At 34.8% G+C, this 63816-nt stretch overlaps 3 protein-coding genes across 6 annotated transcripts; 2 read left to right on the forward strand and 1 right to left on the reverse strand.

The window, feature by feature from the left end:
* Positions 1-1356: 1356 nt before the first annotated feature.
* LOC121410546 (uncharacterized protein C12orf45 homolog) lies at positions 1357-10721 on the reverse strand. Of its 2 annotated transcripts, none has more exons than XM_041602707.1 (5): positions 10667-10721; positions 8854-9005; positions 5616-5666; positions 3447-3583; positions 1357-2561 (listed from the first exon to the last, which is right to left on the reverse strand). In XM_041602707.1, exons 2-5 carry the CDS (start codon positions 8996-8998, stop codon positions 2316-2318), a joined length of 579 nt encoding a protein of 192 aa, XP_041458641.1. In that variant the 5' UTR covers positions 8999-9005; positions 10667-10721; the 3' UTR covers positions 1357-2315. The 2 variants fall into 2 exon arrangements, with proteins under 2 accessions (XP_041458641.1, XP_041458640.1); XM_041602706.1 differs by having other exon boundaries at positions 8854-9007; positions 10673-10705.
* Positions 10722-10875: 154 nt separating this feature from the next.
* On the forward strand, positions 10876-25681 carry LOC121410544 (thiosulfate sulfurtransferase/rhodanese-like domain-containing protein 2). The gene is made up of 9 exons (XM_041602705.1): positions 10876-11179; positions 18285-18848; positions 19128-19250; positions 19908-20016; positions 20440-20561; positions 21471-21629; positions 22423-22561; positions 22856-23321; positions 24185-25681. The coding sequence occupies exons 1-8, from the start codon at positions 11126-11128 to the stop codon at positions 23161-23163; spliced, it is 1578 nt and encodes a 525-aa protein (XP_041458639.1). The 5' UTR covers positions 10876-11125; the 3' UTR covers positions 23164-23321; positions 24185-25681.
* A 9435-nt stretch (positions 25682-35116) lies between these two features.
* On the forward strand, positions 35117-51463 carry LOC121410547 (protein canopy homolog 2-like). Of its 3 annotated transcripts, none has more exons than XM_041602710.1 (6): positions 35176-35264; positions 39123-39250; positions 39567-39682; positions 40980-41177; positions 47910-48006; positions 49049-51463. In XM_041602710.1, the coding sequence occupies exons 2-6, from the start codon at positions 39133-39135 to the stop codon at positions 49087-49089; spliced, it is 570 nt and encodes a 189-aa protein (XP_041458644.1). In that variant the 5' UTR covers positions 35176-35264; positions 39123-39132; the 3' UTR covers positions 49090-51463. The 3 variants fall into 3 exon arrangements, with proteins under 3 accessions (XP_041458642.1, XP_041458644.1, XP_041458645.1); XM_041602711.1 differs by having other exon boundaries at positions 35176-35260; XM_041602708.1 differs by lacking the exon at positions 39123-39250 and having other exon boundaries at positions 35117-35264.
* Positions 51464-63816: the final 12353 nt, after the last annotated feature.

Consider the following 63816-nt stretch of genomic DNA (forward strand, 5'->3'; position numbering starts at 1 on the left):
GGAGAAGGATTCGCTTTCCAGCTAGACAATGACCCAAAACACACGTCAAGTATATGCAAAGACTACTTGAAGAAAAAGGAAGAGAAACAAGTCCTGGAAATCATGGATTGGCCGCCCCAGTAACCAGTAAATAAATGAGATTCCATGATCAAGAAAAAAAAACTGACGCCCTTTTGATTGTTATTGTGGTTATTTAAAAGAAATATATGATTTATTGTCTGTTACGTTTATACAATAAAATTTATTTAATTTTTTTCCATATCAGTGGAACACTGAGTATTGTTAAATTTTATTTTTGTGTCTGACTTCTGACTAGGAAAAGGAAAAATGAATGAAGTTGCACATGTATTAGTGTAAAAGCTCTGAATAACTGCAATAACTGCATGTTATAAAATAAGTTAGCATTTTGAGAGAATGCCATCTTGACTGGTAGCCAGCCATTTAAGAGTATAAATTTGTTTGAATCAATAACAAAATTTACACTGCAGTATAATATTCACTTTAAAACAAAAATTCAACTGTGCTATGAGCCCGAATATCAACAAAGTCTACCAAGTATATAGAAAAACACACACTGAATGCAGGTGTTCCCAAACTTTTGGAGGGGAGTGTATCTGGAATACATGTATGGTATCTTTTTAATCCAACATTCAACACAAATTTGCTTGATTTAATAATGTGATATTTGTAAGTTGAGGGGAAAATGTGTAGCAGCTTTAAAGGACAAGTCCACCCCCAACGAAAAGTTGATTTGAAAAAAAGGAGAAAAATCTAACCAGCATAACACTAAAAATTTCATCAAAATCGGATGTAAAATAAGAAAGTTATGACATTTTAAAGTTTCGTTTAATTTCACAAAGCACATCCTGGTCAGTATTCAAATTGGCAGACTGATGACATCACCCACTCACTATTTCTATTGTATTGTATTATATGAAATATCAATCAAATTTTCTCCTTGTCAAGTAAAACAAAGTTTTATTTCTCCCTGAACATGTGGAATTACCATTATTCTAACAGTTTAAGGTTAAGTTAAGTTGGTCCTTATTGTCAAATTTGTAAAAAATTGAAATATTGTATGATTCAAACCATAAAAAACAAAAGAAATAGTGAGTGATGGACATCATCAACTCTCTCATTTGCATATCGTTGAGTTGTGCATATCACTGTTTTGTGAAAAATAAGCGAAACTTAAAAATGTCATAACTTTCTTATTTTACATCAAATTTCGATGAAATTTGCAGCGTCGTTTGTTTGATTTTTCTCGATCGAATCAAATCAACAATTTTCTGGGGTGGGCTTGACCTTTAATAAGAAAAGATATACAATGGACTCTGTAAACCAAATATGTGTACAGACCTTATAAATTATTATTTTGGTGACAAAAATAATGAAAGTGAATAGGAGAGAGGTGATTTTGTTGGTATTAAGTTATTTGCTGTATACTTGTTTGTTAATTGGTGGAAAATTATTTGTACCTATATGAATTACAGTTAAAGTAAGTTGACCAATATTAAGTCTGATAATCAGCTAATTGAAGCAACTTTCAGACCACAGTATGCAAAGAATGCATTTATACACATGTAATTTAAACAGATTTATGTGGTCCAAAGAAAATTTGGTTTGGCAGTATCATCTGGAACTTGCAATTCCAATACTGATTCAAGGAACCAATATATTTGACTTATCCATATCTACACTCACAAATTACAATAATTCAAACTTGAAGATTCATGTACCTGAGGGATTTCACCTACTGAATTCAACCATCGCCTGAGATGTTGTTCTTAAGAGTTCCTTGGTCTTAATTTCTACCAGAAATTCCCTCTACAAAATTGAAGCTACAAATGTAAAACTAAAACAATAACTTACAAAAATCTTTCTTTTTGAAAAGACCATAGATCTTGGCCAATGATTAAGAGATACATTCTATTTACTTTTGCAATTGACTAGAAATTAAATCACTTCCAGTATAAACCAGTATGTTCTGGAAGACAGATGCCATTGAGAGCTGAAGAAGCTTTCATCAGGATACAATAATTGATAAATCTTCCAATCATACACCTTACTCTTTCAGTGCTATGAAACACCATGTATGGACATTTTACTCCTGTAACACTCATGATCTTGATAAATTTGAAAAGGCTTCAACCTGAAAAGCCAGAACACTATGTTCAGAAGATTTTTATATCAGACAGGTTGGCATTTAGTGGATTTCGTACATTTGTTCCTTGAATTTACAGGCTGCACAGTGCTTCAACTGAGCTGCCTCTCCACTCTTCAAAGTTTCAATTACATCTTTAATTTCCATCATGCTATGTCTTGTCTTTTTCAAAACAATCTTTGGTATCGGTTGACTCTCCTGGCATCATTTCAATCAATGTCCTTCCATCTTTAGGCTTCTTTCCTCTTCCTGGTATTTTTAGTTTTAAGAGGGATTTGTCTTCATATTTCAATTTGGTATGTTCTAATTCAACTTGGATGTCTGCATCACTATCACTTTCATCTTCTTCACTTTCTTCCTCATCAGAATTTTCATCATGTGCACACAAGGCAAGATTCTAGAGAAGTAAAGGGGAGAACATTTTTAGAGGAAAAATTACCATATACCTCGCACAAAACAAGGCAACTTCTCCTTTTCAATGTACCACAACATAATAATGAACCATCATGCTGAAAATTAATTTGTTCATACACAACATGGCCAACTTCTCTATGAGCATCCGATTCATCCCTCAACTTGCCTCAAGTCAAGCATATGTGGGCATGCAGTGGAAGTGAAATCACTTTAGAAAATCACAATCTGGGTAATTTACATACTAGTCATTTCATATATCGATGTATCAGCAAATAGCATTTTTTTCTCAATATTTTGATATTGTGTTGACTCAACCATGATGCAATTACTACCACTTATTTTCATACAGAGATGGATTTTTATGAAAAAGTACACTGATTTAAATTTTCTAGTGAAATGAATGGATTTTCTACTTTTCTAATATTTAGTTTATTGAGCTCACTGACCCAATGCAAAATGTGAATATGTGACTTTTTGTGAGGAATCCTACGATAGATAATTGTATAATATCACTCCCCCAAAACATAATTTTTCATTATTCTGTATCATGAAATAAGTAATAGTAGTACATTCATTTTTTCCATATTAAACTAAAATGACAAAACAATACAGTAAAATAAAGGGATAAATAGAAATGCATATTTAGTGCTATATTAATTTCTATCATAATTTCCAATTTTATATATATTTACCTACAAAGGTGATTTTTTTTTTCATTCATCTCATTTAATTGGCTTTAAACACTAAATTTTTGACTGGTGCTTTTAAATTTCAGTGACTATTTAAAAATATGCCTTACTTTATAATAAATTACACTGTCTAAACACAGAGTGCAATAATGTTTTCAATGAGATAACAGAGTATTTACCATTTCGATAATAGGTCCTTCACAGTTATCAACATTTTCAATGTCTAGATCCACTGTTTTACCATCTGCAATCTTCTCTTCAAGCTGCTTGTTGGCCACTTCCATTTGTGGTAAAAATGATTTCACTCTGTCCAGTACTGCAGTATCAATGTATTACACCAGAGAAAATATTCTTGATTATAACAAAGTTCATAATTGAATTGATAGCTGAGGTGCCTACATGCAATAGCTTTGTATTTCGAAATTTTACCTGTGTCATTCTGAGAAATTTATACAATTTACTACTTATTCTCATTCAGGCCTCATAACATTATTTCAATGAGGTCCTTTTCTAATTTCTGATGTTCCTTCAGACATGATAAAACTAAAACTTAAATAATTTAAAAATAAAATGATTTTTCCATTTGAAAATGCATTAGAAAATCAAAGCTAAACTATTGAATAAAAACATCACCACCTGAAACCCAACTTATTCAACCCAGCGTTATGTATTTTTGCAAGTTTTTATGATACAGGTTTGTAACATCAAGGGAACTATATCTCATTCAAGACAAGACAATTAATTTACTAATAATCAACAGAAATCGTGTTCATTCATATATATGAACAGATATAGTTGATTTATGACAAAATTAGGCAAATTTGTCATTTTTATACCTATCTGTGATCACTAGAGCACAACTTATAAATGCCTTGAGGATCCTGGCTATTTCATTCTGGTTTTTCATTGAGTACACATGTAATAGATTAAGGATACCATCTCATCTAACAAAAAAATTTGTATGAAGGCACTCATGAACATTAATCTTTAATATGCTTGTGTCATCACAGAAAGATATGAAAATAACACAAATTGCTTGATTAACCATACAATATATCTATCTCATTAAGAACACATTTCCTAATATTGATTTACCGGTAAACGGTAATCAAACGCCATTATATTGTCATGAATAACATTTGGCTGATGTTACATGCATGTTTCATTCTGTAAATAACCAAAACTGAATTTTACAAAATAATAGTGCTGGTATCAGTAAGAAAATTCTGTCGATATATCAGAAATATCTTACCAATATTGACAACTATCGACAAAAGAACATTTTGTTAATACTATATAAGTGAAAATTCTGTTTATTACATAGAAAATCGATGTACGCATTGCATTGATTAGCGATGTTACAGTACTCGCGCTGTTTAAAATTTGTATCTGCCACTGTACTAACGATGCATTAAAATCTGTGTTCATCGAATCTCAACAAGTACATATTTAAGAAACATTTAGCATGAATACATCCTCACCTTTCACGTTATTAGCATTATTTTAGGGTTGGATGAAATTTTATCGATTTGGGGGATTTTTGGACATCATTCTGAGCAGTCAACGACTTAGGCCTTACTTTCGCCTATTCACCAAATTTGGATTTGAGGATACCATGATATGGTGCTGTTACATCTTCGAATGTAGAGGGCAACCACACACAGCTGTGTTGCTGAACGCTTCTACGTTGGTTGGTACTTGTAATGGTTGATAAATTGAGCTTGCGCTTGGGATGTTTTTGATACATTCGAGTGATGGAGTGGACTTGGGTCACTATATTTGGATTGTCATGATTGTAGCAAAATGAAAACGTGTTTTGTGGCCAGTAAGGATTTTATTGACATGTTGGAGTAATTTCTGTTGCTGTTATGTGCATTTAGAGGATAAATGTTTTCTGTGATTTTCCATTTGAAAAGCCACTATCCATTTCAAAAGGTTGTTTCTGTGAATTCTGTCCGTTTTCCGTGATCACGAAAATTCACTGTCCCTACATATTAGCGGGTATTGTCGACAAGGAGAGAGAGGATATCGATATATGTTAAGTGGCAAACGTGTTTATCAACAGGACTAGCGATAAAGAGGCTATCGATCATAACAGCACTAATGTATACACAAGTACAGTGACCTGAATGTAATTATAAGTATTACTGCTCTGCTGCCAACTATTCATGAATATAGCAAGCTATTGGCTTTTCAGAATGTTGCAGCAATCAATTTCAAACCAACATTTAAAATCTGAAATTAAAGAGCTAAAGTATATTGATTAAATTTGTAAAAGGTCTTATGAGATATTTCAATAAAGGAACAGAATAAAATTAATATGGTATTAATACAAAGCTGAAACATACCTGATGAAGGCCCCACCTTGAAAGGCTTGTTTTTCTGTATCAGTAAAGATTCTGTTGGATATAAAAACAAGCAATATATTTATGTATATGTATATATATATATATATGCACACTTCCTATGAAAGGGCGAAGTCTATGAATGGGTTTTTTCCAACATAATACACATGTAGACGTAAAGACAAAGTAGGTATGTTGCAAAAGCGCCCTCTAGGTGCATTCTGAATGAGGCATTGAGTGTGCTGGCTAGAATTGCAGGGCGACTGGGGGCATTGCTTTGTATTGTTTTTGCATGTGCAAGGAAAGGTTATTGCCCATGGCATCATTGTTTTTACGTAGTTGAATGTTTATAGCAGCTCTCTAGACTTGAAAAAAAAATCATTCGGCGATCTTGGGACTCTGTGTGCTACTGGAACTTTGGCCTTGCTTTCAACCTCTTGCTATTCACATTTACAGGTTTCATACCACTTTAAAAGGTATTCATACGGATAGAGCAACATTTTAACTATATTGTGGTGAAATTTTAATGAAATCTACTGACGCCAAGTGTGTTTTTTTATGTCCCTGTTTCGGCGGCGTCTGTTATTTTTGGGAGTGTTTTGGGGCACTTCCATATGTAAATGCATGCGCATTGCCATTTTCTATTAGTGCACCTTGGTCCCAGTTAAGATCACAACTTTTGGCTTAAAAAACAAAGGAATACATAAGAACTGAATAGGCGATTAATATGACCTTAAAACTACAAGAACTTTCTTATTTCTGGGGCTATTGAGATAAATGAGGTGTTAAATTAAAGGTCTTGATGAGCCCTAAATGATGCCATGAAGAAAACACCTTATTTCTGAGATTTATTTTTTTGCAACATACCTAGACAAAGGTAGAGGGCATTAAGGCGCATTACGAACATTGGAAGACAAAAAAAATTGCCTTAAACACAGATGTAGAGAAATATATATTATAGACATTATATCATATATTATATATGTGGAAGCGTCGTGGTGTAGCGGTTCTGACTCTCGCCTTGTAATCAGATGGTTGTATGTTCGAATCCCACCATGGCCTAGTGTCCTTTGGCAAGGACACTAATCCACACTATGCCACTCTCCACCCAGGTGTTAAATGGGTACCTGGTAGGATGCGAAAGCCCATGTAGTATGCCTAGCGATTGAGTCTTGGAACGCTTGTTGGAATGCTCCCCAGGGAGTGGGGAAGGTGCATACATTGTATGCGGGCATGCAAGGATCCGATGACCGGGGTAATAATAATGTCTGTAAAGCGCTTAGAGATGTCGTTCCGATGTATTAAGCGCTATAGAAATGCGGAATATTATTACATATATATGCATATATATACATACATTTATATATATTTATACATATTTATATATATGGAATCTGAAAGAAAAGAACATTGAATCTATGCTAACTTGGGACATAAAAAAAAAGTCCAATTCAAACCAAAGAAAAAGTGGCTTGTGCAACCTTTGCCTGGAGGAAAAAGTATCCATAATAAACAGAAATTCACTTAACAAAAGGTCAGAACTGATTTCAAAGTGCAGACACCGAACGAGACCAAACCGGAAACCAACGAAGCGTCAAATTGACCCGCCACACCACACAAATAGTCAATCTCACTACACATTTAGATATTGCTTAAATTCACCCTTTTCATACTGGAATATCAAATTTTTTCTGCTCGCGCTTCGCATCATTGATTTTCATGTTAAAAAGTATTCAGAATGCCCAGATTCTGTCTAACTGAAATACACACACATGTTTGAGATACGCAGCTTGATCTTTATTCAATACATGCTAAAATTATCCAGTTTGCGCTAGCATTATTAATGTAGGAAGATACCAATTTACCCATCCTTTTTCATGATTTACAAAACATGAATAAAGTGTCTCATTTTTAGGTCTGAAATCTCAAATTTTCAGCTCGCGCTTCACGCTCTCATTATCTAAATGTTGAAATATGGATCATCTTAATGGCTAACTGTGAATCGTCCTTTACAGGTCCCTTTTCGATCAAGCTAGAACCTAAATAAAAAATTTCTACTCGCGCTCGCCGTAATTATCTAGTTACTTACTCATCTTGTTCAGGTTCACAAACCTTGCCCAGAATATTCAATTTTCAGGACAAAATAATGAAAATTAAAAAATTTTCAGCTTGCACTTTTCAAATAGGGCTCCTGAGATCATTACATTTTTTAATGTTGTTTTACAAAAATAAAGCTAAGAATTGACTGTTCGGACATGGGTGTTTTGCTCCCCCCCCAAAAAAAATTTTCAAGACCAAGAAAATGGGGAGAAAAGGAAACAGATATGTGTGAAATATAGCCTAGGACTATATTTTTTCAAAGTTATGTCAAAATCTATCACAAACTTTAATTTTTGTAATTAAAATTTTCGCTTGCTCACATCTTATTATGCGATAAGCCGTATACGTATTGAGCTCCCTCAAACTTTTTTGCTCATTCCGCCACTGATACAACCCCTTCAAAGAATAAAACAAAAATCAACTTTGTGCCGCCGACCGGGTAAATATGGGTGAAAAAAAATTTGGGCCACCTTATAATTGGCAGGAGCTGGATCCGCCCATTTTATGTACAAAAAACAATCCTAAAATCGGGTTTCCGCCGAATGTTAGATCTTGAACGTTACTGCAAAGTGGTATAAAACATCGTCTTTATGTACGGGCCTCTAGGCAAAGCTCTTCAGTTTAGACTCTATGAATCGGTGAGTGGAGCCAATGCAGTTCAGCGTGACAACCAAATACACATACATGTAGACTGAACTGAAGCTTACACATTTTGATGAATAATTGCAACTTAAACTGAAATAACTTTATAATTCCTTGAAAGTTGATGAAAATTAAAGTTCATGGAGACTTGCCACTTGACTTGGTATCATAAGAAAGCCAAGGCAAAGCCCGTTTGGCAAAGGTAAGAGCTTTCAAATGACACCAAATTTATTACTATTTTGATGATTTTCATTTTTTTTCACATACCGGTACCTACGGTACATTGCTGACAGTCATTCGTGCTTTCTTACTAATCTTAGCCAATCAGGTAAAAAAAAAAAACACCTTGGTATAACATGTACCAGTACAGTAGCAAGCCAAGCCAGCCAATAGCTTGCTCAGCTGGCACCAGGCGCGGCGGCGCGGGGCCCGAGCGAGCTGCTCGAGCTCCCGGAGTTAAGCGAGGGTTTGCGATCCTCCGAGGCTCCGTCACACATACCATGAAAATTTCTCTCCCCAATGTTGACCAATTCCTGCGAAGGATCCATGCTCCCAATATGGTTACTCGGACAAGGCAGGGCAGATTGAGGATTTGTGGACGATTTGCTGTCTTCTGAAGATAATACTAGATCTGAAGACCACATTTACATGATAGACCTTATCGCAAATAGATTCACGCAAAGGATCATGGGATCGCAAAGGGGGCAATAGCGCCGCTGTTGTCCAGATGCGACCATGCGAGCGCAAGCAGCCGACAATAAAGTGTACGATTTCCATAGTGTATCAAAATACGATCGACGCCCGCAGCCAACATTTTGCTAACTTCCAGTAAACGCCTCGTCATATTTGTTCCAGAGTCTAACATCACTTTTCTTCTTAATCATGGGTGGCAGGGATAGATGTGCTGTCTATAGCTGCAAGAATTACCACAGATTTTATGAAGAAAAGTATAATTTTCTTTCATTTTCGCGCACTGTCTGTGCGTGTTTTGAGCTGCGCAGCTGCTGTGCAGTGTGCTTGCATGCACGGACAGTGGGCATGCACTCTCGGCCCTGGGGACAGTGTACGTCGGCGAGGCAGTGGAGGAAACTGGTCCCTAATTCCAAGCAAAAATAAAATGATGATCAATAAAACAAACTCTGCAGTACATTTGATTACTTTATTCTAGTTATGTATGTTTGTAATATCAATCGATAGTCAAGAATCATAAATAATTATCTCAATCATGATTTTATTCAGTAGGCCTAAAAACCGAGCTGTGTTTTCTTTTTCTCTCCACAGAGTAGGCTACATAATAGTTGCATATTATTCAGGATCGTGGTCGGACATTCTGAAGTTTAATCATTGGCATGCTTAGACAAAATAATGAATTAAATAATGAGAAAAAAAATGAGAATAGATGAAAATAATATTAAGAGAAAAATAAGATACAAAAAGAAATTAATGAGGAAGGTGATCTGTATGAGAAGTGACTGAATGCGATGAAATAAATTGAAGATGTAAATGTTGAAATAAGATTTTTTTTATCAAAAGAATGAAATATATATCATTTATATGAATTATATATCCATCATCTACTAAGTTTCAGACAAAATAAAATTACAGAGAGTTGGAGGGATGTTTCAAATTCAGGGATTTATTTAATCTGCATGTCATTTGTATATGTCCTTCATTATGTATATGATATAAATAAATAAGTATATATATATATATATATATATATATATATATATATATATATATATATATATATATATATATAAAGCTTATTTTTTATATACTTTAGATTTTGTATGATCAAACTAAAGAGCCCGAGTTTGAAGGAGGACTATATTTGCCCCAAAATAACAAAACTATATCGCTAAATTATATGGAGAATGGTCTACATTATGATTCTCATGAATATTCTTTAATGGAAAAATTTGCTATCTATAATTGGGATCGCCGACTTATTGCTCTTTTCTAAAGTCGATCGGCATTGACCCGCAATCACCGTCTCACTTTTCCCACAAAATCTTCCCAAGTTTAGCCCCATAAAACTTCGAAAATATGGTGAGTATTGAGTTCATACTTTCACTGGGCAATCATGATACATAGATTGTTCTATAAATCCACATTCAAGTATCCAAAGTAATTTAAATACGAAGAAATCAGACTTTTTAAAAAGCCTGGATTTTGAGTGACACTGCACAAAACATATGGCGTTGTATGGCTTCCCAAAAGCCGATTCTGCGTTTGCCCCCTTTCGCATCCCGTGATCCTCTGCGATGACAGACGCCCTCACGCGACAGACGCTATTTGCGATAAGGTCTATTAAGGTTTGATTGAGCCTGGGCCTTATCGACGAATATGAAGCGTGGATCGTAATGCCAAATAGGTATGTACAGGTATAGCAAGCCAATTGTTCCTTTAAAAATTATTTATATTATAACATGTACAACTTGTTTGAATTAAAAAGAATGCATTTTAAGTAGGTCTAGAACTATATATCATGAACAGAATGTAGAATAAATAAAAACAAGCATGTATTTACTTTCCACTGAAAACATTTATACAGAGAATTTCAACAAGTTGAAACACCCCCGGTATCCTATTAAAGCGTTCCATAAAATGCAACGAAGCGGTAGTAGCGCCATGCGTCCGAGATCCTACACGCACAAATCGAGTGAATTTGTATAGGGCTTTTGTATATTAGAAATTCTAATTCTGTTACTTAGTGTTACTTTACTTAGTCTCTACTCAGTCTCTAGGATTAGGAAACTGATGTGATCATGGACCAGGATGTAACACTGACGATTCGCATGAAGAGAATAACAAGAAAGAAGGTTCGTATTAATTATTTAGTACTGGTAGACTTCATTCATCATGTCTTTTTCATGTAAATATATTTGGAGGGTTTTTGAAAAATATTTTCTGATTTTTCTCAGACTCGGATCTCTCGAGATAGCCAAGAGCATTAGACAGGAGCTGAGGAGTCTCCGGGAGATTGATGTCATACATGTATCAGAATCACTGATGTGCTTACTTTAGTTTTATAAAGGACAAGTCCACCCCAGAATAATGTTGATTTGAATAAATAGAGAAAAAAACTAGCATAACACTGAAAATTTCATCAAAATTGGATCTAAAATAAGAAAGTTATGTCATTTTAAGTTTCGCATATTTTTCACGAAAAAAGTGATACATGTATGCACAAATCAGTGACAAACTGACATGCAAATGAGACAGTCGATGATGTCCATCACTCACTATTTCTTTTGTTTTTAATTGTTTGAATTATAAAATATTTATTTCATTTTTTACAGATTTGACCAAATGGATGTAAAATAAGAAAGTTATGACATTTTTAAGTTTCGCATATTTTTCACAAAACAGTGATACATGTATGCACAACTCAATGACAAACTGACATGCAAATGAGACAGTCGATGATGTCCATCACTCACTATTTCTTTTGTTTTTAATTGTTTGAATTATGAAATATTTTTTTCATTTTTTACAGATTTGACAATGACCAACTTGACTTTATGATTCAGTGAAGTTACTTGACTGAATCATATAGTATTAAACAATTCTAATTCCACATGTTCAGGGAGAAATTAATCCTTGTATCACTTGACACTAAGGAGAAAATTAGAATATTTCATATTTCAGATAATAAAATACAAAAGAAAGAGTGAGTGGATGGCGTCATCAGTCTCCTTATTTGCTATCAGGAATAATCGTCGTTTCTGGGGATTTATTTAACAATTTCTGACATTTTACAGTGAGCCAACGCAGTTCAGCGGAACAACCAAAATACAGAGACTGAAGCTTTTGGTCTACTTATTTGCATACTGACCAGGATGTGTACATGTACTGTACATATGTTTATAACTGTTTTGTGAAATCAAGCGAAACTTTTAGATTTTCATCCAATTCTGATGAATTTCAGTTTTTGATATGCTTGCTTGAATTTCAGTTTATGCTTGCTAGATTTTTATCTTTTTATTAAAATCAATTTTTTGTTGGGGTGGACTTGTCCTGTATGGAGCCAGGGACGGGACAGGATGCCATTGCTACATAAACCAAGTATTTTTGGAGACAACTGTATGTTGCTCCGAAGTCCAAAATACTTGTTTTGTTTAGGGTTTTGAGCCCAAATTTATGTTAACATGGTAAATGGGCTAAAACTAAAAGTATATTTGCCCCTCGCACACACTATTTGAAATGGTGCATGTATTTATTCAAATTTTTTGATTTTGAGGTCAAAAGGTCAAGGTCACAAAGCATATTTTCATATACCCTTCTGCAGTCCTTGTAAACGCAATAACTTCAGTTTCACTTAACCTAGGCTCATATAATTTGGTATGTATGATACTAACACGAATCCCAGGAAGTTTATCGATTTTGGGGTCAAAAGGTCAAAGTCACGGTGACATATTTTCATCTTATCCTTTTGAAGTCCTTGTAAACACAATAACCTCAGTTTCACTTAATGTAACTTAGGCTCATATAATTTGGTGTGTATGATACGAGCATGGATCCCATGAAGCCTAATGATTTTGAGGTCAAAAGGTCAAAGGTTCGCTGACATATTTTTGTCTCACCTGCATAGCAGAGTGAGACTATAGGCGCTGCTTTTCCGACGACGGCGGCATCAACATCAAATCCTAACCTAAGGATAAGATTTTGAAATAACATTATAACTTAGAAAGCATATAGACCTAGTTCATGAAACCTGGCCATAAGTTTGATCAACTATTAATGAATATCCTGCTTGAGCTTCATGTCACATGACCAAGGTCAAAGGTCATTTAGGGTCAATAAACTTAGACCATGTTGGGGTAATCAACATCAAAATCTTAGCCTAAGGTTAAGTTTTTGAAATGTCATCATAACTTAGAAAATATATGGACCTAGTTCATTAAACTTGGACATAAGGTTAATCAAGTGTCACTGAACATCCTGCATGAGTTTCACGTCACATGACCAAGGTCAAAGGTCATTTAGGGTCAATGAACTTTGGCTGAAATGAACTTTGGCTGAATTTGGCTGTATCTGTTGAATTACCATCATAACTTTTAAAGTTTATGGATCTGATTCATGAAACTTGGACATACATGTAAGAGTAATCAAGTATCACTGAACATCCTGTGTGAGTTTCAGGTCACATGATCAAGGTCAAAGGTCATGTAAGGTCAATGAATTTTGGCCATGTTTTTTTTTGTTGAATTACCATCATATGTCTGTTAGTGTATTGGTCTAGTTCATAAAACGTGGACATAAGAGCAGGGTTGGTGATTTTTTTTTTTTTTTTTTTTAAATAAAAAAAATCGGATTTATTTGATTTTTTTTATTTTTTAAAAGTTCCTTCGAAAAAAAGGGTAATTATCCCCCCCCTTACTCTTACAATGACATCAATATTGATGTTATACATTTCACCCCTAATATTGTTCTTAACCACATATTTTGTAATTAAAATCCAGTAAAAATGGACAATTAAAAATAAATCATGTATCTGAACTTAATTCTATCATACATAGGCCTATGAAGGAATGTTCCATAGGGAATTCCCAGTGAGTAGAGAAAATTCCCCTCTGGGATTTTTCATTCAAATATTTAAAAATCCAAGAGAAAAAATCCCTTATCAAAACTGCCAACAAACCCTTTGCCAATTACTAGTATTCATGTATATTGTAAAGCCCCTTTTACACCTTCACGGAAGCAACACGGATCATCCCGGATTGTCAATCCGGGGTCATCCGTGTACAGTCCGGGACTACCGTGTACACTCCGGCTACTCATCCGGCGCCATCCTTGATGTACCCGCATGTCCGGGAGAAAAATTGAACATGTTCAATTTTTCATCCCGGACTGATAATCATCCGTGTTCATTCTTAAAAAAACTTGTGATCTGTAAAAGTTACAGCTTTATGGTATGAATATTGACATTTTCTCCTAGCACTGAGCGGTCACAAAATTCAATTTATTCAGTACCTATTATTTTTGTGTATTCCATTTAGTTTGATAATATCCCTTTTCAAGTCTGATTGTCAAAATGTAGCAGATAGTGCTACTCGCATTTTGATTGGCGATTTACATGTATGTATGTCTCAATAGTGATTTTCACGACAGTTTATCAAAGATTTTGGCTCGCGATTTGCGCTTGTATTGATGGTTAAAAATATTTTAACTGATGCATTCTATTCCTAATTACAAAAGTGCTTGAAATGTCCAGTTTTCAGGCCATAATATTGTCAGATTTCTCGCCCGCATTAATAGATAAGATATCAATTTAATGATTAAATTGTCCCTTTTGTTTCATATCGCGCTTAGCAAGAGGAATAGGAAGATAGTCATCATTTTATATGACTTGTCCTAAGGATGTCCCGGTCCTATGTTAAAACTCAAATAAGAATAAAAAATATCAGCTCTTTATTAAGTGTGATCCATATCCACCTCACAATTTTCCTACAAAGTGCTTGAAATATACAGCTGATATTGACTCTTTTTTCAGATCGGAATATCAAATAGTTTAAGCTCGCGCCTCGCTGATAGATGTGTAAAATGCCGAGAATCTAGGTCTAAATCTGAAACAGGCTCATGTTTATTCAGATATTCAATTTGTTCTCTATTAAAATCATCATCAGTTTCAGATCACATTATCAAAAATTTTCTGCTCGTGCTTTGTGCTCGCATTATTAATGTAATAAAGATCCCCTATTACTCATCCTTTTCATGATTTACAAAACATGAGTGTCCCGTTTTTAGGGCTAAATCTCGAATTTTTCTGCATCAATTGTTTAGTTATATAGTTACCCTGTTCACGATTACAAAAATTGAAAAAAATTTTGATTCTTTTTGAAAAAAATATCAAAAATTTTCAGCTCGCAATTCGCGCTATGATTGTTGAAATACGTAACGTCTTCATGGCTAAGTGCAAGCAGTCCTTGATCGATCAATTCAAATTAAACGTATATGAACATTTTCTGGCTGCATTTGCTTTATTAATGTAAGGACCGGGTGTAAGAAAGATCACCAATTACTCATCCTTTTCATGATTCACAAAACATGAATAGGGGCAATTCCACAGGTTGGTGGACATGAGCTTAAAAATTCAAATTCAATATTTCCTTGAATTTTTTAATACTTTAAGTCCTTCATGCATGATAGTTTCAGGAGCAAGAAATAGAAAGTTTATTTTTATATGTATATTTTGGAAAAAATGGTCAAAAGTTGTGTCTTCCATTCTGTACCAAAATACAAGAAAAATAGTGAAATATGAAATATGCCTTATTACCATTTTGTTACTGCAACAACATACCACTTTATATATTTCTGAAGTTTAGAAGAGTCAAATTACCTAAAATACACAACAGCTTTTCAAGTAAATTTGTAGTACTCATTAAAAAATGAATATTGCAACCTGCTCAGGTGATGTAACGTGAGTAACCAAAAAACTGACTTTGTTTTCTGAGAGAAAAATTCTTCACAGTTAATTGGTGGGATTTTAAATTCTCTTCCTTCAAACAATCTTTGACACAGTGATGACTATCAAAATCATTAAAGGTCAAGTCCACCTCAGAAAAATGTTGATTTGAATCAATAGAGAAAAATCTGACAAGCACAATGCTGAAAATTTTATCAAAATCGGATGCAAAATAAAAAAGTTATGACATTTTCAAAGTTTCACTTATTTTCAACAAAATAGTTATATGAACGAGCCAGTTACATCCAAATGAGAGAGTCGATGATGTCACTCACTCACTATTTCTTTTGTTTTTTATTGTTTAAATTATACAATATTTCAATTTTTACGAATTTGACGATTAGGACCTCCATGCCTGAAGCACAAAATGTTAAAATAATGGAATTCGACGTGTTCAAGGAGGAATGAAACTTCATTTCACATGACAATGACGAGAAAATAAAAATATTTCATATTTCATATAATGAAATACAAAAGAAATAGTGAGTGCGTGATGTCATCAACTCTCTCATTTGGATTTAACTGGCTCATTCATATAACTATTTTGTTGAAAATACGCGTAACTTTCTTATTTTACATCCGATTTTGACGAGATTTTCAGTGTTATGCTTGTTGATTTTTTCTCTTTTTATTCAAATTAAGTTTTTGTTGGGGTGGACTTGTCCTTTAAGAAGTACAATTTTTTATAAAAATGAAGAAGAAAAACTGTAACGTGAGTAACCATCATGTAATGTGAGTAACCAGTAAAAATTATGCAGTTGGGTTACATTTGCTGTGGGATGTCAAGTTTTAAGTCTCATGGTGAGTTGTGAAGTTATTATTGATTAATTAAACGCAAAATGAGGGTACACCTCTTTGATGTGACTCTCTGTTCATCAAAATATCAGTGGTCATACAATCACACAAAAAATTGAAAATTAGTAGAAGTATTCACAATGTGAGAGTGCATTAGTAAGACTTGGTTTCGATTAACCAAACTTTAAAGAGTGTTCGAACAACACATTGAATGTCCTTACCTGTAACCCTATCTAGGCTGGGGTATTTTGGGAGTTAATATGGCCGGGGGGGGGGGGGGGTGGGTGGGGCCTCCCAGTCCCCCCTTGAGATCTCGGCCATTGTCCGCACGATCACGCCGAAAATTTGCACGCTGGTTGTCTTGGACATAATCTACAATACTAAACAGTAATTTATTTCATGCAAATTGGTATTAAGCGATTATGCTAATTTATGCATAATTAGTAAGCAAAATCATACTTTTCCCTCTTACTCCCTAATAAAGCTCCAATTGTTCTAATTTTTGGTACAAAATCTCTTTTTGATGTTCCTAGCAATGAATTTTACACACATTATTGAATTTTTAATGACATTTGTGTTGTTAACCATACATGGACAAAATGTAACGTGAGTAACCATATTATCTGCACTCCAAGTAAAAACCATGTGTTCTTTATTTTTTTAATTATGTACAAAGTTTGTCTCCCTAATATACTTCTTTGAAATGGATATAATCAACTTTCATAAAAGCCTTGTATGAGGAGACTTTTCACTTATGTCGACTTTTCATTTTATGCATGTCCAAATCATGTAACGTGAGTAACCGACACATTCCAAAGATTTGCCAGGAACATAATGAAATTTCCAAAGTTTTTTTTTATACAAAGGATAGTCAGACTGTGTACTTTGTTGTGATAAGGAGATGTTTAGTTCCTGTCAATAATAATGGAGTTACAGCTCCAAGTATGAGTCAAGGTGTCTCCAAATGTAACGTGAGTAACCATGGAATAGCCCATAGAGTGTCTCGTTCTCAGGTCTAAAACTAAATCTCAAAACTTTCTGCTGGTGCTTTGCGTTCGCATCAATTGTTTAGTTTTATACCTATTATATGTTCAAGTTACAAAAAGTGCATAGAATTTCCAGTCTCTAGGTAAAAATTTCAGCTCGCGCTTTGCGCTCGCATTATTTGATTGTTGAAATATGTAACGTCTTCATGGGTAACTATAAGCAGTCTTCAACAATGTTCAAATTTTAGGAGAAAAAATACATAAATTTTCCCAAAAAAATTGCTCGCGCTTCGCGCTCGTATCATATAAATAAGCACAATGATATTTATTTTGATTTATAAGAATAAAGCTAGAAAGTGACCATGAGGACTACTCCTTCAGACAAAAATTACTATGAGGACTACTCCTTCAGACAAAAATTACCTTCGAGCGGTCGATCAGGGATTAACATATGGCTGAAAATGTTTTCACCCCCCCCATTGGCGAAGGCTGAATCAGCCCCTGTTGTCCCCCCTACCTTTCGGGACAGATTTCCGCCCATGGTGACACTCTTGTTTCATAAAGTGGGTCAGTCACCCAAAATGACTGAGCTTACAGTATATTTTTTGTTGCATAACAGTATTCTTTTCAATTTGTATGAATATTTGATCATTGTTTTATGTTTTCTATGTCATTCAGGTATTTGCTGAGACTGTATCAACCAAGCAAGTGAATGACCATCCACCAGAATGGAAATGTTGCAATCTCTCTTTCAGGAGTGCCATTGATATCAACAAGCACACATCCATTGAACATGGGGAAGAGATTCAGAGCAAGACATTGGCTGCTCTAAAAGCTCTGATAAGAGGCAAATCTACATTCAGCAGTTCTGAAGATATGTTTGAAAGTGCATCAGCAGGAGAGGGACTGGAAGAGCATTATCGGACATGTAGATCAGGAAAGCCTTTTGATCAGAACAAGATTCCAGACCATGGTTTCAGTCCACCCGATGTGGAAGCAAGTGAGGGCATTTATAGTGATTGCAGAAAAAAACTCCCCTCGTACTCTGAGGATGAAGTGCGACCCTGGTTACCAATAAAGTGCTATAAGAATACTGAAGACGAAGGAAGCTATTCCGACAACAATAGCATGACACAAGAAGGCCAAGTCCTTCTGTTCTACAAATATGTTGAATTAACAGATCCACCTGATATATGTGAATGGCAGAAAGAGTTATGCAGGAGACTACATTTAAATGGAAAGGTATACTTTTTATTGCAAACAGTGATTCCTTTTTCTTTGAATCAGTTGATTGGTCAAAAGCATTGTCCATAAAAATGTTTCTTTCCAAATAATATATTGTTTTTGTTTTGCAAAGTCAGATTTTTTATGACTGATTTTTAAAATGTAATGTACAAAGTAAAATAAAAATGTATTTGGTCAGAAGTTTTTTTTTTTATTTCATCTTTTCATTTAAGAGTGAAACCTGTTTATTAATTATCTATACTTGCTTACCTAATTTTTCTTCATCTTATCTGTCAGATCAGGATAGCTAGAGAAGGTTTAAATGGTACAGTTGGTGGGGCATTATTTAACACTCAGAAGTACATTGAAGCAGTCATGTCACACCCATGCTTCACAGACATGAAGAAAGAAGATTTCAAGGTATGTGTATTTAAATTCTTCCTAAATATTCTAAAGGAACTTAAGGGTACATATTCTTTACATGTATCACATGCACTTGCATTGATGAAACATTTATAGCAAAATTCTGAATTAATATAGTATTTTACTTATATAGGAAGTTCTGAAACATGAAATGTTATTTTTCAGGTAGTAATTGGAGGCATTATGTTTTGGGGTTGTACGTCCAGCCATCTGTCCAGGATTCTTTTTTTTTGGGGGGGGGTATCAAGGTCAAAGGTCACCGAGGTTATATTATACCAGAAATTACATAATTCTAGTGATTTCTAAAGAACAGTTTTAGGGATCAACTTTGATATTTGGTGTATTTATATGGGTAAGCAAATGAGCATAATGTGCTTAGGTGTAGGGGTCACAAGATGAGAGGTCAAAAGACACAGATGTCATCATCAGATCATTTGTGTAATGGATGACATCTGTGTAATGTATTTTTGGTCTTGCGATGGCAAATTCATCTCAAGTTGACAATCCATCCAGTTGTAAAATGTATCTAGAGTTAGAATATATGAAATAAACTATTGAAAATTAATCAGACTTTCTTTCGTATCTACAATTATTTCATGTTATTTTACTAACAATGACATTGCGGCTTTATTCTATTTTGTGTATTCCCCAAAGACAAGTCAAGGAGGTCATGAAAGTTTTCCTGGTGGTCTAATTGTCTCATTACATCAAGAGATTGTTCCAATGGGTGTAGATCCTAAGCTGATCAGTTTCAAAGAGGCAGGTGGGTTGTATTCCAGTTTTTAATCAAATTAATCAGTATATCTCCTGTGACAGTCATTAATTTCTTCAAATAATGTGATATGTGACTTGCAATTGATTATTTTTTTTGTATGCCAAATTTTTATTATGATGTGGACTACTAAAGCATAAAAATTGCTTCAAATAGATTTGAACAGTGAAAATGCAAAATTTAGGAAAGCATCAGTTGTCTCAAAATATTGGTGAAAAATGATTTATTAAGAAAATTACAGTCTCTTTCTTTTGAATTTGTCAACTAGTATTATTTTGTTTATTTTTCTCTCATAAAAAGGATTTTGATCTCTTGGTAGAACTTTTACAAATACTTTCCTAAATTATCCTTCATGCAACAGATTATCAAACTTAAAGATTTGTTGTTGAATACCTGTTACTCTCTTATATGTAGGTTCTCACCTTACCCCCGCCCAGTTTCATGAAGAAGTTCAGCAATACAGAAAAGCCAAGGAAAGTGGGAAAAAGACAGACACAGTCTTCATTGACTGCAGGAATTTCTATGAAAGTAGAATTGTGAGTTAAGAAATTGTTCAAGTAAAATCACACAAAGTCATGTAGAAATGGATACAGCATAGATGTGAGTAAACAGGACATTGATAAGATCAAGGTTTAAGCTTCTCTATACTTGTATAGATGGTGGTATAATCTTCTTTTGATATGCAGTGGTGCTAGAAAGTTGGTGAACGCCACCACAAAATGCACTACTTCATGCTGATGTGTTGAATGTAGCCAACAACCCTACAATGTCGGACGAGCCCAGAGAAACAAACTTTATTGAATAAGTAATATTTCATCACCTGACTTCACAATTAAATATCTATAACATGGCAGAACTTGGACACTTTAAAATATGTTCATTTTTCTGGTTGGGTTCACAAACCTTTAAGCACTACTGTATCTATTATAACTCTGTACCATATAGATTTATTCATTTTGGGTTTATTATATCCACTTTGTAGCTTAGTGATGGAATCTCTACTTCAGACTGGTTTCAGGTCTGTTTCATTTTAGTTTCAGTTTATTGATTTCTAAATTTTAATTTACAAAAACAAACTTTTAAAAGTACATAACAAATAGTGAATAGATTAACAATAAAGCTTAAGTGATCATCAATCTAACTGAAAGATTTGTTCATATAATAAGTCAACATAATGCACATAGTAAGTTTTGAAAGTTATTTTTCATAATTGCACAGTACATTTAAGTGATCATCAATCTAACTGAAAGATTTGTTCATATAATAAGTCAACATAATGCACTTAGTAAGTTTTGAAAGTTATTTTTCATAATTGCATAGTACATTTTGTAACCATTTTCTAACTAATAAAAGTAAATATAAGTGTTTGAACTAAAAATTGTTTATGATTGATGTTATCATGTAGAAGAGAAGTATATAATATAAGTATCTGTTTGTATCCATAGGGTGCTTTCACAGATGCAATCACTCCAGACATTCGAAAATTTAGCTACTGGCCTGAGTATGTGGATAAGAATGAAGCAGTGTTTGCAGACAAGAAGGTCCTTATGTACTGCACTGGAGGTATCAGATGTGAAAGGGGTTCAGCCTATCTAAGATCAAAGGTTAGTGGTAATTATGATTGGATATTTTGATTACAAATGTGATTAGGTAGTTAGAATATAAACCCTTACAACTCAAAATATCATTTGATCTATAATATTGTGATAATGAAATTCACTTGTAAATTTCTTTTTATTTTTATGACATTTACATACATAACCAGAGACAATTTTTTTATTAAGACCCAGTGACTTTAACCTTACTGGTCAACCCATTGGCCAGCTTACAGTAAAGTGTGATCTTGGTATCAGGCTTTTAGTTGCTTTTTAATATTCATTACAAACGTGAACGTGTTGTAGTAGACCACTATAGAAAGGTGATAATGGAAATGTTTATGTGCTTTTGGCATCCAGGATTGTACATTGGATTGTATAGAAGGGTCTTATTATTTTTTTTCAATATTACCTTGGAAATCACAAGACAGAATCTCTCTTGCCTGATAGTGAGATTTAAATGTGGGTCAGGTCAAGCAAAGCAAAGGTATCAATTTGTCAATTTTGATATATAGGAGCAAAGTTAGAAGAAAGAAAGTATGATTGCTGGACAGTTGCAAAACTATAAATGGGATCCAAAAAGAGATTTTATATTCTACTAACTGAACCATGATTCATAATTTGACAACTATGTACCATGACTGTGCATAAAGAATAGCTCTCTTTGATTGTTCAGAACACTTGAAGATTTATATCACTATTTGTTGGTTAGGTTGATGCAACTGTCTTACATCTGTATGATACAGGAATTACAAAGGTTAGATTTACTGAATATTTGATATGAAGTGTACTGTCTTCACAGGGAATCTGCAAAGAAGTGCTCCAGCTTGAAGGTGGTATCCACAAGTATCTTGATCGCTATCCAGATGGCTTCTTCAGAGGAAAATTGTTTGTCTTTGACAACCGCTATGCTATTCAGACAAACCAGGATGTCATGGCAGGTGAGGTCTTTTGATTTGATAATGCAGGAGGATCACCAATGAAAAGGATCGACTAAGATCGATAATGATGATGTTAATGAAATTAATTTAAATCATAAAGGAGATGAAAGAGGGAATGAGGAGGGGGTAAGGGAGGAGAAGAAGTGAAAAATCATCAGAGATATGACAAACGATTGACATGGAAACCTTTTCTTGGGCAAAATACAACATAAATAGTGCTTTCATTTTTGTACTGTCAAGTTAGAATCAGATAATTGAATTAACATTACTTTATGATTTTTATTTTCTTTACAGAATGTTTCCACTGTTCCAAGCCTTGGGATGAATACCAACCATGCAGCAGTGAACACTGTCATCAGCTAGTCCTTTCCTGCCTATCCTGTAGGACCTCTGGACTAACCACCTGCTGCCAGAAATGTGCGGAATTAGCTCTTGACTGTGCCTCTGACAGCAAGATGAAGAAAAAGAAGGAGGAATGCAACTGCACCAAGAATCGAGTGAGGATTCCTGTTGAAATCTTGGATAGCAGTTCTGAGCATTTTGCGAGCAGCATCAATGAACCATGTCAAGATACCTTGAGTAATGGAGCTATGCCTAGTTGATGGTGGCTACTAAGGCGATGCAGTGGCATTGCGAAGATAGAGAAAAACATTGTTTTAATTCCATATGTGATTTGCTTGAATTGTATTTTGCCAGAAATCATCTTGAAATTTCTTCTTCACTTTTAATCAAGTTGAATCCCGAGGTTAGTTTGATAGTAGGGGAAGGCGGGGTAAGTTGAGCATAGGGGCAAGTTGAGCCACCACCCCCAGGCCAATAATGAATGAGTCAGACATTGTGGTGGTGTCATGTACTGATGACCCATAGCATAACCCCTAACCCCACCATATTGTTTTCAACTTTGAAACAAAAAGTAGTTTTTTAGAGGGAAAAATATGAATTTCAGCCAAAAAAGTAAAAAAGAGTGTGAACTAGATAAGTGCTTTATAAACACACACGTCTTTAAATATAATAAAGACACGATAACAACATTATTAGTCCAGGTATGGATCTTCATTCTTGTCATAGTCTTTTATATGATGGATGCATAATAAATGTGTGGATACAAAATTATCGCACTAAGTTCGGACTGGGGTAAGTTGAGCCAAACAGCATGGGGCAAGTTGAGCCATGGTAATTCCCATGGTAATGTATCTTAAAAAACAAACAAACCATAAAAAATGATTGAAATGCTGGCTGAAAGGAGCAAATTTACATGACTGCTCTTTTCCTTTTAAAGGATGTTAGTATTTATAGAGAATTAGCAAGTGAAAAGACTTTAAACAAAAAATTGACATGCTGGTTCTCCCCTCATACATTTTGTACATAGTTTTTGTGGCTCAACTTACCCCAGAAGGTGGCTCAAACTTACCCCATATATGGGGCAAGTTGAGCCATTTGACATCTTTTTTTTCAAAGGTCACGATGACTTTCAGTGTGGGGATAGAAAGTTATATATAGGTGGATTATATTCCAGAAGAATTAGATTTCAAGGCAAGGAACTAATTTCGACAAGATTATTAATCATATCAATTCTAACATGCAAAAAGCAAAAACTGTCACAACTTACCCCGCCTTCCCCTAATTGTTGTGACTTTTACTCATATAGTTTTCATTGAAAGAGATTTATATGAAATCATTCAACGATATTGGTGCAATAATACCTACTCTTACTCACTCTCTGTCTCTCACATATATGCGCAGTTCTATCTCAATGTATCACTCTACACAGTCTTCATTCATCATGAGATACGTAAATATAAATTAAAAATAAATTACAGTACGACAATACGCCAGACGATGGCCTGTACTTATAGAGAAGAAGAAGAAGGAGATGCTTCCTACACAGAGAGAAAAATCAAAGCTATGAAATTAAATACATATTCAATTAATGCCAATTTTCATCAAGAGTGTTCTGTTGGCTCACTTTATTACCAATGCAGAATGCAATACAAAAATTATAATGAATATTAAATTGCAATGTACTTGTATTAAAGGGATATCAGTAAAAAATGGAATTGTATTTAATTGCAATAAATATCTACATACTGTAGAGTAGGTGATGTGAATTATGATAACAAAGAACTCCTAAAACTTTTTCTGGATTTATTCAGTGTGATTTCATCTGGTATTCACTACCTAGAAAAGAAAGTGAAAATTACCCTTGATTTATTCTTTGTTTGGAATGTTAACCTGTTGACCTTCCCTTATGTTATTACACAGATCATACATAAAGATACATACAGATTTTGGTTATCAAATCTTTAAAACATGAATTTAGGCTGAGTATGTGCTTACCAGTGAGTAAAAGTAATTGCACTGTCATTTTTTTTTAGAAAGATGTATACGATTCAGGCTACTTTTTTTATGTACTTCCCCCCACATCTGTTCCATAAGCGAGATGTGACTCTATAAAAGATAAATGTATAATAGAATCAATGCAAATATGGGTACCAACTTTTGTAATCAAAATGACAATTTTCTTACATGAATTTGAATTATTCCCCCATATGGGGTTCTGGATACCTAGTTGTATAATTAAGGATATATTTATTCCCATTGTGCAAGGCAGGGGCCTTTGGCTCTAGAAATGAGTGAAGACATTCAGGGATTGCTTTAGAATCAATTCCTGTGTAGCTGTTCACTCTTGCATTGGATGATAACACCATGCCAGTAAGTAACATTGTAGTTGGCATTTTTAGCTCATCCAGCCCAAAGAGCCAGAGGAGCTTATGCTGTGCCGTGGCGTCCGTTGTCCGTACACAATTTCACAATGCTTCTTCTTCGCCATTTCAAGTCCAATTTCAATTCTGTTTGCTTTATATGATAGCACTAGGGGGGGATTCAAAACTTCTACACAGAATATTGAAACTCATTTAATATGCTAATTTATGCACATTTTTTTAAATTCACAAAGAATGCTTCTTCGTTATTTACTGACTGATTTTGATTTTTTACTTCCATCTGGTAGAGCTTTATGTCGTTCACCAAACTTTACACAGAATTTTTGAATTTTGAGTAGAAAATTATTCATGCTAATTTATGCAAAATTCATAAATCACGGTAAATACCTCTTCGTTATTTGTTGACTGAATTTCAAAATGCTTCTTCTTTGTCATTTCAAGTCTGATTTCAATTCCGTTTGCTTTATATGATAGCATTAGGTGGGGGATTCAAAACTTCACAGAATTTTGAAACTCATTAAATATGCTAATGTATTGATATATTTTCAAAACTCACAAAAAATACTTATTATTTGTTGATTGATTGTGATTATTTTTGTTCAATCTGAGAGCTAAATGAGGTTACCAAGGTTCTACACAGTTTAGAAATTTTGACTAGAAAATTATTTATGCTTAATATTATATGAAATTTATTCATAGATCACAAAAATGCTTCTATGTCATTTTTTCATCAATTTCAATTCTATATCCTCAATTTATGTCACCAATGTAATTCACTACAGTGTCAACTGGGCTGAAATTAAAATTATGTTAAATTTCGTTGCGAGATGCCGGATGAACTCCCACATCATTGATGTGCTTATTTTTTTTTCCAGCTTATGGCACATTTCTGTCAATTGTGTCTCTATTTTGTCAATACATTCCTTTCTAAGAACGCATTCAGAACATTAAGTTTTGTCACTTAGTACACGTGATGTTTCTCGACTTCTAAAAATATGACTGTTTAGTTATGTGTACTACCCAATGCAAAGTAATTGTGCACCTCTGCCACTCACCGTACTCTTTTTTTTTTGGGGGGGGCTTTGCACTGTAGCTGTTCCCATTTATTCTTGATTTGAGCTGTTGTCTACTTATCCAATAATGGAAGAGCAAAACTCATCCCATGCAAGTTTTTTTCTATTGTTAGTTAGTAAGAGCATAATTTGATCTGATCGCGAATACATGTGCTCTATCCTGCACCGGCTCCAAAAGAAAGGATTGCTCGCTGTGGTGCCAGTTGGCAATCTGTTTTTGCCAGACTCCATTACAAGCAGACTATCATATCACAACTGGGGCCCATTGCAGAAAGAGTTGCAATCAATCGCAACTCTAAAAATCATGCGCATTTTGATTTTCAACCAATCAAAAGCGCGCATTTGGGACTTGCAATTGATTTTTTGACTTGCGTTTAAACGCAACTCTTTCTGAAACGGGCCCCTGAGCATGCTTAGTACAGTAATGGTAGTATGCTAGCTTCTTTTTATGATTTAATCCATGGACTTGAATTTAAGCCATAGCTTTAGTTAGTCCTCCATTTGTGAATAGCATGGTAGGCTGATACCCAGGGTATAGTTAACCAATGTGTTAACTATACCCCTGTATAACTTAAGCCCACCTTCATGAATTCAGGCCATTAATATTAACTGACTCCTTCAGAGTGATAGCCATGAAAGGTAGAACCAAATTTTTGTTTTGTTCACTGAATAGGGCAACTTCCTTAATACCAGTGGTATATCTAACTCGTGAAGATAATCAGGCAGATATGTGTTTGTTGCATGAACCCCTCTTTGTTATGGTTTCATTAGGAAAATAGCAGATGCCATCCTTTATATGCAAATCATACAGTGTCAAGTTGTACCATTCCAATCACCACACTTGCTGGAGATCAAATATGGCAGCTGGATATGAATATGGATTCATTTGCACTTCTCTCTACTCCTTTTTTTTTAATTCTCCAAATTCTCTAAATTATTGCTCTGTATTTTTGTGTGCCTCATCCAGAGATTCCCTTTCAGCACTATGTGGATTCATGTTTGTTTTGTTTGTGCACACACCACACATGTCTTTCTTTGGCTTGTGTATTTTGTGCTTAAGCATTTGAATACTATTTTGTATGTAATCGAGGATGCACACCTGCCATATTCTTCTCTGAACACCCTGTGCATTTCAGCCTGTATAAAGTCAGAAGCCAAGTGGGCTCATATCTGCCCTGACATTTTCGGGTGCAGCCATCAGATGGTTTTCAATCAACCTCTGAGTAGGCCTGGAATTTATGTCTTGTGTCGCTGTTTTCAGGTTTTCCCTAACCTGTAATACTGCAGCGGGTGCCTGTTCTTGTGTATGGTTGTGGTCAAGCCTTCGCTCAGGGTTACCATATGCCGGAGGGCTGCTGTGGTCTGTCTGGACCAGGAATGCCTTCCCTAATAGGTAATGACAGTACTGGTGGATGAACTTGACCACCGCCAGCAGTTCCCTCCGGGTCACGCAGTATCTCCGCTGTTCTGCAATGAGTGCACAGCTGCCATAAGACGCCATTCGCTCTTGCTCGTCCTGCACTTATAGAAGCTCTACACCTATATCCTCATTTGGAGCATCCATATCCAGGATAAACATATCCTGCCTATTGGGCACGGTCAATACAAGTGCTTCTGTCAGCCGCTGTTTTATCTCCTCGAAGGAATGCTGCTGTTCGACCCCCAACAGAATTGCTGTTTGCACATTATCCTGTACAGGGGGACCATGATTCCAGTGAATCCCTTGCTGAATGACAGATGGTAATTTGCAAGGCCCCGGAACTCTTCCACCCGCCTCGTCCTTGGGACAGGCCACTCTCGGACAACCCGGATATGCTCTTCGCGAAGCTGAACCCGGTTGGCGCTGGCCTCTCTTACCAAGAAATCCACCCTCTTCTTTGATCAAACGAGATCTGCCGCTTAGTGATTATGTGCATCTTAATGAGAACATACCATGTTTTTGGACAATAGCGAATACCAAGGCATATCTGATTATTTACAAAGGGACAACTTTCCTGGTTTTTGGTTTTGTTGGCTGATGCCCTGTGTTGGAAAATGGGTTTTAATCAACATGCTTTAGATATGAGCAGCAAAGTTGAGAAGCAGACATTTATGTGACATCAAATATGTAATTATTTGATCCGCACATTTTGCACACACATAATGACCTCGATAACATTAAGAAGTAAATGCTCTGTACACGATATGAGCCATGTCTCTCTGGAATATTAGGAGGAAAATTGGAAAAATGGATTTATAAATAATCACAATATTGCCTTTATATTAAAAATATACACTTTCCCTCATAAAACACATGGGACTAAGATTACCAAAGGTAAACCAGTACTGCACATTGATTTTCAAGGATTTAAGAGATTTATCATCTTCTTTACATACAGTTTGTGCAATATCAATGTCTGATCTAATATATATGTCAGAATTAATAATTCAGAACTCTTGATGATACTTACTGTAGTTTCTTTTTTTCAGACGTATAATGATGGGGAATATGATCAACTACCTCCATGTCCTTGAAAGTAGTTTATGTGAGAGGACAAGATTCTTGTGATTAAGATGAGGTACTCCATTCTGGGAGAGCAATTAATATTATGTTAACATTAATATATTTGTAATGTTGATATAATGATATAATAAGAAAAAAGAAAAGAAAGAAAGAAAGGTGATGGAAACAAAGAGTGATGTTGGGTAGACTGAAAAGAAATAAAAGAAAGTTTGGAGAATGAATATAAGAAAACACAAGATTTTTAATAATAATTTCACAAAACACTATTACTCATCTTAGTTCTGTGTACAGTGTCTGCATGATTTAAGATGAGGGAACATCAGTTCACAGTCAAGGCATTTGTTGGTTTACTTCATACAAATATAAAACGAAAAATTGTGAATGTGCTTATGTACCTGAGCATTTCAATGTCTTCTACTGTTGGTAGAAATATGTCTTCAATAATTCCTTCCATTTGCTCAATTGTATGAGAGTTATCATCAAGGTGAAATGATGGGATTTGGTCCAAAGCAGCATACATGTAGCTCTGAACGAAATTCATTTGTTGGTTGGTGTGTTCTGTTGTATTAAATCTTGTCTTGGTGTGCTTGTTTACATTATCAGAGACAAGGGTTACTCCAAGGGGCATATCGGAAAGAATCATCAATATTCACCATTTGGTAATCAAAATCTTATAAGAAATTATTCACATGTATAAGGTTTTAAAGTTAAAAACTAATAATGATTTCTAATCTAACAAGGTATGTCAATATGCAATTACTACAATTATTTTGAGACTAAGTGGGAAATTTTCATAATGTCTTCTTGCTTTATATGCAGTTATTATTGGAAGGGGGGAGGTTGAGGACATTAAGCCTGATAAAATAATTTGTATGCTTTTGTTCATTTTTAATGAAAAGTCATTGTTACGGCATACATTTATGCTTTTTCATTGACTTTCCTCAAAAATAATATTTTTCTGAAATCTAATAGCATGCATGCTCATTGTAAGAAATGTACTATTACTAATTTTCCCACCCTTAAAGTGTATCTCAATTTTGCCAATTAATGCATTTTTTTGTGGGTTTTGCATTCAGGGGTGAAGGAATCACAATTGCCGAACATAGAAGAACTGATTTGTGCGAAAAGCATCTCTCAAATTTCAGTATTCCATTTTCTTGTTTCAGAATATTTTGTTTATAGATAGAAGTTTATTTGGTTTTTGTTTCATTACTTGAAACAAAATCTTCAGGGGTTAAATTTTCAAGAATCAAGTATTTATCTTGTGAAAAACACTTGCTGGAATAGGGGCAATTGCTTGATCTTGCTGAAAGAAAATCAATGAGGAACAATCATCAAATACTGATTAAATGAATGAGGAATCACACTCCCCCTTTCTATGTTTTTAACTTATATAAAGAAAAGATTTCCAGGGGGTAAACATTGTATATTTTTATGATATGTTTAGCTTATTGATGACTTTACATCTGTATATATTTATTTGTTTATTCATTCATTTTTTATTTATCATTACCCCTTAGAAGAATAAACTATTTATCTTGTAAAAGATATTCAAATATAAACATACCTGCTGTGATTGTGGTATTGCTTGATACTTCTGAAAGAAAATCAATGAGAAACACTCATTAAAATAAGATATAAATGAATTAGAAATTACATCCCCCTTTCTATGTTTTTAAGTCATTTATAGAAATGACTTCCAGATGAGAAATTGTATATCATTTTCTGATTTTTTCTGATCAGAGCCCATGTTAAAACAAATATTTTCAAGGCCCTTTTTCAGAATTGGACAAATCAAACAATATTTTCAAGTAACGGATGTGCATAATGCTGCCTGTGAAATTGAGTTTGGATACATTACCAGTTATGGATGTACAGAGTAGAGAGTCTATTATGTAGATACTCTAGTACAGACCACTCTTTGACTTGATGTTTAAAAAAATTGCATCATTAAGTTAAAATGACGCTATCAGTGCATTCATTGTAAATTGTTATACTCTGTAAGATATGCCCACACTACCATCAGATGAATCAAATAGATGGCATTCAACTTAGCAAACAGGGGTATGCAATCTTATATGTAATATTTCTAACATGTCACTGCATGCTGGCAATCAATTTTGTATTCACTATATATTTTGAGATGCATGTTGGTCAAATTATTAGTAATAGTTTGAAAAATTAGTGCAAATGTCCCTTTTTTAAGTCCAATCTTGCTAGTAAATGTAGAAAGAGAGAGATTCACTCCGAGCGAGTTCAGTTTCCCTTTTCAGTTCTGGTTTGATATTACATGCTCACAGCATAGTAATATGAATGGAAGTTCATATTTATCACCTGTATATACACTGGAGTTTTTCGTCTGCAAGCTCTCATCCAATGGGGAGATGTCAGTCAGATCTGTAATTTTGAAAATAACAGGAATGTTTTGAAAATTATTGCTGCTAGTAGAATTTGTAATAATAGATATTTTTGATAAAAATGATGATGATGATGATGCTGATGCTGATGATGATGATAATAATTATGTGTGTTACCTCCATCTTCTTCCAACCACTCTGCTTCCTCCAATTCCTCTTCAAACAGCCTCCTGCCAGTTGTGATCTTTGCCTTTTTGAAAGCTTTCTCGATGTCCACTTTCTGCATTTTCAGTTGTGCATCAAAGGAAGCTCTAATCATGTCGATGCATCTGGTTGTTGACGCGATGTTTACACATAATAATAATAATAATACTCAATATTTATAACGCGCTTTTCCCAAATGGGCCAAAACGCTCACAGTTTCAGTTAACATATTTGTACAAACAAAAATCAGAATGACATATTAAAAGAAGGCAATTGCCTAGAACAAGATAGTTTTATGGGACTTCTTAAAGGACTTGATTGTTGGGGATTATCTTATTGTGAGAGGGTGCTTCAGCCTTTAAAATGTCTGTTCTATATGAATAAGTAGATAGATATGATTTTAATATATTTATTAATGTAGTTTTGTAATGTAAGATAAAGTGATCTTTTAAGCTTATTAGGTATCACTCTGTTTCAAGTGTTATAGACTGTTTATATAGATCATTTCATTGATCAATTACTTTTTAATATAGTATAGTAAGGAGTCTAAGAAGACGTTGAAAACTGATTTTCTTAACTGAATCTGAATGTCCATTTATAATTACTTATTTCATTTCAGGTTCACTTTTTGCATAAGTTTATGTGATATGTGAATTGAAAAAGTATTTAATGAAAATAAAGGCAGCTTAAAACATTGAAAAGATTGTACCCTCTTTCCTTCATTTCATTGTGTAAAAATGTCAACCCAACTGTCGTTTGTGCACCTGAAAACCACTGTTCCTATCAGTTCTTGCATTATTTTGTTCACAGCAGGGTTCCTCACAAATATAAAACCTAGACCTCGGCTAGGAATATAGAAACTCTTCTTCATGGGATGGAGCTGGGCTGTAAATCTCTAACTGAAGTCATGGCCCTGAAGTGGGGGTGCTCGGGGAAAAGTTTTCCCCAGGGGGTGCTGCATGTATTATTTTCCATAGGCAGCACCCGGTAGGTGTGTCATATAGAAGAATGTGTGGAAAAAGACCTACATTTTTGTTGAAATCTTTTTTTTTTTTGGGGGGGGGGGGGCTAGTTATCAATTTTTTGGCACCAGTGAAATCTCTTCTTTTTTTTTTTCTTTTCAAATTCACATAAGCGGATCCAGGCCCCTCTCCTTTTGGCGGAGCAAAATAAAGGGGGGGGGTGGGATAAAAAAGAAGGGGAAAAGAGAGGAGGAAGAGGAGTCACTTTATAATATTTTCGCTCGCGCTCGCATTGCGTGTTGGGTGAGATAGGCCGACATATTGCTTAAAGGTCAAGTCCTCCTCAGAAAAATGTTGATTTCAATCAATAGAGAAAAATCAGACAAGCACAATGCTGAAAATTTCATCAAAATCGGATGTAAAATAAGAAAGTTATGACATTTCAAAGTTTCGCTTATTTTCAACAAAATAGTTGTATGAACGAGCCAGTTACATCCAAATGAGAGACTCGATGATGTCACTCACTCACTATTTCTTTTGTTTTTTATCGTTTGAATTATACAATATTTCAATTTTTACGAATTTTACAATTAGGTCCTCCTTGCCTGAAGCACAAAATGTTAAAATAATGGAATTCCACGTGTTTAGGAAGGAATGAAACTTCATTTTACATGACAATGATGAGAAAATCAAAATATTTAATATTTCATATAATAAAATACAAAAGAAATAGTGAGTGAGTGATGTCATCAACTCTCTCATTTGGATGTAACTGGCTCGTTCATATAACTATTTTGTTGAAAATAAGCGAAACTTTAAAATGCCATAACTTTCTTATTTTACATCCGATTTTGATGAAATTTTCAGTGTTGTGCTTGTTGAATTTTTCTCTTTTTATGGAATATCTGGCGCTTTGGAAGCAGAATAGAAAGATATTCATCATTTTCATATGATAACAAAATGTCCTTAAAATGCCCTGGTCCAAGGTCGAAATAAAAATCATCATTTATTAAGAGCGATCAATAATATCCATTTCACAACTTTTCTACACAGTGCTAGAATTAGGCTTGAAATTGATCAATTTTCACATAGGAATATCAATTATATTCAGCTCGAGCTTCGCGCTCGCATTACTGATTTTAATGCTAAAAATATAGTTAGAATGCCCAGATATTTGGTATTAATCTAATACACACGCACGTATGTCTGTCGAGATACGCAGCTTGTTTTTTTTTTTTTAAACGGATTTCTTAAATCATCCCGGAGTTTCGGAATATTAGAATATCAAACAAAAAAAATCTGATCGCGCTTCGCGCTCACATTATTGATGTAGGATACCCAATTACCTATCCTTTTCATGGTTTACAAAACATGAATAGAGTGACCCGTTTTTTTTTCTAAATCTCTTTTTTTTCCGCTCGCGCTTCTTATGAAATATGTATCGTCTTCATTGCCATAACTATATTCATTGCGTCCCCAAAATGTCACTCTGACATAGGGCTGAAGTAATTCCAAAATATGGTAGAAAGTGAATAGAAAGCTTATTTCATAATCTAACTGCTATGAAAATTTCATTGGTCTCGCTTCAGCGGTTCAACACACCCTGTTACGCAATGTACAGTGGTGCATTTTTCAGGCCATTAATAGTTTACAACATGTTAACCCCACTTTACAGTCCAGGGTCCCACAACGCTTACGTTATTTAGAGTGGAGATATTGTGTAAACATAATATTACCATCTTCAAAAGAGGAAGTGCCATCTTCCCTTTCTCCCTCAACCCATTCAAGTCTACTTTGTTCGGCACCGCCCCTGTTATATTATGGTTTAATGTGCTTTTTCCGCAAATCAAAAGGAAAGTTGTCAGATTGACATATAACAACTTTACGGAGGAAAAATGTTGATGATATGCCCTCCGGATAGGTCATCTTGAAACTCATATCTATTTCGATTGATCTTTTATTAGTACTGCAAGTATTGCAGTACTACTGCAGTTAATGTGCCAATTTCAAGTTTCAAGATTATTTTGGTCAATGTACGCATACAAAGAAGTCAATCTGGTTTCCAATGGCTTTAACAATAAGTAGGCCTATGCGAAGATGAAAAGTACAATATATCATAACAATGATTGAAAACTTTACATAAACAAACAAAATAAATCATTAACTTCCTGCAATTACTTTAATGCCCCTAGAAATTCATATTGCATGTGGAAGAAGATAAAAGGTATGCATGCATAGCACCCCCCCCCCCATATATGCGGAATATTTTCATCATAGATTTCACGCACAATAAATGTAGAAGAAAATCTTTGATGCAAATTGGCACATAAATTATGCAGTAGCTGATATTTTTTTGAATTATGCAAATAAATTAATGCAGTCATAGAATATGGCATGGGAGGCAACATTTTCTCAAAAGTCCCAAGTTGTTTTGATGTTTTTAGAATATAATTTAATTTTGTAAATATATATTACCTTATTTTCCCTGTCCTTTTCTTTTCTGTTTTTTTTCCGGGGGTGCCCCCACCCCCACCCATGTACGCCACTAAATCAATATTATGTTTATATAGATCTACTGTTATTATTTACGGTAATTTTGTAAATATCAAATTCAACACTGATCCGTCGTCCATAATAGCAATCATCTCTATGGTCTCGTCTTTAATCATCGTGGACGAAGATCATTGGTGGGAAGTACGATAGACTGGTAAAAGCCCTTTCTTTTAATTCTGTTCTACGCAAGGGTATATGCAAGAGCTTGAATTAAAGACAAAAAACTTGTACCTTGATGATACGTTTATCGACCGAATTTACCAGCAGCAGAAGAGGTCACCACATCAATCGACCAGAAAACTCACCTTTTCGTACCCTTTTCGTGTAGGTAAGTGGAGTTTACATATGAAAGTTTTGCTCAATTCATGCAATCTATGCCTACATGAATCTCAATTCATTGTGTTTCATGGAATGTAAAATTATTTGAATACAATCATTCGTTTTCTGAAATTTGCGAACTGATTCTGTCAATTGTATTACTGTGAATGTACTTGTAATGTGAACGAATAAACTTGTTTACTATTGAGATTGTACAGGGACCGCATCCGAGTAATGTCGCAAAGGCCAGTAACGCTGCCTTGCCTCCCGGCTTATTTATTGAGTCTTTTTCACTGCTGAAAATGTGACACACCATGTAATATAAGTGAGGGTAAGACTGGACATAAAGCTTCGGTCTCTGTTATGTTGGTTGTTCTGCTGAACTCCGTTGGCTCCACTCACCAAACTGCAAATAGCGAAATACAGAGACAGAGGTAGATCTATTCTAGTTCTAGCGCGATCTGTACAGGGGACTCAATGGCCATATGGTTATGTATTAAGTTTGGATAAAAAAGGGCAGTGAAGTTGCGCGACAGCCGAAGTAAGTCACTTTTTCCCCTTCCCAATATTGGTGCATTTCAGGCCAAAACAGAATAATCTTTATTTTGGTACAGTTCTTTTTATATATTTTTATGAAATAAAGACTAAAATCGATGGGCCCCGTCGGGGGGATTTTGCATTGTAACTCCTGTAATGGCAGTGGCACGCTAGCGAGCCGTCTGTGTATGAGGAGAAATTTAAAAAATAAAAATGTTTAAAAACTCCTCGAAAGAGACGGCTGCCAGCTGTCTAGACTGGACAGTATATAGTCAAGCGCACAATGAAAGGCCCGGGAAGGAAGAGCGCCCTGGCACAGAATACTGGTACCTGAGAAAGAAAAAGATAGACTAAAACAAAGCTTTGGTCTCTGTGACTGTTGGTTGTTCTGCTGAACTCCATTGGTTCCACTTACCAAATACAGAGACCGAAGTTCTAGCTCGATCTGTACAGGGACTCAGTGCGATGGCCATATGTTTATGTATTAAGTTTGGATAAAACAGGGAAGTGAAGTTGTGCAACAGCCAAAGTAAGTCACTGTTTTTTCCCCCTTTGAAGTTGATTTTTCTCTGTTTTGTTGCATTTTAGGCCAAAATGGAATAATAGTATTTATTTTGGTATAATTCTTTCTCTATATTTTTCTGAAATAAAGACAAAAATAGATGAGCCCCGTATGGGGGATTTTGCATTGTTAATCCCCTAATAGTGGCTGCACGATAGCGAGCCGTCTGTGTACGAGGAGAAATAACAAAAAATTAAAATGTTAAAAAAAAAACTCGAAACAGACGGCTGCCAGCTGTCTAGAAAAAGATGGAATTATCCACATGTGTTACCCTTGGCTTCAGGCTTTTGCCCTCTCCAAAATCCTCTCTCTCATTTTCCCCATATGTTTTATACATAGCTGAGTGCTGATGTGCAAATGTTTACTTACTCAACGCTGTTGGGCGCCCTTCCCCATGAGCGAAATGGGGAAGTGTGTAAAAAATCGCCAAAGTGTCCGATCTTCCCCTTGTTTGAGCGAGGCAAGACTAGCCAGGAAGCTCCTAGAGAGTAAAAATCATTCACTAAAGACTAAACTGAGCTTACTATCCATGGAGCTGAGCCAGGTCTAAATTAAACTTTTACCCCATTATTTCCACTTTCCCTATAAGTGATCAAGCCCTCAACATATCAATGTAAATGACCAGTCACTTAATCTTTAAAAACATTGGAATCAATCTTAATCTTTTTCAAGATAGATATTCAGTTATTATTTAATAAAATATGTAGTTAGAACTAGGGCATTTAACTCACCACTGTTTACGTTGCCATATGTAATTGCACAGATTTTCTGAATTTGGAGGCCAATTATGTTATCCTCAAAGCATCAATATTCAAAAGGGAAACTACTTTTTTCAAAAAAATTTTTAGCCGGTATTGAAAACAAGCTTCTGCTTAGTTATAATTAAAGGGATCGTCCAGGCTGAAAATATTTGTCTCAATAAATAGAGTAAAATTCACAGAGCAAAATGCTGAAAATTTGATCAAAATTGAATAACACTTAACAAAGTTATTGAATTTTAAAGATTTGCATTATTCTGGTAAAACAGTTCTAGGCATGTCTTTATGAATAGTAAGCTTTTGATTGTCTGCAACGCAGTCCTAGTTCAACGGAAGTGGTGACACCGCTTGTTCAGTATCACGTTCGTACATTGATGAGAACAGTTTCGATTTAAGTCGACGTACCCGTACCAGGCCACAGCACATACCAGCGTGATGGTGAGCGGGCCGTGGGCCGATGCTCGGCCGGAGAATCAGGCTAAGCATAACACTACGAACCAGTGGGGCGACTGTGGGTGCAACATTTGCACTCTTGTGCAAAAAGCCAAAAAAAACACAGTTGTTTGGAAATAGAACATCAATTACCCATCGGATATGTAGTGTCTGAAAACGGGACTCACTAAATGTAATGGAAAAGCTGGTAACAAGCAGTAATTTGCAGTTTACCAGCCCTGCTGACTGAATCAACGAAACTCAAATGTTGATGCGGCTTCATTCATTTTTGCTAAGCTTGGATGACGTCATCATGTACGCTAGCGCTCGTTTGAGCACTATGACACCGAACGTCAAAACCCTCAAATACGAGTGACAGATTTGGGCAGTGAACGAGAAGGCTCGTCACAGATTACTTCGCGCATGCACAGCGCTCCCAAAATTCCTTAATCTCGTATGTCCACATGGCTCGTCACAGAAAACGAAAGGTCTCTAATATTTATTAGGTGGACTGATGATGTCATATCCCCACTTGTTCTTTTGTATTTTATCATAGGAAATAAGGTTTATTCAAAAATTTTCTACCAAGAGCTAAAACAATTGGATTGACAACTGATTAAGTGCATTAGTTATTTATTGCCGCAACTTATTTCATCATAATGGAGACACATCATTTACACATGTATGAAAAATGAAACATGATTTCATGTAATAACATAAGAAAAAGGAAAGTGGAGATGTGACATCATCAGCCCACCTAATAAATATTCATGACAATGTGCATATAACTGTTTTCACAAAATATTGATAAACTTTAAAATTTGATAACTTTGTTATTTGTTATCCGATTTTGATGAAATTTTTGGCATTTTGCTCTGTGATTTTTACTCTATTTATTTACCGGTAGATATAAATATTTTCAGCCCGGACCATCCTTTTAAGAGTCAGAGAGGGTTATTTTCAAAAGTATAATATTCATGAATGATTTTTACGCGAGGAGACTCCTGGCTAGGCAGGGCCTCGACATTTACTCTCCATCTGTGGAGTACCTGGAAAACCTTGGGCATGTCTAACCCAGAGGCTGCACACAAAGTGCACAGCCCAGGATCATTACACACCAGATTTTCGCAACACAGTTGTACCACAAGTGTACTTTAAAACACCCCTCAAATTATTCAAAACATGGTAATTATGCACCCATCTGATTCTATGGATATTCATTTTCCTGGTCTATAGAATATCATGCTTCAAGGTGGTTGATCCTGAAAAAAATGATGAATAGATCAGTGATGATCTCTTCAATGCATAAAATGGCCAAACAGGTGCCTATATGCTTGCACAGAGTGGAAAAAAAGGATGTTGAGAAGGGGAATTCCCAATTAAAAAAAATGTATAAGACATTGTAAAATATCATTGCTTAGTTTATGCTTACTTAGTTGTTGGGGCTTCAAAAATCAGCTTATGGCTGAGTACAAGGAAGTTTGTTTGAAAAGATGGTGTTTCCAATGCTTTTAAATTCAGGTGTAAATGTAACATTCAGACGATTAGATCAAATCGTTCATTATTCTTTTGTCTTCAGATGCCTGTAAATGAACAAGATGTATTGGATTTGTCCTCTTAAAGCTACCACCTTGGCCTATTGTGTGCTAGCCTTTTACTCCAGTGTTCAAGCAGGAAGAGAGATAGATTCTAATGTATATTGTGGAGGTAAGAAGACAGAGTCCTGATATATTGGAATAGGGGCAACAGGCTGAAAATCTATTTATTTCTTGTTAATTTTCAAAATGTATTCCTCCATTAGAGAATATGACCAATAAACAAATACAAAAATCATTTCAATTAAGGAAATATATGTTTAGACCTTTTATTGAAAATCAAAAAACATTTTCTGTTATGAAAAACATGTCCTCAATACTGTTGGAACCTCAAGTACAAAGCTGTGTCATTGTCAATAATTAAGATTAATTATCAATATTGGAATTTTCCTGTTTTTGTTTTCATTTTTAATGTGTTTGAAATGTAGCCTGCCGAGCACTGATCAGTGAGGTGGAGTATGCTATTAGTCAAGAGGACCCTCGTCAGACCATTACTGTTGGAAGTTTCAGGATTGACCCCACAGGAAAACAGAAACAGACCAAGGTCATTTCACATTTTCAATTCAACAAATAAAAGAAGTTTTCTCTTGCACCCAGTATATAAGCCAAATCTAGTGTCTGAGTAAATTAAAGTACAAATGATTTTCAGTTACAGAATATGTATTGTTAGCATTTCTTAGTTTCTAATTTATTGAGGCTTGAAATGATTGAAAATTAAATGCCAATTTTTAAAACACCTCTTAATTAGCTCTTATGTTGAAAGTTTGACAGAACTGTCACTTCCATGAGGTTGATGCAATGTATTCGGTCATCTTTGTAGCTTTATAAGCTTTATTTTTTTTTATTCAATCTTTTATAGTGTGGGAGAAAAGGTGTAATTTATTAACAGATGTTTATTCTCCTTCCTTCATGTGAAATTTTTATATGTAATAGGGCTAAGTCAATCAATCAATTGTTATTTAACAACACTTTTTACAGGGCCCTCTGGGAGAACAGTATGCGTCACTGATGAGGCTTCCCTGTATTGAAGAAGACTTACTACTACTAATAACAATAAATATAATAATTTTGCTATTTTGTTAGGCATTTGACCTTGTGGGATTAAAAGCCAAAAAACTTTCTGAAAATGCACATTTCACATCTTTGCATGAAATACCCTTTCCTGGATAGTGATTTGATTTGGTTGTAAACTATTAAGAATACTATAAATATTTCTTTACTTGACTGAATGTCGATGTAAGGAAATTTCAGATGATGTTATGCTGCTAACATTATATTGTAGTTGACATGAGCACATCACAGGAAAGCAACATAAGAATGTGATTTTTTTTTATTCTTATGGATAATCTACCTTTTTTAACCGACATTTTATTGTTTACCTAAATTGTATTCCCAATGAATGAAACTGAGAGGATATAGATGCATGATAAATGTTTCAAAAAGTCAGATGTTCAGCGGAAGTTAATTTTTGTAACTGAAAAGTGAAATTTTACCACATTTTCTGAAAGATACTCAACACCCTCATCGCCCTTCAACTTTATCTTCAATCTGATTCCATATTCTTTTTTTAAATGAAAATGAGCATAAAAGCAAAATAAAGTGAATACCAATGATAATTTATTCTTAGATTATCCATTGGCATGTAATGTATTCTAAAGCCTTTAAAAATGACAGCTTTTGATGTTTTTTTGCAAGATTGTGATCCTGTCCCCCCAAAACTGTGTGCTATATGCCTTAGCTCATAACGTACCAATTCCAAAAGTTTCTATATGTGAAAGTGCTAGTTTGCATGTAAAAATATGATAGAAATAACATCCCCCCACTCCTTTTGTGCTTCACAGATACCATATGCTGGGTCTGAGGCCCATCTTACAGAGGTGATGGAGAATGTCTGTGATAAAATGACCGACTATGCTGAAAGGATAGATCCAGAAACCAATGAGAAAACCTATGTCAGATACCAGGCAAGGAATGGGGAGGATATGGAACTTACAAATGTATCTATCAACGTCGTCACAGGAAAAATTTTAAAAGTAGCTGTAAGTTGTCTCCCGTATTTAGATTAGAAGTTGTTTGGACACAGACAGTATTAAAAAAAACACCAAACAAGCACATGTGCTTTATCACAAGACTAATTTCATAGATGTTCAAAACTGTTCAAAAGGCCTTTTAAACTAAATATCTTTTGCTTTTGGTTTCACTGTTTTCCCTGATATCTCAAACCATCATTAAATCAATCACCTAATTGTAAATTACTCGGGGGTTCTTAATTTTTATCTCAAATATTTTGATGACCGAGAAATTATTCCAAGGGCGATGTAATATGTCTAATATAAAGGAATAAAGGAGTGAATTGACTCCTGGACAAAATGTATTATGAGTAATTGATTCATGATTTTTGTTTCTTATGTCAAAATTATTGATCTCTGAATATTTCTTTTATGAATAATGTTGGTCCCACTATTGCTCAGATACACAAAGAACAGTTTCTTTCTTCCAAATACCTCAGATTTAGAATGTAAATCCACTATCATGTTATTGCTGTTCAAAGAGTGCAACCAACATATTTTGACACATTTATTCAATGAAATCAAAATATTGTTCTGACTTTAAGAGAATTGTTTGTAAAGCACAACTTGTTTACCGCATGATTGTGCACACATGATAATGTTGATGAGATACTCATAATTATTTAGAGCTCATGGTGTAGAAGTAGTAATTGCACCTTCAACTGCAATATGAATAAATCATTATACATATGGAACTACCCTAAATATTTATTACTTATAATGAGAGAGGATATCATACCTAAAAGTAGAAACTTTTCAGATGATTCTTTAATGCAGAAACAGATGTCTGTAAATCATGATTACTTTAAGGCCATTTGTTTTATTTTTGAATGTGGGAAATGTAAACAAATTCCAAAGAAAGTAAATCGGAAATAGAGCAATTAGTTTTGGACCAAAAGACATCACACACTGGACATTTCTCATAGTGTAATTATAAAGTCACTCTACATGGTGTCCAATTTTGAGCAAGTTCATCCTGTAATAAAACTGTTGTTTTAGAAATCTGTATTACTACTACTAGGAACTAGTTAGTACTATGAAGCAAGTCAAGTACAATGTAAATATTTATTTATATTACTTTTCTACCTAAAATTATTTTTAGGGTCTGGTCGTTTTCCTCAAAAAGTCTTGCATAGTTTAATTGTCTCACCTGAACAAAGTTTGGCAGAGACCATTATCACTTTTCCTGTCGGTCCGTTCGAAAATGTAAAAGTTTTTGTTCAACTTGCTCTCATTTCTTTATTATTTCATCATTTATGTTAATACTTGGTATATATGATCCTTGAGTAATACCACATGTGACCTCATTAGAATGATTGGGTCAAGCATCATATAGGTGGTCATTTTCAAACGTGAGTGACACGACAATCGGAGAGGTTTAAGGGCTCATATCTTCAAACTCAAAGGTTATGAATCAATCATGACTACTATATTATATACAATGTAGGACTGGCATGGGCCACTACGAGTTTGATTTGAATTCAACAATTCGTTTAGTAGATATGATTAAAAAACGGTGCGTGAGTGACACGACAAATTTTGGACATGGGTTTCTGACCACTAACACATATGGTTGGATTCGTGCCCAAGTAGTTGTCATGGAGTACTGTGAGTACCAGTAAATGGACATAAATAGTGTACCTATCTAACACATATAGTCAAAATCAATCAAACCTTCTCTATGGAAAATGGTACCCTCCTATATACCGTGAGTGACACGACATCCAAAACGTGAGTGACACGACAAGTGCAAAAATACAACATTTATCTCAACATTGAAAGTATTTTTTGCATGATGTAGAAGAGTAAAATACCATTAACCAAAAAACAAGCTTAATTACATAATAACTGCTTTCTTTAAAGTTCATAATATGTCATCCTGATGTTTTAATCTTGGTTTATGGTCATATTTGCCCATCAACTCATATTCCCTATACCATACCACATTGTCACACTAGGGCTTCTACCACTCTCCTCTTTAGAGGAGGAGGGGGCCCTTGAAGGAGGTGTTATGAGGTCTTGGCATTGACATCAACTCAAACATTCTTTTTGTGGCCTGATATCATTCAAAACTTTAACTCTTTCTCCCTATCTGTATATGAAAGTTTACAGAGGAATACAATTCAGCATCCACAAGGGATGGAATAATTTTTCCCTGTAAGAAAGGTATTCTCAATAGTCACTCACATCATCTGGCATGGTCTGGTAGCCAATGATGTCATGTATGACTCCTTTTTCTTGAAATATTGGATTACAATATTATCCTCCTTTAATAATATTTTAGGCATTGTCCAAATAGGACATGGCAGTTTCAATGTCTTTTTTGGTACCAAACCACAATCACGTTGCTGCACACTTCAGATGGACTATCAGCAAATCCTTGAGAAACTTGGGAATTCAACTCAACAAGCATAGGTTTTCTCCTGAACACTGCTTGTATGTGGACCCTCCCAAGGCAGTACATGTAGGCACTATACCAAAATTCAGAGCTATGCTTTTAGCTGGAATCTTGTGCCTTTTCATTGCTAATTATTTGATCATATACCATACCACGGGAATCCAGGGAAAGCCACAAGGTGAAAGACGCAGTCAGTACCTGATTCTTGCAGTCTGCTACTATTACATAACAACTACAAGTCATTAGCCTTTCCTTTTCTAAGCCCTTGGATGTCACACTAAAATCCAATTCAGCATCCTAACCAGGCTCCCTTTACATGTATACCTCAATAGCTTTTTCCCCTCGAGGTCCAGCTCTGTTCTTATCAGGGTACCCCCCCCCCCCAAAAAAAAAAATTGATCTACTGGTACATGGCAACCCATCCAAAGTTGCTCAAATCAAAATGCGGTCTTGGTTGGGACTTGTTGGGACCTACATGAACATGCATCATTTTGTTGTAATGAATATGTGTAAATGCAAATCTGCTCTGAACACACATTGGCCCGCTTACGGTAGTTTGCTGTTCATACCCTACATAGTAGTTAATCACTAGCGGTATGAATGGTGGCCGAACAAATAATGATTTTGAACTTGGCATGTAGCTGCTTCAAGCAATATCCAAAATGTTCTATCAAATCTCAGTACATTCTCACCTGAAATGTTTATGTTTTCTTGCAAATTTGTTTATTTCATGTCCTGGAATACAAGCTTTGTGGCAAATGAAAAGGTTGATTTAATCAATCAGAAGGAAAAGAAAATTATTTTCTTTTCCGAATTTGAAAAAATGTTTGGTGTTCATGGTGATCGCTTATATCTCATGTACACTACTTTACCACTAAAATTTCTGCAAATTTCAAAAAAGGATCCCTGACCTTTCTAGCTATGAGTATAACAAAGAAAAGAAAGGTGAACTTTCTGCTCATTTCTGTAAATGGAGACAGAGAATGTTCAAGTAATACCTAGGTATGACTTGAACCATCACAATTACCAACCCTTTATGCATAATTGTAAATATGTCCATTGCTAAAGTATTGTGGTTTTTCTCTTGATACATTCATAATTTTGTGTTGATTGATTATGTTGTTATATTCTTAATCACAGTACATTCACCAAAATATGAATTAGGATCCGAGTCTTCACACCAATGGAAAATTGTCAGAATTTTTAAACCAAGGCAACCACGGAGAGGAGAGAAAATAGATGAACTCAATGTCAAATTCAATATTTCCATAAGGAGTAAAATAAGAAGATGGAGGAAATTATTAGACTAAAATAGGCCTAAATGATGTCAGGAACAACATTTTGACTGTATCCCTGGTAAAACGCTTCAAAAATTACTGGATGTCCTTTTTTATACACAATATAATACCGTGAGTGACACGACATTTCGTGAGTGACACGACATTGTGAGTGACACGACACAACTTTAACAGTTAATTTTAGCTTTACCTTAACACATTGGACCAAGTTACTTTATATACAATAAGGTACAGATAAACTGTATTTGCTCCAGTACTGGGATAAATTAATTTTCAGAATACACAGCTCTAGAAAACTTTTTGCATTTAAAACGTGAGTGACACGACAACCAGTTTTGAAAACTTCGAAACCCAATTTTTTTCAGAAAAACACTTCAAAGATTTTTTTTTTTGCTATTTAGGAGTTAGATACAATACACAGCTTGTATCTTGCCAACAAATGTGCTTCTAATACAAATTTTATATTGTGATAGGCAATATGTGAATTTTAATGCAAAAATCAACATTTTGTAACATTTAATTTCCCTTGCATAAAATTCACTGTATCTCAAGACATAATTAATAATTTTATGTAAATGAAATGGAAAAATATACTTTAAGATGTCTAGTTTCTAAAAACATTGAAGCCTAATGATTTCTAGCAAGTTTTAATTTTCACCCCCATGTCCACTTTTGTTTGAAAATGACCAGGTGCCAAAAGGTAAAATGATATGAGGTCAGGTTCATCCTTTTTTAAAGTTTATTCTCAACTTTCTCTCATGTCTTTTTTCTTGTGTAAATTTTGATCACACTTGATGAAATAATTATTGGGTAATACCACATGTATATTGTTGAGGAAAGTGGTGTCAAAGGTCATCTAGGGGTTAAACGGGCAAATGATATGAGGTCATGTACATCGTTTTTAAATTTTTTTTCAACTTGCTCTCATTTCTGTATATCTGCATCAGTTGTGTTTATACTCATCTAGGGGGTCTAAAGATCATATTGCATGTTTTATTGATTGCCAAATCAGGCGAGACTCGTACATGAACCATCTTGTTTTTCTTCATTTATTTGTTTAATGTATTTAAAATGGTTATTACAGCAAGGGTGTCTGTAGGGTGACACAATGTTTGCTTTAGGAGCAATCGGTCCATGCTTTATTTTGTCTAAGATATAGATAACCGAAGTGTGACATCATCAATTTTCACTTTTCGCATTTCAGCATTTTTTATACACCCGTCCTGGATGGGACGAATTATGGTATCACGCTCGGTGTCCGTTCGCCTGTCCGTCCATTAATTTTCCCTTGTAAACATGATAAATTCAGTTTGACTTAACCTCGGCTCATTTAATTTGGTGTATATGATACTAGCATAGATCCCAGCAATTCTATTGATTTAGAGGTCAGAAGGTCAAAGGTGAAATCGCCACCTTCCACTTTTCTTGCTTGACCAATAACTCCATTTTCCGCGTTACTTTCCACCTGAAAGTAGTTTAACTTTGAGAAATCCAAAGAATAGTTGTGATTATTTTCCCATCAATATAAATTGAGTGAGGATATATATTGAAGAAACACAGCTTATCAGTATATAAAATCATGACTGTCTCAAAGAATAGTCTTGATCAAGCTCTAAAACATGTCTGCCACAAAATGACACCTGACTCTACAGTTCCTTTGAAAATACCCACCTCTCTCAGTGAAAACACAGGAGAGGAAAAGGTTGCTTGACATATCTCCAACAAACTCATCGTATTGCCGAAGGAAATTGATCATTTTTAGAGAAGTAATTGCCCAGAAAGTATCTTTCTTTTGTAGTCAGCAGCAGGGCACATGGAGAGTATTATGCTGCCGTATCAAATGCCGAGTGTTTAATTTCGAAAAGGAAATTTACTTTAACCAACAACGCAGACATCAACCGCCCACACAGTTCCAAAATGTTTCAACTGTGGTCATTCCCCTCCAAAATTTATCAGGAATAAGCAGAAAGTCAGCATTATGTGATGTACTCTCCTTTTATAACCTTACAAGTTTGTATTGTTAAAGCTCCTATGTTGATTTCTTCAGTGAAGAGAATGCTCTATTGAATACATGATGAAACTGCCACTAGATGTGTGGGGGAACAATATACGAAAAGTTGAAACTTTTGCTTCTTTTAATTAATATGTTTTCTTCTCCGTCATAGAAATCAAATACATATCTGAGGGACATAATTGTGCATTACTCTTCTATTTAGTGACATTATAATGAAAATTTTCTCCTCCTTATACTTTCCACCTTGTCGTCTGAAAATCCGCTGCCTCTTTTCTCCATAAGTTTGCTTTTTAATCTCTTAATGTGTAACCCTTACTTTGGTGTAATATTATTTTAAGGAAATTTACTTGAAATAGATAAGCAAGAAATTCAATGAAGTACTACACACTGAAGTAAACACATTTCAAACGTAAAATTAGTATGCTGTCTGTAGTAAGCATTGATACATGGTAAGGTACTATTAGGAAATGTGAATATGTGTAAAAGAGCAATAGCATCTTTAAACTTGTGTAAAAAATAGATTCCATATGTTGTGTGCGTTTTCTAGGAAGTGCAATTTACCTATCCCCTAAGAGTGTCATTGTTCTAATTTATTGGCAAACATGGACTCTTTGTGGACTAGCTTGAATCACTTGACTGAGTTCCTAAAGAAAGGTGAAAGATATCATGTCTACAGCTCAGTGTATGCCCTTGACGGGGTGGTTCCTGTTGTGAGTTCATTCTCAAGGACTTGGTGCTAATATGTACCACTCCTGTGACCCTCCCCTTCCCCCTTGTTTATCCTCCCCTGGGAATAGAGTGGTTCCTCCTACCTGTCACTTTCCATTTCTCTCATTTACTTTCATTTGCTGGCTAGTGCCGCAACAACTTCATTCTTTTCCTTCATATTATATTGTTTCCAACAAGAATCCAGATGGAGGTTTCCTTAAAATCATCTCTGTAGTTGAGTAAGAAATTGTTTTTCAATGTTTTCACTCTCCCTTTCCTCCCAGTGCGAAAATATTATTGAAGAGTACGAAGATGAAGTGCTGCGATTGTACAGGGAAAAGTCAACGGACATTGAAACCAGACTGTGCTCCAGTGTTACACGTAAGTGAAGTGTGTGCCAAGATCATTGCATTAGTCTGATAAATTTGAAAGTGACATTTGAGGTTCCATCTCATATTTGACAAACGGTAATTGGTGTTTATTAAGAATTAGTTGCATGTTTTTCAGATAAAGTTGATTGCAATAGATAAAGATGTCATCCCACACAGTATTTATGTTTAACAAGTGATGTCATCTTTTGGAATGAATAGAATATGTTTGTTGTGTACGAGTCACTGCAGCACTCTGAAACAAAAGACTAGAATCATGCATTCTTTTTGCACATCTGAGTTGATACAAAGGAATTCACCAAGATTTCTCAAGTTGATATGTCTTTTCATATGGATCAAATAACTTCAGTTGACTGGATTATATGGTCAAATCAGTTTCTAATCTCATCAAGAGAATTGTAGAAGAATGAAAAACACTTCCTAAAGCATATCAGTATTTTCAAAAAGACATTTGATTTTGAAAAAAAAAGTTGTTGGAGTTGTACAAAGGGATACAAACAACAGGAAATGGCAAAAAAAAATGTAATTAGATAATTGACTAGGCAAAAGTTTGAATTACAGTGTGCAGACCAGAGTAACTATTGTTAGCTTTTGAAGCCAGTTAATAGGTTTGGTCAAGATTCAAAGTGCTCAGCATATCAGTATAGAGAACAATAATAATAACTGTACTAGTATGCATGGCCTGCTGTGAGACCAGCTTGTTTAGAGCTGGATTGTTAACCTTAGGGATATTAGCATTATTATCAGAAGAAGATTACATATATTGATTTGATCAAGGAAAAATTTTATCATGATCACTACACTTTTGGAACATTTAATTGTTAGAATGAGAGTCCAATATTTATTGAATCTTTGACCAAATTGCGGAAGAGCTCTAGCAATTTTTTAAAAATCCATTTCAAATTTTGTTATGTAACAAAGTATCAAAATCAATTGGTTATCTTGAAAAAATTGTTTTGGAAGATGAAAAAAATTTTTATCATGTACCTGGATGATATTAAGCTCACTTCTAATGTCTTTCTTTTTCTCTACAGAACTTTGTGAGGGTTCATCATCGGCACACACTGAGTTATGACCCCAGGCTTATTTCATTAAGTACGCTAAGTAACGGAAACTATTGATCAACGTTTTAAGTAGTTTTGATAGTGGTTCATCAGAATATACAGATATACCTTTTATTTGGGGCACAAAGTAAACCTTATGAATAAAATTGATTGTATTTGCCAAGAGCATTCTGTTAATGTGTGTGAGAATCTTCATAAGAAAGTGCAAATGGCATTGATAGTATTTTTTCAGGAAGCAACAGATATTTGTATAGATTTAACAAAATATTCCACATGAAATTAAAGGGGTGCACTACAATGACTTAATGAAATGAAAATATTGTTAAACGCGTAAGATGATGCACAATGCTTTACAAATATTTATTAACATGCTTTTGGCTTTACATGTCGATAGGATGACAAGTTCACTTAACCCTAACAAGACAATTGTAGTGCACTTATGGGTGTTGTATTAAATTGGACTCTTTGAGAGTTGGATGTGCATTATTTGTTATTCTGTTATTCTAGTATGCAATTTAATTGTAACTAACATGAATTAGCATAAGTCCAAGGTAAAAAATGCTCTGAAGAGTTACAATTTTGTGTTCCTCTCTATTGAGGTACAGGTGTGGTATTTGTGGCCTTAATTCAATGAAAATCTCTCATTAAGAGCCATGCTCTCACAAAATCCTGTCCAAGTTGTATTTTATTCAATTTTATGTAAGTCACAGGTATTATGCATTTATTTTTTACCTGTATACTAAGCTTGCCCATCATTTAAATATCTATGGATCTAGATCTTAAGTGTAGATATGAACAGAACTATGTGCCTATCTGTACAATTTCAAAGTCATTTTGTGCCTTAATGTTCCCAAGCATGGGAAATCAATTGAAATTTGTTTTCTTTATTGACCCAAAATTTTGTATGAAAATTTAAGAAGCACAGATGTTATCTTTGTTATGGCTTTTAATAAGAGAACAGCCAATACTCTGATAAATATCCAGCCACATCAACTATTATTCTGGCAAATTCATTATACATTCATTTTAATACTTCTCCAGATATAATGATTCTTTATCTTAGCATGAAACAAGCTAATATATTGTCACAAATAATTGTACAAATACAATCTGCCCAAAAGATTTTATTTAGTTTTGATAAATCTAATGATAAATAGTTTTGATTTTGTTTCTCCCGGATTACTCCTGTATTATCAGTTAAGATTGTAGATGATATGTAATAAACACACTGCTTCAAAATCTGATGAAACTGTTCAATATTATCCACATCATAAATAAACTCTTCATAACTATGCTTACTACTATTGTTATTTTTAAACAAGTGCCTCGTGATGATACTTGTAATGTTGTTAGATTTTTTTTCTGAAAGGGAAGAATAATTTCCCCCCTCATTTTAAGGTGCCTCTCTTGATTCCATTAAGTCAGTGTTATGGGGATCAATATCATTTGGTAATGTAGTGGCTCATCGATGGGGTATTAGGTGGAAGTTGTCACTGGAGAGATCCCCAAAACAAATTGAAATCAATTGATTGTGTTTGATTTGCGTATGCACTGCACTTTTCATATATGTTCCTAGAGTGATTTGCCTTTTGGCAAGATGTGTCATCACTGGGACATCGTTTTGGGGGTTGTTATGGGAGTGATTATCAGCCCTAGCTGATGTTTTTGATAGACTACTAGTAACAACAATATTCTGAAGTTCATTCAAATCTGTGAAATGGTAATTCATGAAAAATTCCCCAGTTAAAAGATAATTCTGACAAGCAAAAATAGTAAAAATTGTTAGTACTCGACCTGCAGTGAAATGTGCAGTCCACAAAATTTCAAAGGTTGTATGCAGCTGTTTCTTTTTAATGATTCTACCCAAACTAGGTGGTTGACAGAGGCATGATTTGGGGGCATTTGTCTTTCCTGTATCCATTTTCATAATGTTTGACACATCAACTTCAAATGTGGTCCAAGTCTGCATGTGCAAGTTACAATGATCTGGTTATTTTCTTCTGGTATCGAAGTCATAGGCCATGCAGGTCATTTACCTGTAAAGAGACCCCAGTTCAAACTTAGCTCATCAGATAGGAACTAGAAGTTCTATATAAAATGCAGTGTGGGGGATGATTAAAAATCAATATTTAATATTGATATTGTAAGCTGTTATTGTGCCAGAAACATTTACATTGATTGGCTATCAAAATAACATTTCATTAGTATGCACCGAACAAGCAAAAATCATTTCACAAGTCACAACTGCCTTTCAATACTTGTACTAACAGCTGTCATTGTTCAGCAAGAAAGTATTTAAAGTGAAAATGTACTGTTATGAAGTAAAGTATGAATATTGTGTGAAATGAGTATACATTATAAATGTGAAATGGTCAGTAAATATTATTTCTATTTGTTTTCCTCCTTTGTCATTTAGTGTTTGTCTTCACCTGTTAAAGAAAATAAGAGATTGACGGCAGGAAGAACCCATGAAAATGTAAGTGAGAGAAAGATCAAGAGGAATGATTACGACAAGAGAGGTGATAAATGATGTAAGATTAGTTCAGTGCAAGTAGTGTTGTGAATGCTGAGTCCTAATGAACATATTTTACCCATATAGATAGATGTGGTGGATGTGAATGACATTGTAAATATTGAGTCTAGAAAAAAAGATGAGTGTAAACCAAATTGTGATTGTTGAGTTATCAACAGCAAATTAGATGGGTGAAAAATACTTGTGAATATTTAGTTGCTAGTGGAGAGATGAGATGACTGCAATACAATATAAGTATGATGTAACAAGGAAGGTGGGATGAATGGAAATCACATTGTGATGAATAGAAATATGGCAGGACTCTTGGCATTTTTGGGTTGAGTTGTAAACTAACCTCAATACAGATTCAGAATTTAAAAGTAGATTATATGTACACTGAATTTGCATGTGTGCAGGGGCCCATTTATCTTTAGTTATATTTATATGGGATAACGAGATGATATCAAGAACATATTGAATTATAACATCAGGAACAAGAATTGTGTGAAATTGTCATATTCACAGAATACTTTACTGGAGCCCCCTCCCTTTTCCTGCTCTTACCCCTCCCCCTTTACAACAAAAATCAATAACAAACAAATCAACAAGGAATTGATTTTAATTGATCTAATATTAAAATTGTCAAAAGTAAGTTCCCCCTAAAAAAAACACATCAAACCTTGAATAGAACTAATTATTCAAGTTGAAACCAAGCGTGGAAAATAGCTATTGTTAGGAAGCGGTTTTTCTAAAAAAAAAAAAGTTAGTGACACACTTGACTTAACGACTGAATGAGCACATATCAGTATTTTATTAAAGGACAAGTCCACCCCAACAAAAACTTGATTTGAATAAAAAGAGAAAAATTCAACAAGCATAACACTGAAAATTTCATCAAAATCGGATGTAAAATAAGAAAGTTATGACATTTTAAAGTTTCGCTTCATTTCACAAAACAGTTATATGCACATCTCGGTCGGTATGCAAATGAGGGAACTGATGACATCACTATTTCTTTTGTATTTTATTATATGAAATATGAAATATTTTTATTTTCTCGTCATTGTCATGTGAAATGAAGTTTCATTCCTCCCTGAACACGTAGAATTCCATTAATCCGACCATTTTGTGCTTCAGGCAAGGAGGTCCTATTCATCAAATTCGTAAAAATTGAAATATTGTATAATTCAAACAATAAAAAACAAAAGAAATAGTGAGTGAGTGACATCATCGACTCTCATTTGGATCTAACTGGCTCGTTCATATAACTATTTTGTTAAAATAAGCGAAACATTGAAATGACATAACTTTCTCATTTTACATCCGATTTTGAAGAAATTTTAAGAATTGTGCCTGTCTGATTTTTCTCTATTGATTCAAATCAACATTATTCTGAGGTGGACTTGACCTTCCATCCCAGGACTGATTGAAATAGACCCGTAGGCCTACGGATAATATTTAAGTGATCGTTAACTTCTCTTGCTCTCTGCCATGATTTTGGAAGACTTAAACGTCATTTTGTTTTATGTGTTTCTCTTCAACATCATGACATAATCAATCTCTTTCTCTTTCCCGTTTCATTCAATAGATTTAATCAGACCCCAATCAATTCAATTCTTTGAAATGTTTGCATTATTGGTGATAAAACACCGGGAATATTTGGAAAAAGAAAAAACGGAGTACTTTACATTTTGGCTAAAATTGGCTCATCTCTATTTCCTCATGTCTCGGCTCGGCTGCCAGCCGTGGCGTAGCCAAAAGTTTTTAGAGTCTTGTGTTTGTGGCACGATACTCCTGAACTAACAGACCCTAATGGTTTGCTCCAACACCGACTGACTGAGTTTGATTGACTAAAGCGGTTTAGAATGAGGCGGTTAGTCGCTTGGCCCAACATCAGCGCGACTCAAGCAAATGTCAACGAAAAATGAATACACAAGTTTACGCTTCGGACAGCCAATCAATACCGCAGCACTAGGCACTGAAGATCTATTCCTTCATTTGGCGTTGAGGGAAGAGAAGAAAAAAGCTTGAAAATATTGAAACAGGTGGCGGTGCTATGTAGACATAACCTTCGAATTTCTGCCTTGAGAAGATTTCTTCAAATTCGTTTAGTCAATCTCGAGTCACCCAAGCATGGACTTAAGACAATTAGAATAACTAGAATTGAGGTTTTTCTCCGCGAAACATACATCTCGATAAATATGCATTATCTCTTAGTACGGTAATTTAATGATGGGTTGGCGATCAATCAGGCGAACTCTTGAAAAGCTACTTCTCGCAAAAGTTGGCAGGATACAGACATTAGCTGTCCATTTTGATTATAATGATTTGAAGTAGTAAAGCCTTTAATAAAGAAAACAAATTGAGTGTCAAAATTTAAGCTACTATGTTGACGATGTCGGAAAATATAGTTGGAGAGGCAAGAATGATTGCTATTTGTTTGAATTATGCTTTGCACAGCAATGTGGGCTGTCCAGGAAGGGTGGTTTCCATGTAACTGACGGTGTCAATAGCGTCGTTTTAATAATAAGTTTAATAAAGATTTATGAAATCATCTTGAAAGTACATTTAAAAATCGCAGCCTCATGTGTTACGGTTTAAAAACCGCCCTGAAGCTCAGTTGGTCCAGGTTTTTGAGAACATGCAGAAGGCCTACACAAAGATGGCAAACTATATAGCGCCTTGTATATTATGGGAGAAAACAAGAGGGTGAACATGTATGAAAACTGCGAAAATGCAAACTTGTTTTTGTTAAACTTTTCGTCCTACAGGCCTACATAATTTTCGTCCTATACATTATTTAAAATTATCATGGAAGTAAGAGAGGGTGATATAGAAAAGGACAGGAGGGGGGGGGGGATACTGTAACGCTGACAAGCTAAACAGGAAAATGATGTAAATTGAGCCATGACGTGAAAGATAATATCCCCAAGAAAATCGACTTGATATATGAAAGGAACCCATGAAATTTTGTCCACTCTGGCTTATTAAATCCAAATCACACATGTTTATCGTAATAACAAAATTTCTCATTTAATATAAGATGTAGCTGTGGGGTTTACCAAAATCGTTATTAACTGGAGAATCAATACTGCAGAAGAAACCGGAGCTGGACTCACGAGTTGTCCCCAAACACAGTTAATATTATTTATTGATTGTTAATATGATTTGGATACTGACTTGTGTTTCTCCCAAGGGGCATAATAAGTTCTTTTGGTAAGACAAACCCAAGTTGGACGTTGGTGAGAGCATTTTTTACATGTCGGAATTTTACGTGTACTTTGTAATATCGATTGCTAAAATGCCAACGCACTGCACGAGTATCGAAAAGTTTTAGCGCGTGTTTCACGTTATGGCACTGGGAAGTAGGGTTGCTGGTGTTAAAGCACCCCAAGATTTGTCTAGGGGAGCGTTGCGTATATTACACACCATAGGCAGCACCCCTTGAAATCAGGTTGGTGTGCTAAAAAAGTAAAAAGTAAAAAACAAAAAATACAAAAATCACCTTCATTTTGGAGCGAGGATTTTTTTTTTCGTTTGCTTGTCATTTTTTCCCGAACCAGCACCCCTCTTCAAAAACCGTTCCCAGGGCCTAATGTTTTATACTACAGTAGATCAGAAATTTCTTAGAAAGATTATACAGTTAAATAAAAGTTGTGTTTCTAAAAATAAGACAAACTCAAAATATCATAATCATGTTTCATAAAGAAATAGAAATGAGCTGTATTTGTATGCCTTTTTCACCCCCTCCCTTCATACGGCCCCTCACTGACATAGCTTAAGGGGACGGGACAGGGTAAACAGACTGCAAAGTGCTTCTCCACTGAGATAATTTTTGTAACTTTGTGTACAGAAAATACTTTTGGAAATGGTGGTCATCTTTGATTCACACCCAATCATTCAGGAAAAAAACATTGAGGCTATATGACTAGTTGCATATTTAAAGGTAACATTGGCCCATTCTATGAGAATCTTTATGGTGTTTCTCTCTTTTTTTTTAAATCATAGAATTGTTGAGTGTTTATTTAATACCTCTCCTATCCCTCGTGTCTTCATCCTTAAAGGGGAATCCAGCCTTGGCCATAAAATGTTGTGTTGGGAAGGCGAAAAATAAATTAAATAGAATGGCGAAAGTTTGAAAGAAATCGGACAAGCAATAAGAAAGTTATAGCTGCTTTAAAATTGAGATCACTAATAGAATGTAGATTTCAAATTGGCAACTGGGTAAGTAAATTATGACAAGGGGCAAGGACAACTTTCCCATAGGCCATGTACTTTATTATCAGGGATTTGTGGTTTTCTCCTAAGTACCCATTCCCCTGGGCCAGTAATCTAAATATAATCCAGGCAGTATATTGTTTTATGTCCTCATGAACGAAAAATACAATTTAAAATAAAACTTTTTGGAAAAATGACATTTTAGCCATAATATGTATTGGAGTACATGGAAGAGTAGTCCTTGCCTTACATCACTATGACATCCCATATGCGGCCAATTTGAAGTCTCCATGGGTATAGTGATTACCAATATTTACAACATTTAAAAATTCATAACTTTTTTGTTGTTTGTCCAATATTGATCAAACTTTCACCTATCGACTTGTCTGATTTTTCTTTTTCTTATAAAAGCAAGTTTTTATTTGGGTTGGATTCCCCTTTAACCCATATCTCTTTCCCCTCCCCCTCTCTTCCTCTCTCTCCCTCTCCTTTTCTTTCTTTCTTTCTCGCTCTCTCTCTCTCTCTTTGCCCCCTTTCTCTTCCATCTTCTCTTGCTCTTCCAGTTACTGTAATTCATTATGCATGCACCCCATAACTAAAAACTCACCCTTAAAATGCACCTCTCAAGTTTTCAAGGGGGGGGGGGGCCAATCTGTCGATACCGGAAAAAAGAAGACGGGTTAATAGTGCTATCAGTCGCGCGCGCAAACAACATCATGTTTATTCAGGCATCTTCCGTCGTTTTGGCCTCTGCACCGTCATCTGTATTAACACCTCCGTTCTTTCCTTTACTCAACCTCTTTAAGAACACGCATGCCCCCCGCCATTACCCAATTACATCCAATTAATACAGCACGGGCTTGGGGCAATATAATGAATAATCGTGTCGCGTGCGCAAACAGAAGCCGGTATAGCGTCAATTTGAGTATTTTTCATCTTATGAGAAGAGCACAACATTTAGGAAAACTTACTAATTACTGGAAATTCAGTCCATACTCCCATTGTGCGTAGTTATTAGATTATCCTTGGGGGGGGTGGTCACCGCCTAAAAAGCCCACCAGTACACCATCGGCATTATCTGTCTAATTCATAGACTGTTTATTTTGATCACTTTTACAGTATATTCTTAATGATTAAATAATGTATTTATTTATTAGTTGGTAAACAAGTTACCAAGAGTGATAGGGATTTGCATAAAAATGAATACATACAAAGACATGAATACACATAATAATAGGGTGGTATATGAAACATTGACAGATATATTCGAAGTGATACAAAAATTACTGTTTGGTCAAATAATGCGAAAAATAGAAGAAACCATGATATCATGCAGTAATTGTTTTAAATGGCAATATGAATTGTTCCGTGTTCCAATATAAATGTCCAAAATCCACCTGTATAAGTTTGTTTGATCTTCTCTCAACGGAGATAGCGCTTCTAGAATTTGGTATCTTAAATTGTTTAGAACCGTTGAACGTTCGGTCAAGCCATCCAAAACGCCTGATCAATATGTATCTTGGAGGAACTATGTCATTACCATTATTAACCTATACTATCAAAAGTGGATTTTGGCTTCTATCTCAACAAGTTTCAGGGTTTGGTATCGGACTGCGTGGTCTAATACCTTAAATCAGCTTTATGGTGTATACATTTTTTTTTACAGATTTTTACTAGATTCCTACATTTTTACTGTCTTCTTGTGTTGATTTTTTTAATTTTAAAAACCCTCCATGATGCATATACCTAAAGCTTTTAAAACACTACATTACAGTATCGATGTTAGTATTTGATTTCGTACATAAAATGATGAAAATCGATTTATCTTAAATGTAAAATAAACTGAAACTGAAAGTAGAAATGACCTGAATGAGAATGAATATTTTATTTTAATTCATAAACATTTAATTTGAATATAAAACATATGATTACGCTTACATAAGAATATAGTGTAAGAAAATATCAAGGCAAAGCGAATAATGTAATTCAAAATGGTATAGATGCCAAGAGCGATTGAGATATAAAATATGCATGGTGCATGTTTTTACGGTCAATTCCATGGGTTGATGAGTTTTTGGAACAGTGTATAGAGAAAGTAAAAATCCCAGATACAGTATGTGAATGCTTACCTAATTATAGTGATGTATACCTCAGTGAACTTAAATATATTTGAAGGAAATGGCTTAAAGGATAGAATTTGGTTTTTCTTTAATCACTTAAATCCATAGTAATGATATAAATATTCACAATGGAAAACTAAAACAATTCCCAAGTATCATAGTTTCATTTCACATTTTAATGACTGTCTTTTTCTTATGTTCTTCATGATTACCCCCCTTTTCTGATATATTATTTTTTATTACTACTTTTTTTTCTTGCGCAAGTTGTTTCGCCCTATCAAAGTGTTCAAATAATATTTGGTTCAATTTCAAACCTGGGCATTTAATGAATTTGGAAGATTTGTATTTATCAAATACCGACATGTACTAACTAAAATACTTAAAGGTCAAGTCCACCTCAGAAAAATGATTTGAATCAATAGCAAAAAAATCAGACAAGCACAATGCTGAAAATTTCATAAAAATCGGATGTAAAATAAGAAAGTTATGACATTTTAAAGTTTCACTTATTTTTAACAAAATAGTTATATGAACGAGCCAGTTACATCCAAATGAGAGAGTCGATGATGTCACTCACTCACTATTTCTTTTGTTTTTATTGTTTGAATTACACAATATTTCAATTTGTACGAATTTGATGATTAGGACCTCCTTGCCCGACGCACAAAATGTTAAAATAATGGAATTCCAAGTGTTCAGGGAGGAATGAAACTTCATTTCACATGACAATGACGAGAAAATAAAAATATTTCATATTTCATATAATAAAATACAAAAGAAATAGTGAGTGAGTGATGTCATCAGTTCCTCATTTGCATACCGACCGAGATGTGCATATAACTGTTTTGTGAAATGAAGTGAAACTTTAAAATGTCATAACTTTCTGATTTTACATCCGATTTTGATGAAATTTTCGGTGTTATGCTTGTTGAATTTTTCTCTTGTTATTCAAATCAAGTTTTTGTTGGGGTGGACTTGTCCTTAAAAAAAAAGCTATTATACTTCAGGAGTCGCGGAATCCGTCAGTGACATCACCTTTTTAACATTAGTACAAAGTCAAGGTATACACTTGATGAATATGAATATTCATGTTAATAAAATTTTATATTGAAAATATTAATTATAACAAAGTCACTTTAATTGGATCGCACTTATTAATTACAATGGTCTCGCCCATGAACCTTTCTTTTATTTGTATATGAAAGTAAAAAGACAAAACTCCTGTATTTTTTACTAATAAGTATAATAGTTTTCATAATATACCCCAAACGTGCCAATTAATTTATTACTTGTCAGTATGTTTTAAAATATCTCTCCGTGACCAACTGATCACTCAAAACGACTTGAGGATGAATAGCGATCTTTCAAACTGACGGCCATATTAATCTAAGCAGCTAAACAACCACACCACTTTGGTCTGTCAGAAAAAACTTAACCATTTTAATAATGATATCTTTATTTGAAAAAAATATATATATGCTAATTACTCCTGTATCATGTCTAAGATTTAGGGGATATGTCCATAGTATTCTAAGAAATATCGATTATTTGAAAATGATATCATCATTGTTGATTAATTAGCTTTACAGAATACTAATAGAGACTGAGACAGATTTCACATTACAAATCATAAAAAAGCTTCCACTGTACTATAATCTACAAGGCTTCACTCTAAGCAGCTGAATCTATGGATGCAGAATATACGAATGTATACTGATGATTAAATTTCAAGAATTTTTGTCACATCCATCATTATCTATCTCCATCTCATTCACTTTGATTGCTTCTGCTTTAAAAAAAATCTTTGATGGAATTGGATGTTAATGTTTACCGCCATCACTGGAGTTCGAGCCCTAAAATCGATGTCAAATGGCTTCTTGAAGAATGAGTAAACGGGCAGGATAAACGACACTGCCTGCTGAATAAAGAATGTCCCGTTAATTGATCAAGTATAGCCAAGATAGATTACAAATTAGATGGAAGACAACTCAAATAAATAAAACAATATTCGTGTTTAATGAAAATGTTTTGTAGTAATTGAAGAGTGAGTGATTCTGAGTGGTCAGCCCTTGGCGGATCGCCTCTCGCCATACCACGGGCAAGCCCTGGCTTGAGAGTGGTTAGTGTCTCCGATGATGAACTCAGAGAGAGTGGGAGATGGTACTAGCTTATTGCTATTCAATTACCAATAATCCTTGGCTTCAAGCTGTACCAACAAGTCGATCGATCAGAGCCAATTTTGTAACTGTCTTTTTAGCTCTTAATAGTCAGAGGGTCGGTGATGCAGCACCGTTTTTCCCGCCGGTTTGTTAAAGTCTTCCTAAATCCTCAAAGATTCGTGCACGAGTGCCCATTAGTGAATATCGCTGCAGAGCCAGGAGCCTCTTAGCTTAATAATCGTGTAACTCTTTTTAGATTTGACTCGATCAGTTTTCAACGTTTACATTTCTATCCAAATTTCTATATTTCAAGACCTCACTTATCAAGCCTATCAAAATTTCTCTCCTCCCATCCCCTCCCTATTCACTCTTTCTGCCTTAGTGCATATCTTTCTCTCTCCCCCCCTCGACCTCTCATTTCAAATGCCAAATAATATAGGCCTATATTTCAATTTAATGTTAGGCGATTTTTTTTTTTTTTTTAGAGAATTCACTATTAGTATTAAGATCGAACACGATATGATAATGTAGAATCCCTACCGTATACGTTTTCAAAATTCAAGTTGGATAACAGCTCACATATCGGCTTATCGCAGTCTAATATCTAGCATGCATTTGTAGCGTAATGGGCCCAACATTTTAAGGGGGCAGTCACGGCGGATGGAGCAATATTTTTAAAAAGCTGCAAGTGAGCAAAGTGAGCGAAAAATTTGTTCACATGTTTAATGCAATCTAATTTTATGATAGTACTGTATTTTGACATAATATTCAGAAAAATAATGTCATATTTCACTTTCTTTCTTTCTTGTTTTCTTGGTCTTGAAACCTTTTTTTTTTGGGGGGGGGCATGACCTCAAGCCTCCTCCATTTGTACGCCATTGGGGTACATCATAAAATATATTAATCATTAATTAATATATACTAATATAATTAATTTGATAAGCTACAGAAGCTTCGTACGCCAATTCCAAGAGTTAGTGACATTATTCCTTTATTGAATGTAATGGCGCCGAACTACCTGAGGAAAAGTGAAGAGGAAGTATTTTGTCTGTAAATGTTGAGAAATTGGCATGATGGATCTTCGAATTATTCCAAATCGACTGTCCTTCTGCACCTGTATTTGCAATGCCATTTTGACGAGTCGGCATTGTTTAAAGCGCGATGTCTTGAAAGGGGAATAGGTCTGCACGCGACATGACACCCGTGCACCGTGCGCAGCCGTGTATACAGAAAATAGCGGGAAACAGGCGATGAGCAAATCCCGACAGACTCTCTCGAGCCGCTCTCAAACCACGTATCACTAGCTAATGTAAAGCACTCCAACTCAAGGGCTGACACTGACTACGCGCAGGGGCAAAGAACAGTGGAGACAGGCAGTGGTTTCGTCATTTTGACAAAGTCAATTCCAAAATGAAAGAAATCGATGAAATGCTTTTAATCCACTGATGCATCTTGGATGTTTTTTTATACCGTGCTAGTTGCTGCCCTGGCCACATTGGTCGCCATTTTGAGAGATGCGCTCTGGGCTGGTATGACGGCATGGTATTAAGGCGTTAAATAGAGAGAATACGGCCACTTGTCGCTCATTAATTTTTTGTCGCGATAACAGATTTTTTTTCCGGCTCCAGGTGTAAAGGTGGCCGCTGGCAATGGATCGTTTTAAGTGCTCCTGTTTGATTTGGGAACAAAAATGTAGAAAACTCAGAGGAATGCGGTTTGTTTGATCAAAGAAACCCTCTTGAGATTAAAGTAGTATTCAGAGAATCAAGAGGGAAAAGAAGGTTGTAAGGAGAAGACAGAGTATACCTTTGTTTTTAGTTTTTAGGAGAACAATCTAATTCGCAACTCTTGGAAACTTCATTTCACCACCTCACAAGATGCTAAATGAATATTGAAAGGCTTTGAGACAATAAGTTTTTGTGTAGATGATTATTTAACGTTTCATTGCTTTCTCATGCAAAGTAAGAATACCCCGCGCGCTCATTAGACACTTGAGTAGAGTCACATGATAAGCGAACCCGGCGCCCCGCGAAAATGGCGTAGGCCTATATTCCTTCACCAAAAAGGGTCTTCATGAACCCTGCCGTGAATAATGCTATCTTATGATACATTTTTTTTCTATTTCGTGTGCTCTTAGTCTCATTGTACAGTGCGTCCCAGAAAAAAAACGAAACCGAGATTTAGCGATGTTTTATAATAACTTAATCATAAATACAAAAACTATACAAATGACCTACCAATGTAAAGCTTAGAATCTCCTCTTTCATCTGATATTACTTAGATTATTCCTCATTCACGCATGAGTGAGCAAAAACAATTCGAAAAAAGGATGCCAAAAACTCATTTGGCGGGGGTATCTGAATTTCAAAAAGAAAATCACATGACAAAAAGTTCAATATCTGCTCCTTTGTTTGATACCTTAATCACAGAAAATGGTTAAGAAGTAAAGATGTTATGATCCCTCGAAACAATGCTTGTATTTCCATAATTTCATTAAATAAACGTGTTTTCACCGGTTTCCCACAGAAGCTATCGCACGGTAACAAAAGACTTAATGCATGGCTGATCGTCAACAAAACGGAGTGTCGAGTGAGTTTGAACACTAGCCTGTAAAACCTCTTCATTTTATGAAATTATTGAAATTCAAGCCTTATTTCAAATAAACAGAACTTTGTTATTTCTTGACAATTTTCTGACATTGAGGTATCAAATTAAAGAGCAGATATTGAACTTTTTTAAAATGTGGTTTTCTTTTTTAAACCTAGAAACGGCCCGCCGATTTATTTTTTGGTATCCCCTTTTCAAATTGGTTTTGCTCACTCATGCTTGAATGAGAAATAATCTCAGTAATTTCAGATGAAAGAGGAGATTCTAAGCTTTAGAACGATAGGTCATTTGTCAATTGTATTTGTGATTAAGTTATGATAAATCATCGATAAATCTCGGTTTCGGTTTTTGTTGGACGCACTGTATATATCAGACTTCCATGTACCAGAATAACATGTGAAATGAATAGACGTATCTTGGCATATAATTCATCGTTTTATTGGAAAGAGGCGACGATTAGGCATCACGATGATGGGGGGGGGGGTAATATGGTAGTCCTACGGTGAATTATGTGTTGAGCTAAGTATACTTTTTTCATGTGAGCTGCGCAGTAAAAAACGTTTTTGCAATTATTATACAACACTGTTTATACCATTTTAATATTACAGTAGTTGTGTAACAGACAACAAGAGTGTTCAATTTCTTATAACACCTAGTTTGATATTAAATTTTATAGAAATGAATGTTGTTCGAATTGTTAAACAACTACTGAAAAGTTAAATAGCGTTGTACAAAATTTTACACAGCGTTTTTACTGTGTAGGTAAAGAGGAGAAGATGTTGTTTGGAAGAATTAAATAGCTTTTCACTTAATTACAAGTACCAAGTTTTATTTAGCATAAAAAGGGATTTGATGAATTCAGCGCAGCGATACACAATGTATATAGCTGACAGTAAAAACCAATTTTAAAGTATAATTCTTTGTGTAGGGAATCATACCATTTTCGTTTTTTTTTTATATTAGCAGTAAATTAATTATGTTAGTGCAATACACATACTTATTTAAACACCCGTAGATTGATATTTCATTACTCAGTGTTATAAACGAACTCTGCGATGTATTTTACAGTCTCCTTGTGTGATTCTTAAACACTAGTTTTTACAATTTATAATTCACAATTAT

Source organism: Lytechinus variegatus, chromosome 3 (genome assembly GCF_018143015.1).
Source record: "Lytechinus variegatus isolate NC3 chromosome 3, Lvar_3.0, whole genome shotgun sequence".
NCBI classification, from domain to species: domain Eukaryota; kingdom Metazoa; phylum Echinodermata; class Echinoidea; order Temnopleuroida; family Toxopneustidae; genus Lytechinus; species Lytechinus variegatus.

Coding starts and splice junctions, on each gene's coding strand:
- LOC121410547 (XM_041602708.1), top strand. CDS start 35,132: ATGCAAGAGCTTGAATTAAAGACAAAAAACTTGTACCTTGATGATACG. Junction 35,265..39,566: donor TTCGTACCCTTTTCGTGTAG/GTAAGTGGAGTT, acceptor TTTGAAATGTAG/CCTGCCGAGCACTGATCAGT. Junction 39,683..40,979: donor GAAAACAGAAACAGACCAAG/GTCATTTCACAT, acceptor TGTGCTTCACAG/ATACCATATGCTGGGTCTGA.
- LOC121410546 (XM_041602707.1), bottom strand. CDS start 8,998: ATGTGGTCTTCAGATCTAGTATTATCTTCAGAAGACAGCAAATCGTCC. Junction 3,584..5,615: donor CAAGGTGGGGCCTTCATCAG/GTATGTTTCAGC, acceptor TTGATACTGCAG/TACTGGACAGAGTGAAATCA. Junction 2,562..3,446: donor AAGGACCTATTATCGAAATG/GTAAATACTCTG, acceptor TTACTTCTCTAG/AATCTTGCCTTGTGTGCACA.
- LOC121410544 (XM_041602705.1), top strand. CDS start 11,126: ATGGACCAGGATGTAACACTGACGATTCGCATGAAGAGAATAACAAGA. Junction 20,017..20,439: donor GATCAGTTTCAAAGAGGCAG/GTGGGTTGTATT, acceptor TCTTATATGTAG/GTTCTCACCTTACCCCCGCC. Junction 20,562..21,470: donor ATTTCTATGAAAGTAGAATT/GTGAGTTAAGAA, acceptor TTGTATCCATAG/GGTGCTTTCACAGATGCAAT.